This window comes from Vanessa atalanta, chromosome 27 (assembly GCF_905147765.1).
Source record: "Vanessa atalanta chromosome 27, ilVanAtal1.2, whole genome shotgun sequence".
Taxonomy (NCBI): Eukaryota; Metazoa; Arthropoda; class Insecta; order Lepidoptera; family Nymphalidae; genus Vanessa; species Vanessa atalanta.
The window spans coordinates 69,814-133,407 of record NC_061897.1 but is presented as its reverse complement, the minus strand read 5'-3'; the positions used below and the strand labels follow the sequence as shown (position 1 = coordinate 133,407).

Sequence of the window (63,594 nt, the reverse complement as noted above, 5' to 3'; positions counted from 1 at the left end):
ACTGTATTGTACATTATATGTATATGTTTTACGTTCGCTAAAGACGCTTGGCGAGTTTATGTGATCGATAACCAAATGTTGGTTCAAAAATGTTAGTTTTCTCTATATATTAACTTTTATTACGCCGTTTTATAATCGACGCGTCGTGGTTTGGTCGTTCTGTGTCTGAATAACTACTCAATATATACATAGTATATGTTTCCACCGCCTTACGCATATACATATATGTTATAAATAAAACTTTTACGTTTACGTTAACAATAATAATAAAACTAATCATAACGCGCTTACAGAACTTCGTTATAAGAAATATTATCTTGTGTATAGTTTAAAATATGTATATTTGGAAATTGCTATATAATGCATAAAAAACTGTCGATTTTAGACAAACGAATATGGTCTTTAAAAGCAGAGGAATAGAACTGAAAGTCTATTAACAGAACACCCCCTCCCCTCCACCAACCGAACGGTCAAACCACGACGCGTCCGAGTCTTATGTAATCGTTGGTACGTATTGTGATTTCTAGTTGACTTTTTCTTTTTAAGTTGCGGTGAAAGAGATTGTGTTAAATTATGTAGGTCTAATTGAAACGTATACCTTCGCGTATTTATTCAGTTGCATTCGTTCAGAGACTCGGTCGCGAACGAATGGTTAGTTGAAATCGAAATTACGTTCCATTTTTTGAAAATTGACTTTTTATATCGGAGCTGAATGTGTACGCGATATTTTTTTTTCATAAATAAACTACGATACGTGTTCGGATTTGTAACTAAATATATTTTTTATTTCATTCTCTCATTAACGCTTTAATATAATTAGAGACTAATATTTCTTTTTTTATCTAAATCATTTATATTCTTCTATATAATGCTGACCGACTATGAGACGCTGATACGTACAGTACATTCCAATTGCAGGAGGACAAAGATAAACAAACCTTAGATTGAAATATTTCGTTCAAGTTGCTAATACTTCTGTTATGTTGTGCACTACAAACTGTTCTTGAGATATATATCTTTATTTACTACTTTACTAATTCTATACACTTCCATTTTACTTCCAAAGTTGCGTTCAACATTTGTTTAAGAATTCATAACGGATATCAATAAAATGATTTTAATTATTTGTGTTTACTCGTCCTGCGATTGGCTATAGTGTGATTGGTTCATGTGTCGGGTTTTTGAAAAGCGACGTGCGAGTGAGATGGCGATAATTGTTGTACGTAGAAAGAGACGCAACGATAGCCCGCGGTCAGCATTGTCGTAGGCAGGTTTCAATAAAGCACTTAGAATCTCATTTGACTTTGTATACGATTGATGGAAAAAGGTTTTTAACAGACATCACAAATCATTAATTTCATTTAGTTTATTATTATTATTGACTTCTCACCCCTCGCTATCCAAATGCATTATTTATTTTTAGAATAAAATTTTACGTTAACGATAAGTGTTTTTTTTTTAAATTGATAAATAATAGCATTGAAATCTGTCTACATTGTTTTTTTTTTTTAATTTTACTTTCCATGTCATAGATTAAAGAGATGTTTTCTTAGTGTTACCACATTGATATTTGTCAATCGTAATTTTTTAATTTTTAAACTAAGACATGGGATGTATTACAAGTAATAATATAACACGCTGTATAAGAATTTTGTGTTATAAGAGCGTAGAATGATTACCGGGACTTATTACTTTGAATATTTTTGAATTAAATTTCTGAATGGGATCGATCATTGAATTAAACCTGATATTATCTGTCGTCACAACTGTCGTGTGTATATATTTGGATTGAGATACATATACATTGAAGAAATAAATATACAACATGGTTTTTGTAGCTTTGATTTGTGTTGGAACTTTAGTCTAAATTACTAAGTGTATTGATTTTTAATCCAATATGATAATATTGCTATCTCTTTCTTATGAGTGTAAATAAAAGGGATAGAAAGATTTAGATTTGTTAAATTATGTTCATGAGGTTTGGGAATGTTATGTGATTTTTTTCAATATATACGAAAGCTTAAATTTTATTAATGAAGATGTTTAAAGTAACAAGTCTCAAAATGACGACTATGTAAAAATGTATACGCCAAAGATTATTTGCTCTTATAAGGGGTCGACGTGACGTCCGATCGTCAAAGTAAACCCGCTGTCTACACTCTGTGATGTGCTGTATAACGTAACCGCTCCCCCCCCCCCCCAAACATTGTATACAGCGTGTTATGTAAACTGCATTTATATAAGTAACGCTTGGTGCGTGCGTGTGTTCGCTGTCAACCCGTAACTATTTAAAACTATTAATATTATTGAATATTATTAATGTACAATAGTTATGATTAAAATGATTTTTAAGCCAACGACGACTTATTATTTTGATGACTCCCTTAGACATTAGTAACGTTTCCTGAATAATTTCGTCTTAGTTTTATTTATTTTTTGGAATTAAAGTTTTCTAAGTCGATTATACTTTTAAAAAAGCTCAATAGATAATATATCCTTAGAGTATGATAAATGAAATGAGTTATGAAAAATGAAAGTATACTCGATAAATACAAGTTTAATTTTTAGACTCGAGGATCCACCGGCACCAACCAAACTCCTTAAAAGGAGAGAGCGCCTGGGCCCAGTAGTGGGATATTTTTTTTTTTAATTTAATTTACAATATCCACGGACTCACAGTTGCCTGTACCTTCTTTTTTCATTTTACTTTTATACATTTTGGCGTCTTTTTTTTATTTAGTGTGTCTAGTGATTGCCACAACTGCCTGAGGAACACTCTCGTGTTTGCGGAGCCTCACATTCTTCGACTGGACTATGATAACGTCGCCGTAGATCTGTCCATGAGATTCGTGGATACCCTTCACCTTTTCCGTATCCCTGGTCCATCAGGAGTTTCTTTTCTTCCTGCGTATGGGCCAGATATAGGGTTTTGGTTTGGTCGGATGGTATGTTGGGGTCAGTGAATCTCTCCATTTTGAGTGAGTGGACGATAAGGCTTGCAGAGTAGATGTTACGGTAGACCTCGCTAATGGCATATGCGAGGTCCAGGGGGTTTCGGTGCGTACAGGATAACTCACGGCTGATGGTTGTTATCAGGCTTGGTCGGCAGTACCTCATTCCGAACAGATTTTCTCCGTCGATATAAGGCAACTGGTTTAACATTACTGTTACTGGGCAACATTACTTCGCTGTGCTGGCTTCGAAGTGGTTCATGAGGGCTTCGTCGACCGTCAGTCGGTTACATTTTGTGCTCTCGTTGAACCCGTTCACTAGCACGGATGCCATAGTTCGTACCCTTGATTTAGCTTTTTCGCCAAATCGGTGTGTAAGTTCTTTTAGGTCTTTGGCGGCTTCGATTGTGGAGGTGACTACCACTCATCCATCACTCGACATCCTCATCGAGCAGCAGGATATTAGCTGTTACTCGACTCTTTTAATTACTCGAGTGAATACATATTCATTTGATCTTGTTATTGTCACTCTGACGTCATTTCATCAGAATTCTCTTTGTTAATTGAAAATACTTACAAACAAATTAAAAGACATTTAAAACAAGTAAAAATTTGCAATTATTGATCTAAGGGGCGGGGCCGGATTTGTACGAACGGGGGAATAGATTTGCGTTTATTCGATTGTAATTACAAAATGTCTTGGGGCATCCACGATATATTTTAGCTGTGAGAGACAAAAATATAGTAAGTTCGTAACATTTTTCAACCGTTTATTTCGATGTTATGATTAAAATTCCTCACGTATTCGTTGCCCAAGATCCTTCAATCCGACCCTGTTGAATATAATTGTTTAAGAGTATCCACAACTATACAAAGTCTGCTGTACTCAGCTGAGCAAATAGTGATTAATACGCATTATATTAAAACAATGATCTAAACTATTGTGTGGTTTTCGCAATGTTTATTCGACGTCAGTTGTGTGTCGTCGCGCTCGTGGTCACATCATGCTAACCAAAGCCGTAACCCTTCTGTTGACGGTCGCGGCCTGCGTCGCCGGTAAGTTTACAAAAAACGTGTTTAAATGGATTTTCTGGGCTTTAAACTGTATTTTTATTTACATATGACAATCTTTTATTTTAAATTAAAATAGGAAATTTTGGCTAACTGATGGTAAGTGCACAACAAAACCTAAATATAGTATACGGTGACTAGTTCTAACCGAATTCCACGGTTTGATCATGAACTGGTAACACCCAATGCCTCCTTCGACCTTCTTCCACCGGGCGAGTAGACGTAGGCACACCTACATCATCAACATCTGACAATAAGTGCTGCAGTCTCAGGTGCATAACGCCGACAGGACACTCCACACCTGTGTCATTATGCCTTTACCAAAGATCCATAAAACGAAGACAACATTTATCGTAGCAACTAAGACGTATTGTCCCTTGTGGCCGTAATTACATCTGACTGGCTGAGCCGCCAGCCATTTCAGACTGAAACACAGCTATACAAATTAATTTGCGTCGGTAGAATAATTACAATAACAGAAGGATTACCACTAATCCCAGAAAGAAAGTCAGATAGAAAATTTATTATTATAGTTTATACGAAAAAATATATCTTTGATTAACGTATCAATCGGTCGGTCGGTAGAATTATTTTACCGCCAAACAGGAATGCTTGGAACTGTTGAGTTACACCGTGAAAGGCGAGTGAACCAGTGTAACTACAGGCACAAGGGGTGTTACACCAAAGTTCCCGAGGATGGTAGCGCATTGACAATGTATAATAATATAATATAATAAAGCCCTTTTTATTCCTTAACATACATAGAAAAGTAAGAAAAATACATAAGAAAGTATACATAACATTACCTCTGTTAAGGCCCCTAGCGGGTATAGGCCTCCTCCAACAGTTTCCAGGTTTTCCTTGCCTGTGCTTTCTTCATCCAGTCTATTTTCAATGACAATGTATGAGGTGATAAATATTTCTATCAGTACCAATGTCAAGGTAGTTGTGACCACTTTCCATCGGATGCAAGTCTTCCTTAAATAAAAATATTTAAAATAAAAACACAATCCCACAAATTCTAAAAGCTGGCTATCAGAAGCTTGTAAAAAACAACCCCATGTTCATTTGTTTCCACATTATACTGCAGTGCCGTCCAACATCGCCCGGCCGTGTCGCGTCAAAGACAACAAGTGTGTCCGAGATAACTTGGCCGCTAACTCTCGCTGCAACCCCAATGTACGCGGGTTCCTTCCTGCGGAGTACACCATCAACTCGTTCAAGTTCGATACGCCTTACTTCAACGCAACGTACATCGACAATAACTTAGTCATAAGGAACCATAACAGTTGCTTTGTATCGGAGTTCTTGTGAGTATTTTTTACAATCAGTTATTAGATATTTTTTGGTATTTTTATCGCCTAGGGGATCATCAAGATTGTAGCTCCTCGCTGTTTCTGAAAATGTCTCAACCGACAACTTCACTTTTAACTGATCAACTTGCCTCATGCCCCCGTCCTATATCGTGCCGTTTTAAAAAGTTATTCTGCTCATTGAATAATTTGATAAATCTCTTATTGTCAGAATAAATTGTACTTCTCAATACAAGTTGAACACTTAAGTGTCATTACGTTGAGCAGGAAATTTCTAGAAGTAACATTTCAGCTTCAACGTGGCCTCCGACACCGGGGTCCTCACCCTCGACTGTCCCGACCTCGACTTCGAGTCCACTCGTACCCTCATCCAGCACTCCTCGTTCCAGGAGGACACGACTTACAACTACTGTTACAGAGGACGGTATCGTAAGTACACAACAATACAGCTACACGGCTGTCCATATACAAAACAACCCTTGAACGTCATAAAATTCTTGTTTATTGTCATATTTTGATTAATTTTAGGATGTTACCAACAAATGGACTAATAGACCGACTGGTACTAAATCATTACTCATCCATACGAGACTGTAACGCTTTGGCATTTTAAAAAAGTATTTAAGTTTCCTACAGTGCCAGTGTTTATGAGCTAAGGTCCAGGGACTCGTCCGACTCCAAAATAATAATAATATTCCTCTTATTGTAACAAAGTAAGTTTCATAAGTCTGAGGAATATTACATATTAGTACAAAGTTGTAAAATTGTCGGTGTTAACAGTACGCCAGAAGGCTATGTGAGAGTAGGGTCTATTCGGGTCACTTAGTAACAATCGCTGTATAATGTGAGTAGTTACTTAACAAGACAAAGACCTCAGTAGTATATGTTTAAATGTTCTAGCTCTGATTCGTCTGACCTTGAACTTCCCGCACGCTAATGAGCTGGATCTCTGTTCGTCGTTTACTTTTGCTGACGTCACAGAGCTGCCGATATTCTTGATCAATCCCAACGGTAAGTATATAACCATTTAAATATTTCCTCAACTCATGTCAATCAATCTCCCGTTCCGCGGTGGTGGAACACATCCATTGGAATTAGCTCCGAACGTTCAGCTGAGATATTAAGAATATGATTATGATACGATGTTGATAAATAACAGAACTGTATACATTTATTTCTTTTAGATAAAAAAACTGAAAATTTCCTGGCGACCGACCTCACGCTGCTGAACATCTACGAGCGGGAGACGTTCTTCTACCGCGCCAACCAGCTCGCGCGCTACTACATCAACTCGCTCATCTGCAACTTCGGATGTGACTTCTAATCATCTTCTTCTATATTTCTCTAATAATTTAATGATTATGCTTTAAAACAATCAAATGTCAATGTGATTGTCTATGTAACTTTAATGTTATTGGTTCACATCAAAATTTATTTTTAAATTTGTTTTTCTTATAAATATAAATGATTATTTTGTATATATAATAAATATCTGCAATTAACTTTTTTTTTTCTTAAATTCCAAATCTTATGATGGCACACTTTAAACAAAATGGCCGACCGTGCAGAACTGAATGACACTCAGCTAATTCATTACCGATCATAGAATAGGAAAACTTCTTTTTTAAATAGAAAACACCCCGGCTCTCTAACTCTATCTGGTCTTCTCGGCCTGACCTCTAACCTTAAACGCTCCGTTCCTGAGATAGGGGCAAAAATAAATATTGTAATAAGCATAATATTAGGTTGTTTTTCAACAATTTCGGAACTACGTAGCCTTCGGCGCTACGGGATGTGCAGCAGCTAAGCACAGGCACGATATGCATCCCTGCACCCCCTTCGCGCCTTCGGTTTCTTAGAACACTTTAGGAATAAGACCGATAAGACCGTATTGAGACAGAGTTAACAGAGTCGGTTTTGTGACAATTTTGCGCAATCAAAGTTATGGTTGCGCAAAATTGTCACAAAACCGACTCTGAAATTTTATTCATCATCTTTGAAATTTTATATCCGAGTCTTCTAGCAAAATGATAAAAAGAAACCGCAACAAAAGTATTCCTTCCTAATCCTTTTTTACTGCGGTGGTTAATACCTAAGTACCAAGAGTAGGTATGATGTCAAAACATGTAAAAAAATCTGTCTCAATATAAGCCGCAATAATTCAGGCCGCTGGTGACGGAGTCTTTTAATAAAGTGTCGAGGCTGTTAATTTAAAGGCTAATTTAACCAGTTGGCTGCGACATATATACATTAGCTTTTTATTTAGGATTAGGACCAAAAAACCTATTCCAATCAGGGCCGGATCTACCATATGGCTTTTTGGGCTACAGCCCAGGGCCCCGTGGATTCAAGGGAGCCCCCGCTAAGTCAAGTCAAAGGCAAAATAGAAGATAATGCGAAAGAAACCATAAACTTGTTAAATTAAACAGATCGAACAATTTGCAGGCCTGCGAGTCTTGCAATTAATCAAACCCATTCAATTCTACGTTCAGATATGTCTTTGGTCCACCTAAGTTATGTTAGCCCAGAGCCCCCTAAGCTTTCGGTCCGGCCCCGATTCCGATAGTAGGAATTGCCATGAAATCCTTGGACGACATCTAATTAATCTGTATTATGGATTCGGCAAATAATGGTTTTGGGTGCCGCCAAAGGTAATCGGGACTTAAAAGTAAAATTAACCTGAATATAAGTAGTTTTGTATAACAGTGTTGTGTCATAAATATTCACGAACTGTTCGTAGTGCATTAAGTATATAGCAGAGCTTTTAGCAAAGCGCTGGAATATATAAATGTTAGTTTTGTGTATATTTACATATTTTGCAATTGGTGGGCGGGTTATATTAATTGTTCAAATAAAGGATATTTTCTACAAAAAGGGCGCGCTCATCTCCAAACCTCGTACGAAATAAAACCAGGGCATAATCTTTCATAATTTTATTTATAAAAATCATCACAACTCGGAACACTATGCGTCAGGGGACTGTCTTTAAGGCAAAGCTGATCTCATATATCGAATAACATTTTAAAAATGTATAATGGAAACATCTATCACACGTGGCCGTACGTGACGCCGACTATTCGGGAAAATAAAACATAGAATAAACAATATCGGCAACAAAATTCATTTATTTTATATTCTGTATTATATATCATCTGTTACAAATATATCCACAGAGTAAGGCAGAGCACAGCCCGTACTATTCCCTTACATACAAACTATACAATATTAAAACTGATTACATAATACTTACAGGTTACGCTATACAGCCGGCGGACACGCGATAACAATCAAGTATTACGACAGCAAACGCAAAAAACTTTTTAAAAGTTACATTAACATTAAATTTCATATAATTTATTTCATCTTTATAAAAATAATTGAGATTCTATATTTCTCAAGAGATTATAATACGAGATTACTTTCGATACGACGAACGAACAAACTTAAACAGTTTCCGTTGAACTAATAAACATTTTATTTTCGAAGCACCAAAACGCAAACACTCCAACGGGGAATATGCAACGCTTTTATTGAAACATATCAATAGGCAACAAATTTAGACAACATTTTAAAACTATTTCTGTCCTTAAAACAAATAACGTAGTTACTATTCGTTGATTTTGAATTGAAAACCGGAACCGTTACTGAATACAGCAACTGGTGTGGCCCGATTTTCTCTCTATTTCGGGTGGTTTTGTAAAGTCGATGCAAATATACTCGTATCCTAGATTTTTAATTTAATTCGTTTATTGACTTTAGTATTACGAATGACATTGAAAATGTTATATATATATGGTTGGATAACATTATACTATTTTCTGATACGTATTGAGTTAACCCGGAAGAAACCAAACGTTCACTATTGATTCTTCCGGGTGTAACTCCAAAACACTTGAGTTGATACCGCAATTGACGTCACAAAGCGTAACGAATCAGAGACGCGTAAACTTCTTTAACAATATTTAACAATAAAATTAAGTATTAGCACATAATAACACGACGTGAGCACCGTACACGTGAAAGAAGGTCCTTCTAAATATATGCCTAGCTCTCTTACACTTCTACCTCATATATTTCTTCTCTCTCACGCAAATGCGCGTGACGCGTCTTTAACTGTACCCTCGATTTTGGTCCACCATAGATTCGCCGCCAAATATTTAACTTAAAAAAAGATATCCCACTCAACTCAACAAGTAACAGATGCCGCGTTACAAACGCTGCCCGGTCCACTTCAAAACGTCTGCATATTCCCCATTAATGTGAAATCTTCGACAAATATACAAATATACGTATTATTTAAGTAACTATTACAACCTACACCGGTCACCGCTAACATTGCAATACTTCGAACGCGACCCGCAGCTACAAGCGACTATTTCAAGTGAGATTACATCTGACACGCGACAGTCGGCGGGCGCGCCATATTGACAATCTCAGCGGTAACATCACACGCGATATATTTTCATTTATCAGACACAACGCCTCGTATAAACCTAGAATGGCCGATTGATTAAATAACTATGATATTACACACTTCAGGTCCCACACAAAGGTCAAAGGTCGGCGGGGAAACTTAGTTTCCCATCGATTAGTCACTATACAGAGGAATGGACGTCGTGACCGAACGCGTCTCGTCGGGACGCGGTCAGCGCGTCGCCACTTTAAATTAAATTTACGCTAAACTTAACTAACAGAGGAATTACCGAACACGTAACACTCGACGATGCGTAGTCGAGTTTACACTTCACTATGTTTTAAATAATTCACTACAACCAGTCACAGAAATACACGACTACGACTGCACGAGTCGAAGCATCTCGGCGCACGAGTGGAGCCGCGTGTCGGTGTGGCGGAGCGCCGTGCGACCGGTCGCGAATTACAATCACTCGAACGTACACTAAATATAACAATGCACAGACAGACATTTCAGAGGAATTTAAGACCGGATGTATATCGTTGCACATTATTTTATTGTCAGAATGGAACGATTACTTGTCTTATATTCTACACCGGTGTTATATTTTGATTAGTAAGTTTTAATTTAACTTCTAAGGTCCCGTCCACGTTAAGCGAGTGATTATTTAATACTTATTTCCCTTCTCTTCGCCACTGTTTTGGCATTAGAAAGAAGATCGTTTAACAGGTCACTCCCAAACAATATTTACATACGTGCAGGTGGAGCTGTTTATTTATAAAATAATTTATGAAAATGTTCTGAGACTCGGGTGTAGTTCGTTGGTTACCGCAGGACGAAAAATTGTTTATTTATCAAACAATGAAAGTATAAAATAAAAATATATCTATCAAAAATTGTGTAGGTAACAACTACAATTTTAAGAGCAGTTGAAATAAAAAAAAATTAAGAACAGTTGAAATAAAAACCGCCATCTCGAGAAATCCGTTGTTACTCGCTATGGCGCGATGGTTTCTGACGTCACGAGTCGCGTCACTTAGAGTGACCACACTCTAAGTGACAACACCAGTTGTGTACAATAGGGAGTCATAACGTATCATTTTTTAATTAAATACAATAAAAAATCAAATTTGAAATGTCTGTCTGTACATTTAATATGATTCTGTCTTATATTGTAAACCATCTTAAATTTGTCCGAGCCGCCATTTCGATAACTACTGGAAACTAGATATAAAAAAAAATACAGAGGGAAGACTTTCACTATTTTCAAAATATAAATATAATCTTTGAACAATCGAAGTACCGTTAAAAAGTCACGGATTAAAAAAAGATTTTTAATAATTAATGTCTTTCTAATTTAGATCTATCGCTAGTACAAGTATACTAATAAAAAAAATTTGAAAAGTAAAAAAAAATATAATTTATATTGATAAAAACTATTTAATATTTATAAATATAAATGTATTAGCGACAATTATTCCCCCCTCCCCACCTACACTAAATATAGTTTATAAAAAAATATCCAGTACAAATATAATCAGAGATACGTCTATATTAAAATAAATTTGTAAAGTCTTATAAAAAACCACGCCCGCGTGTACGTTATTCAAATCTATAAAAAAAAAATGCAATTTATTCTGAAACTTTTGAATAAAGATTAAGAAGTTCAGATCATAATTACTCATAATATGAAATTCGTATATTATGTATGTTTAAGCAAGTGCTCTCAGTGTTGCTATAATTTAACATAAAAAAAATCTAATGTGATTAATATTGGAGGCGTGTAAAAATATAATTTCCATCGCTTAGAAAATAAACACTTTTATAAATAGTTTAGAAACACATGAATTTTGAATACCGATCATAGCGACTGTTTACAATCATAACCAGGTAAACGCTTTTGTGCAACAACACACGTGCATGTTAAATTTAAATACAATAACATGTAACTTCATAAAAGTTATTCAACATAATAAGAAATAATAAAATATCATAATCTTATATTTAATAAAAACCTCATTCCAATTCGTATAAAATTTTCACATTATATAAATATATAACGATAATAATGTTCGATGCGATTTCGTCTCAGCGAACGCGTCGTTAGTCGAGTTACCTGGTCGTGTATGTAAACAGATGGTCCTTAGCACTCATTGGTGACGAGTAAGCGCAGATATTTGTACATTACGTACATACCGCTATGAAGTTCTTTCATCTGAAAGGCGGAGAAGGAGCAAATCAAAAAAAAAATAAAAAAAAATATCTACTTCGAATGTACATCGAATTCAAATACGACCGAAGGAGGACATCTAAGTGGCGACTCGCTAACTATTTAAGATGATACGATCTCTGAGTTCACGACTCGTGCGTGCGATGCGATACTCTGATGACAATCTATCTTATAGATATATATATTTTAATTTGATACGGAGACAGGCAAATGGACTGACACTGGTGATTAAAATATACTTTTTCACATATTGTCGATGCGTCTGTAATAATTTCACGTATTTAACGTGATCGCGCATCGAAATCCCGAGCGAGTCCGTTATAACGCTCACTAGTATGTATTAACAAGCAATTTGAAATCCGACTGGTAAATAATATGTCCAGTCTCAAGTGGCTGTTTAATATAAAACTAAATAATAACGTCCTATTCGCACTTCGAAGGTCAGACTGCGTAGCGAATTGTATTGTTATAAAGCATTATATTGCGCGAGCGATCAGAATGGGATCTGACCTTTTGGAACTGATACACGCGGTCCGGCAACGACGAAGAGGAAGTTATTCGTATGTAATTATTCGCCAAATAAATACACATATAAACCTACATCAATATTTACAGATATAATCTGCTATCGAGCTTGACTTTGCCGGTGTCAGATATTTTTCAGAAATTTTCTGTCAACGTTCCCTGCGTAAGCCGTCACTTTCGATATACTTTTACAAAGTACCGTCCCATTCTCCTAACGCGGCAAATTACCCCCAAATCTTCAAACAATACTAAGACACCACAGCGTTCAGGTGCACGTGTCCGTCCATCCGCCTGCACGGCAGCAGTACTCGCGCGGCGTGCGCACTCGTCAGTAAAGGCACTCACAGCACAATCCCCGGCAGGAGTACTATCACACGTCTTAACAACTACTGGCTTATCGTCTACGATATATGGATTTGATCATAATATACTACACGCGACAATCGTTCAACGACTAACCGAATGATTGTATGTACTATATAATATTATATAAGTTCTAAATTTAAACGCACCGAGAACAGATGTCAAATGGCGTCAATATAATATTTGGAAAATAATTAAGCTAGCAATGTTTTATATTGATATAATTTATTAATTAATGTCCGTTTACTTTAATTAAACGATTCGTTTTGCTCACGAATGGTAGTAATATCTTCGAGTCGTGTGACTATAGACCATTCCGACCACGAGAGGAGTAGAGACAGATAAACAACGTTTGACCTTGAATTGAAGCGATATCATTGGTCGAGAGCTTGAATAAAATCATTTAAAATATATGGCATTTTGAATTTCAGAAAAAAGTATATATTAATGAAGAACTGTTTGTAGTGCATAATACCGAAGAATTATTAACAAATGGCGCGGTGTTTGAAAATCTAGTTTGTTTATCTTTGCTCCTTCTGCGATTGGAGTCGTAGTCGACGTACAACCTTAAGTAACTAACTCGAAAACGATCGGTTACTGATATTCTTTAACGAATCGTTTTAAACCAGACTTGTAGCAAGTAGTTACATATATTTTTTAATTAATAATTAATCCAAGAATGTGTTTAACACGTTTCAATATTTCGTTCGAAATCGCCATTTCAGTGACCTGTTCCCGGTTTTCGTATAATAAGACTTATATACAATTAGGCCTCCAATCGATGGCTTATAAAGCTAAAAGGTCGGTTATCATTCGTGTTCACAATATCTTTAAGGCTTTTAGTAACAATAAACTGAGATTATCTCTTGCAAGCAAATTTTAACTTTGCCTCTCGCACTATTTTATACTATTATATGAATTATCTTAAAGATTCTTTAATATTATTAATAATGATAATTTTTTATTTGTACTTATTGTAAAACGATTAACGATTTCAAAGAAATTAGCGAAGATTCGTTTATATAAAGTTAAAATTTACGTATCTATCAAAGCCTATACACTAAGGACCCTCGTATCTACGGAACTATACGTTAAAACAATAATATCACAACATTACGAACAGAAACGTCGACAACAAAACGAATGCTTTAACGACAACATTTAAATTACAACGGAACATTACATTTAAATAACGACGTATTCGTCTACTGTACACAAGGAATTTTGTATATAACACAATAACATATATTAAAAAAACATAATATCATATATTAAAAAAAATTAAAATCAGATCTAGAATATTCGAGTTCAAAAAATTTTCAACATTTTTAAGTTAAAAAAATGTCAGTTACGAGGTTATCGTATGTAACTACGGCCGTGGCGTCGTCTGCGGCCACGGGGCTACTTGCACGTTTGTTACGTAAGAGACAGTTTAACGAGTTTTTTGGCAGGCTTTTTCGGCTTCAACCGATCCCTCCTCACCTGAGTCAGCCGCATTCTCTCACATCTGCGGACAAAACGTAATCATTAGTTCGGAGACGCAGACAGGGGACACTCCGTTTAAACGAGTCCTCGGGAAACACAGACCCGTCGTAGCCCTATAAAAAAAAAGAAATTGCGACTGGCGACAAAATAATAATGCAGGCACAGTCCGCGCACTCACCGGTCGACGTGCCGCGCGTCGCGCAGGCCGCGCGCCACGAGGCGCATGCGCGCGGGCCGCACGCGGTGCGCCGTGAGGTGCGAGTGCGCCACGCACGCGCTGTTGCCGACGGCGCTGTACGAGAAGCCCGGCTCGTCGCGCGGCACGATGCGCGGCTTCGCCCGCACCGCGCACATGCCTGCGGGGCGGACACTTTTTTGTTGACACCCGGTAGCGAGCCAGGGAAAGGACTCCCTCTTCTTTGTCCTTTCGGGTGAAACTCGGTCAGTCAGTGACTCTTTTGTGGGGCAATGTATACGCTTCTACAACGGGATCCCAGAAAGCGTTCAAAATGCTTCTGTTGCCAAATTTAAAAAAATTATTAAGGAACGCTTGTGTGCGAAAGGTTACTATACAATTAGTGAGTTTATGTTTGATAGCACACCTTGGGAATGAAACGATCGCCTCCTGGCTGTTTCTACTCATATACAATTATGTATATAATTAATTTGACGTAAAAAAAAAAGACCCGCTGAGTTTTTTTCGTCGGTTCTTCTCAGGTCGGGGTGTTTCCTTTTTCTACCCGGTGGTAGTGTTTAATTTGACCATCAATAAGAAAGTGTAATGCTTCTATATTGAATAAAGGAATTTGAGTTTGAGTTTGAAAACGAAAGCGGCACTGGCGTCAGCGATGCACATTAAAGAGAGGCCTATGGCACCTGAGGCACCGGAGAGGAACACTCGGCTGTACCGCGAGCGTGGGGATCTCGCGGGGCTCAGTCGGAGGTCCTCCTTCGTAACAAATTCACCTTGATGATTTAATCTGAATTTATCGAGACCCTTTTGGCCGCGCTCACCGGTGATGTAGATGTCCTCGAGGTGGAAGTAGCTGGTGCGCAGCGCGGCCTCGTACAGCGCGTGCGCGGCGGGCGCCGACAGCGCGTAGCCCGTGCCCGACAGGTAGCGCGGGTACACGCGCCCGCCGTACATGTAGCGCGGGCTGTACCTGCGGGCGAGCGCTCGTGTGTAATCCGGACGACGCGAGTGGGCGTGGTGATGATTTTATTGCTGAGAAATGAGGTAACGTACTCACCACTTACTGCCCACATCCTGCACGGGCCTCGCGCCACATATGAGGTCCCCTATCAGCAGGTACTCCTTCTCCTGACCCTTGGTGGAGTCGTGCACCTTGGAGCGGTTGCGGAGGTTCTCGATTAGATTCGGAACGTTCACGTACATATCGTCGTCAGTCTTGAGAATGTAACGAGCTGGAGGGGAAAGGAAATAAATGAGAAAATAATACTTGATGGAAAGTAGACGCTCGATTTGATTTTGTTAGCATTGACATCCTACCGCCAAAGAGGTATTATTTGGTACTGTGGTTTTCTGATTTCAATAATGCTTCGCGGTGAAGTTTTCTTTTGAGCAGATTGATTTGCTTTGTTTGAAAGCTGGCTGGCGTAAGTGGAGTCCCAATGACTCCATGTGAATACACCCATGTAATTTTCTCTCAAAAAAGATTTAACTCAAAAACTCTCATTCCCTGTAAATACCTTAAAACCATCAGTCTTATACTGGTTATGAGATTAGTATCTGGACTTTGTTATCTGCAGCCGTACAGCGAAACAGTTCCACACAGTGGATTAAGAATCATTCAATCATATCTATTTATAAATCCATTGTTTATCTAAGTTAATCTTTACATGGTACAAGATTTACTTGTACCTGATCTTAGGCAAAAGGCCGAGAAGCGATAGGAGGAGGGACGGTCCTCTTTAACATAGGTTATCTTAATCTAGCTAGGATAACTACAATGAATTCTAAATTATTTTTCAGTAACAGCCTGTAAATATACCACTGCTGGGCTAAAGCCTCCTCTCCCTTTGAGGAGAAGGTTTAAGCTTATTCCAGCATGCTGCTCCAATGCGAGTTGATGGATACACATGTGGCAGAATTTCATTGAAATAAGATCTAAAGTCGTCGATCTAAAGGTTTCCTCACGATGGTTTCCTTCAACGCCATGCACGAGATGAATTATAAACACAAATCAAGCACGTGGTAATTCAGTGGTGCCAGCGTTTGAACCAGGTTCTAACTACTGGGCTATATCATCTCGGCTTTTTAAATTATCTTTGTTAACTTTAATTATTGTGCGAGTAAACCCTTTTGTGAAATAACTAAATTCTTTTTATTAAATCTCTTTAATATAAAATCAAATAGTACACAATGACTTACCACTTTGGTTGCAATTGTTGGTGACCCACTTCAGCATCATGATGGACTTGAGTGTCAAGTTGTTGTACGAATCAATGAATCCTTCCTGGATCACGTCTCCGTATTTATCCACTTCCTCGTCGATCTTCTCCTGGATTTCCGTATCGTTGTCCTGGGATGGCAGCCCCAGTAGGAACACTAATTTGAAATCGACATCCGTGTTGCCAGACTCGCGCTCCATGATCTCACTCTTAGGGAACTCCTTCGACTTCTTTAGTAGTGTTAGAACTTTGTCCAAATCTGGACTCTCTTCGTACCCCTTCGGAGGGATCTTCATTATGTTCGACTCGTAGTCGTAGTCCACGTTTAGATCTTCCTCTGGTTCGTTCAATTCTTTATTCATGTCAAATTCTGGCAACATTTCCTGTTCCTTTTCGTCTTCGAATCGTTTCTCAGGCGTTACGTTATCCACATCGATCAAGTTACTCTGCAACGCTTTAGCTAATTCCGGTAGGAACCGACTGAAACCGGATATTTCTCGTTTTTTTCTATCTACCATATTTACACTTAGATTAACTTTCCGCTCCTCGTACAGATCGTACGTATAATTGTAATATTTATACTTCTCCCGAACCGAGTCGAATATTTTCGCCGTTCGGATGTAGTTATCGTAACTACCCCACGTCTCACGTATCGCTATGCGTTCCGCGAAATTGGTAGTAGAAGAACAGACTACTATAAGTAGGAATAAACTATTTTTACTCTTTCTACTGCTTTTTGGACATATGTCCTTTGGCTCGTGGACCGTCGTTACGTTGTCCGGCTGTACGTATATCTTTGTGTCCCTGTTGGTGTGAACCGACCACCCCGCTACGGCCACTGGAACATAAAGGCTAGAGTCAGGAACATCTTGTATTAAGAATTTACGTGTTAACGTTTCACCGCTGAGCAGAAGCACACACTCCTCTCGAGAGAAAGTTTAAAGCTTATTTTGCCGAGCTGGTTGAATGCGGATTATCGGACACAAATGTAACAGATCATCGGGCACATAAGGAAGATTTCCAAGCAATGTTATCCTTCACGGTCAAAGAAACATTTTTAAAATTAATTACCAGTTATAGAAATAAATAACCAAAGTACACGCCGTTTTCGCAATCATTCTCTTTTTGCACATAGAATTAAAAACACCAGGGGAACAATCGGGTTATATATTCAGTTTTTACAAATCACGATGCAACTCCTCTGTTACATAATAAACCAGTGCACGACGAGACGCTGTGCTGAACAGACTTGTGACACTTTTATCCTCAAACACAGGGAACGAGAGGTGGAAGGAATGCGAGGGGAATATTAGTTGATAACGCCTATTCGAGGAAGGTCGACGACCTTATAATACACATAGGTGTTTGACCTTTTATATATATATATATAAAAAGATATTTTAAACGAAGTCCAAGTGATTTCTCGACCTCTCTCATCGGATTGGCAGACTAATAATCTAGACACTAAACCATTGAATAACAAGACGTCAAATAAGATCGTCACACACAGATGCTAAAATAATCCCCGACATGTAACGAGGCTTGTTAGTGCATCTTCAAAAACGTGGTAATTAAAGGCAAAGGTCGTAAAGACCTCATTCGAAATCTATATTAGTTTTAAAATATTTAAAAGCAAAAACAAAATATGTGTCTAGTTTTTTGATATCTCAAAAAATCTAATCGAGAAAATAAAACAGGAATAAAGTTTCTCTTAGGGGAAGACATTTCTTATCACGACCCTACATTTCTTACCTAAATATTGATTCGTTTGAGCAGGGCCGGACTTAAGGGAGAGCAACGAGGGCTCAAAGGACCTGGGGCATTCACAATTGTTAAAAAAATGTAAAAAATAATAATTTAATAAACTATAAATCAATTTTAAAAAATAGCTTCTTGCATATTTTTGTCCCCTGGCCTCCAAGCCTTTAAATCCGGCACCTTAAACCTTTAAACAATCTTGATTACTAAACACTAGTATCCGCCCACGTGAAGGAGGGAGGGCAATTACCCAATGCCCTTTTATGTAGTCCTGTTTAGTAGTTTAGAACAAACAATTTAAGAATTTTGAAAAATTTACGTTTATGGAATTTACGTATAGAATTTATCCCAGACACCGGATTAGATATCTACAGTTGAATTTGTTTTTTTAAATTTTATCTGCAGTTATTGGAAAAAACGACTCCCTACTGACTGCCTTGCTGCTTATCGGTAGACTCTATTCGGAACTGGCGGTATGTTTACTTTAAGTTTAATCCTGTAACATGAAGCTTCAAATGTAATTACTTTTGTGGTGACCACATATCGATGTATTTGTTTTAATTTTAGATTTTTGTTATTTACCGCTAAATCAAATATCATGACCGCTGGGAATGGTAGCAGGGATGCTAGAAGCATTTCTCCGTTGAATCGCAATTCCGATCCTATGGGCAAAAAACGACCAACCCTGTGCCCTCCTGTCACCAGTGGTGGCAATAAGGCGAGGTGTTATACTCTGAATGAAGCTCTTTGTACTACTATTCCCAGGTTCAAGAGTTATTACTTAATCTGTACAAATTATAAAACTTACCAATGTTGTCTTAATCGATCAAGCGCGCGCCACGTAAACCAGAGTTACATGAATTACGAAATAAACATTTGTCGCAGACTCTGTCTGACTGCCGGTAAAGAATATTCATATTTCGTTAACAATCCGACTTACATTTTTTTTTATGGCATTTATTGGCGGACGAGCATATGGGCCACCTGATGGTAAGTGGTCACCACCGCCCATAGACAAAGGCGCTGTAAGAAATATTACCCATTCCTTACATCACCTATGCGCCACCAACCTCGGGAACTAAGATGTTATGTCCCTTGTGATTACACTGGCTCAATCACCCTTCTAGCCGGAACACAACAATACAGAGTACTGTCATTTGGCGGTAGAATATCTGATGAGTGGGTGGTACCTACCCAGACGGGCTTGCACAAAGTCCTACCACCAAGTAAATTATTAAATTAAATTTAACATCTAACGACTTCGGTCCGCCTTAATCCTCTTATCGACGATTACATAAACGTCAAATAGCGCGGTACATTTCTGCCGGCGGAAATTGATTACTTTTCAAACGAAACGTTAACTATAAAAATATAAATAACTAGTTGTCGCCCGATTTTGCTCGCGTTCTAGGGCTTGGTCGCCAGTTTTCCGACATATGGAGTAAAGTACCCTATATCTTTCATTGGAGTTCAATCTCGCTTCATCCGTTAAGTGGTTTGGCCTTGAAAGAGCACCATACATACAGACAGATTGACAAAGTAATATAACATTAGTAGAGATGTATAAACATTTTCAGTAATACGTTTGACGAGACTTCTAAACCAAAATACATAAAACTCATCAGATATTCTACCGCCAAACAACAGTACTCAGTATTGTTGTGTTCCGGTTTGAAGGTCGAGTAAACCAGTGTAACTAAAGGCATAAGGGACATAACATCTTAGTTCCCAAGGTTGGTGGCGCATTGGCGATGTAAGTAACGGTTAATATTTCTCACAGCATCATTGTCTGTGGACGATGGTGACCACTTGCAATCAAGTGGCCCATTTGATCGTCCGTTTGGACGAGACAAATCTCGTCCAAACGTCTCGTTCCATAGGTGAGTCAAAACTCACCTATAGAATAAAAAAAGTAACCCTACCTTTAGGTAGCTGATCGTTGGCTCTGTTGTACACAGGGATGTACAGCAGAACGCAGAACAGTATCATGGCGGTGCTGAAGAGCGAGCACTTCGCGACCGCCGTCACCGCCCAGCGACGCTCCCTCTCGAACTTGATGTCGCGCGCGAGCGGCACGTAGCGACGGTGTTTGTCATACCTGGAATGAAGGCGGACTCTATGGAGAAGTATGGCAAGACATCGCTCGGGAGCCAAAACGACTATTTGACGAGTGTTTGATAAATTTATATATTCATAGCGTAAGCCGATTTTGGTCCTAGTGACTAGAAGGTCGGCTATGGTCTTATTTTGACGATGTGCAAAAAATTTAAGAGGATTCTTGATTGCAATTTACTAAATTGATACAATTTAACAAAGAATTAATTGCAGAGAGAGGAAAAAAGGCACGAGAGTCCTTTGAATAAACCCGAAGTTTGGCGGGAGACCCACTAGTATTTCTGAAGTGATCTACAAGAAACAAGTACAGTTCAACTTTCCTTTGAAACTTGAATGACTCTGTTAATTGAAACCGCATTAAAACCGTTGTATATTTTAAAGACTAAGCCGACAGAGGGCGGGATTCCCCTTTTGTTTTATACTAGGTGGGGTTAATATCAACAACACTGTAATTTCGATTTTGATATTCGTACATTTAAAATAGGCAACATAAGTCAACGATGGCGACGAATACTGGAGACTTCTGAAGGGTTTGCAATCACCAGCATTCGTTGAGATCCACTGTGTATTCTCTAAGCTATTTCAGTAACACACACACACATTATTATACACGTAGATCTGTGTACGCCACAATACCCACACACAAATGTATCTTATCTTGAACAATGCTTTGCGGCCATTATATTTTCGCCGCATCGCGGGTGAGTTTGTGTTTACAAACGCGTTGTGTGTACGTAATTAGGTTAAAGGCTTATGCCATGTATGTCGGAAAGCTCGATTGTAGATGAACGAGTGAACTAGCAATGATAGTTTCATTCAACGCTTATTTACGAAAATTTGACTTTTGCCTTTTTTATATATGTTTCGGGTAGGAAAACGATTTCATTCCACCTGATGGTAGGTGGTAGTGGAGTCCAAACTCGAAGTTGGCAGTACACTTAGGAAGAATGAACTGCACCAGTCGCTCTCGCCATGCCAGCCTCCAAGATTCCTCGTCACGCCTCGTTTTAAGGAACCCAGGTTATATAAGTGGAACACGTTTGCTGGTAGAGAATGCCTAAATATAATTTTTTGGCGGTGCTACAAAGAAAAAAGCAGCCAAATTACTTGGTGCGCGATGGAATTGATGTCACAGGTAGACATCGTATGACATCAAGAACCTTAGCACGCGTAGACTTGTGGTCAGAAGGGGAAGCAGAATTCGAGAAATTTTTTTCTCAGAGCACTCTGCTTACAATAAAGACAACAACTACCGAAATTAATAGAGTAGTCTTACTCTATTAATTTTGGTTAACAAAGGAGAAAATCTACAAACTTGCTCTTCGAGAGGAAAGGGCCTCGTTAAACTAGCTGTGTGATATTTACAGCAAGAAAAACGGAAGTATTTAAGGAGGCAGCTCAATGACACTGAGTCGAAACTTAGTCAGCTGAATTGATTATATAAATAATAACAGTTGTTTATTTTTATGCCATTTTATGGTGGGTAGATGGGCAACCTGATGGTAAGTGGTCATCACTGCCTATTGACATTGGTGTCGTATGAAATTTTAACAATTTCTTACATTTTTTTTTTAATAAATAAATATTGGACATCCCGATGTAAGTAACTAAAGCAGTTGTGTTATGAAAAATCAGAAGTAACGACGGTACCACAAACACCCAGACCCAAGCTTACATAGAAAAATTATAAACTTTTTCTACATCGACGGCCGGGAATCGAACCCGGGACCTTGGAGTGGCGTAGCTGTGAAAACCGGTACACACACTACTCGACTACGGAGGTCGTCAAATTATTAATGCACCATTAACCTTGGGAACTGAGTTGTTACGTCATTGTGCCTGTAGCTACTACACTGACTAGGCGTCCTGGGCATCGTCGAAACCCACATACCCCCGCCCCCTTCTTCATGTGGATGAAACGCATAATACGTTATTACTAGCTTCGGAGCGGCGTCGTGGAATGGAGAGTCGGCCTTAGCCCAACAATGGGAAATTTACAGGCTGTTACTAAGTGCCTTTTTATACTGCTGACATTTACCACCAAGGATTTAAGTTGAACTACTTATACAGAGTGTTGATTTTAATAATATATAATAAAGTGTACCTGTAGGAGAGTATGGGGCTGTCGTCGCTGTCCTTCTCCGAGTAGCCGTCGTCATCCCACTGTTGGTGGACATCGCGGGCCATGTATCGGTGCTGGAACAAACACGACGTTTTAAAGTTACAGCAATCATCAGAATATAACGAGTTTGTTCTTTATTATTTTGTTAGTCTTGAATCTTTCCTAGATTTATAACGAAACTTATATTGTTTGATTTTCGCAAACTGGCTCATGAGGTTCTGGGTTTAATCTCCGAGTTCGGTCAATAAGTTATTCATTACATACATTAACAGCCTGTAAATTTTCCACTGCCGGGCTAAGGCCTCCTCTCCCTTTGAAGAGAAGGTTTGGAGCATATTCCACCACGCTGCTCCAATGCAGGTTGGTGGAATACACATGTGGTAGAATTTCGTTGAAATTAGACACATGCAGGTTGCCTCACGATGTTTTCGTTCACCGCCGTGCACGAGATGAATTATAAACACAAAGTAAGCACATGAATATTCAGTGGTGCCTGTCTGGGTTTGAACCCGAAATCATCGGTTAAGATGCACGAGTTCTAACCACTAGGCCATCTCGGCTCAGTGGTTAGAACGTTAGGTTCAGTATGTTATTCGAATTCCTTTATTACTTAAAGATAGTTAAAATCAAATATATAACTGTTTTAAAATGAACTCGCCATGACGAACACAAAACCAATGAACGAAAGTTACCGGATATTAACTTGGACACCCACGTTCAACAGTACTGAGTCTCATTTAGCACTAAACGGTGCTAAATGAGCATGGTGAAATCTAAAACTTCAACTATAACATTTGCACACGAGGCGATACCAGCCTGACACTTGATAAGGTTTGATGGCTAAAGGTCATTATAAAATAAGGGAGTTCAAACCTGATAGGACACTTTGGGCACGAAACGATTGCCTGACGTATGGTGTCTTAAACTTGATACTTACCACACGCGAACGAACCCACGGCCAGAAACTATGGAGCTACAATTTAGTATCTTGGTATTTTAGGACGAAACTAATCTGATTAATATGGAAGTTTAAGCGTATACACATAATTGGCTTATTTTATTTATCACTAATTTCCCGCAGACCCACGTGTGAGGGAAGGGGGACCATACCAGACCATAATCTATCTTTCTGCCAAATTCTATTAAAATCCGTACAAACTACTATACTATCAGTACACGGCACTATTAGAGATATTAACGATTCCTTACATCGTCAAGGCGTCACCATCATTTCGAATCGGTGGCTGACTTATAGTAGTTTGTAAAAAAAAATGACGATTCATAAATGCTCGTAAAAGCCTACTGGAATAAAGTAAATTTTGATTTGTCTTATGTTATAAATATTTAAACCATACACGTATCGCCGTAGGTCGGGTTTCGACATTTCACGAGTGATCTCACTCGCCAAACGAGTTTTTACAGAATAGCTCTGCTGAAGTTAGGCTCTCCGACACGTTCGGGCGCCCGTCGGCCTAATGTCACCGGTCGGCGGCCGCACTCGACGCGTGTCTTACTTAAAACTTTAAGTTCACCGCTACTGCTCCGTACTAAATGATATTCGCGCAACTTCCAACTATCACCACCACCCAAACATTGGCTTTGTAAGAGATATTCATCATTCCTTTTTTTTATACTATCGGGGTAGGCATATGACTCCCCTCCACCCGATGGTAAGTGGTATAATTTCAATAAGTCTGCTTTATAAATTAAGTTGATTCAGTGGCAGCCCTGGTCCCCCGAGTGTAGGTAAATAAATTGGGTTGTTATCATAGATAGATAATACGTAACAGCCTGTAAATTTCCCACTGCTGGGCTAAGGCCTCCTCTCCCTTTTTAGGGGAAAACTAGGAGCATATTCCACCACGCTACTCCAATGAGGGCTGGTGGATTCACATGTGGCAGAATTTCGTTGAAATTAGACACATACAATCCTTTAATGAATAAATGCGGTTGAATCTATCAAAAGCTATACCAACTAGAATATTCCGCACGTATTAATACAATGTTCGTAGATAATACAAATTTAACGCAAATAAAATCATAGGGGTCAACTAAAATTAAATCATCGCATTCTTTAAAAATGTTTAGTTTTCATATTAACTGGAGTCCAGCTTACAAGGCTTATCCCAGGTCTATGCTGCAATGATCTCTATCTCACTGGCTCACTACTACACGCAATAGGGGCGCAGGCACACGGCCAATCTCTCCGCTGGTTAACATGCGACCCCCTGACTGACGGCCACCCCCTCCACTCGTGTACATGAGACAAAGTATTATATCTATTGCATTGCAAACACTACATATGAGTTCAAGTAAGGACTTGAGTAGTAGTTTGCGGGTCAGAAATTATTCACTAGAAAATATTACTCAAGTCAGTGCACATGTTCCCTCATTACTAACAAGTCTACTCCAACATATAATAATAAGATTAAAAAATAATAATTAATTTAAAAGTTTACTTTTATCCTTCGGACATTGGCGATAATCTTGGAGACCAACGCTGGTCCTCGGTTACGGGCGCCAAAATATCAAACGTGAAATCAATTTCCAAAAATGCATTTTATATTAAAACGTGCACTGTAAGACTATCTCTACTATTATCACAGGCGTAGGGAGCCCGTATCGGGGCAACTTAGGCGCGCATTTGTTTTGTAAATAGCTTCCACACTGCGTTCGTAAAAACAATGGCGACATCCGCGTGACGCGCGCGGTCGATGTGTTTGTCATATTCAACCATTATTACCATAATGATTAACACAATAATTACGATATTACTTCACGACTTCATTACTATTTCTTTTATCTTTTATGTATTTGTGAATATATTATATCCTGCATAAAAACGACTGCTATGACGTAATATGTATGGCGCGGGACATATTATCTATGTTAATAATTTCGTGCAGGTTTAATTTATTTCAATTAATACCTCGATTATACGAATTATGTGGATATGTTTTGTCGACAAAAAAGTAATTATTTGTTTATCTAAAATTGTGGATAGGTTTCGATCGGGTCTGTCTACGACAGACTTATAGACATTTATAGATAAACAAATAATTACTTTTTGTCGACAAAATATATCCACAAAATTCGTACAATCGAGATATTTCGATATTAAGTCCATGAAATTCAATAGTAATGTTATTGTTAGTTCAAGCGGCGGCCATGTTTGACATTTACGGGTGCGTTCGGAAAGTGTTTCCAATAATAATTTCTTGCAGGAGTATGTTAGACTCGAGAGAATCGTTATACGGAACGTTACAATATGTTTAGATTATTATTTTACTCGACCGAAGCCGAGTTTTCATCTAGTATGATAATAAAATTACCATTGATAAACATCCGATGGGAAGCGAATCCGACACGACCGGAAGTACGACAGACCAAGCACCAAGGGCTTCACGGGCTTACACGCGGGAGTGCAAATGATGTTGCCATAATAGCAATCGTTTTAAGGAAATGTTAACCTCTTTGCTTAATTAGTGTCAAGTTAGTTTTTTGCAATTATTTAATTGGTTTATTTATTTTTGATTCGTAGTAGTTTATGTCCTTTCAAATTGTAGTTTATATTTGGTTTTATTTTAAAGATTTATACGTATTAATGAGTAGGAGTACTGTAGGAATGTAGTGTTTAGTTTTGTTGTAGTTTTAGGTATAATGCAAACGCCTGAAGTGGTGTACACACACATCACACTGTACACGAACTTCTTTCTTACTTGTACTTTCTAATTTGTGAACACGCCGATGGTGTTTCAAAATTCTATAAATAAACAATAACGGAATTCAGACTGTACTGAAAATTTCTTCGAACCGGGCTTCAACTATGAACCTCGGGAACTGCGGCATTATTGCCTCTAGACCGACGGAACAGTGGCTTCCCCAGTCTATTCGCTTAGATGTTCTAATCTACGCAGCTGATTTTAATGCTGATTCATTAATGAACAGATCCAAGAGGAAGGTTTATATATCGGTTATGTATGTATATTATACATGATAAAAACTGAGAATTAAAAATTCCTTAAAAAAAGAAATTTTCTTTAATGTAAAATTTCATTGCCGTTTACTTTCCTTAAAGCGGGTTTATTGTTGTATTCAGTCCCGATTAGGTATCAGGAGTTTCATCGTTTCCTCCAATTATTTAAATCATATCGTGCTTGGTGAAATATGTTCACACCAGGGATGTTATGGATATTTAACTCCGGAAACGGATACGGATAGTCTACGATAGGTTCTATTGTATAAAATAATATACCTTACACCTTTATTTTATTTAACGTGAAATTTTCTGCGGGACTTTATTATATAATCAAATACTCGGCCTCGGTAAGATATATTGACATCATCATTTGTATATCGAAGTCGGAAACTTGGCGTTGTTTGGTGAGTTTATCTTTACTTCTCGAATAAAAAAAACCCGTCAATGATCTTATTACGTATTACGTAACATTATCTACGTCTAGTGTCATCAAAATTCTCTATTAAATATTCATAAAATAAAGAATTCGAACATACTTTACTCAAGAAGGCTCTCCGAGTACTTGAATCGTCATTTACTAGATTAAGTTTGATGTAGAACTATATTCCGAAAGTGGATTACAAGCCGGTTGTTTTTTTATCAACCAATAATATACACGTAATATTACTTGTACAATGATCGTATTCCGGAGACACCAGACACACCTAGCTCAGCGATGTTCGCGAGAGCTAAATTATTAACATCCGACATCACTAACTCTAAGGACTCTGGGTGCAATTTATTATTGACCCATTGCGTTACAGTAAAACAATGCGTTTACACGTACGCTTCTTATATTATTACTTGGTACCGTACCACCGTCGTCATATATTCTAACGCCAAACGGCAGTTCTTACTATTGTTGTTTTGGTTTAAACGGTGAGTGAGCTGTGCAACTACGAACCCATGGGACATAACCTTAGTTCATGAGTTTGTTGGGGAAATCAGGATTGATTTATATTTTTTCTGGCCTTATTTATCAATATTTTTTTGATAAGTCAATTAAAAAAACCGTGCCCCAGGATATATTGACCTCGTCAAGTCAGAAACTACGTGTTGTAAGTTTATTTGCAGCACCATGGGTTCAAACGCACCGCGTGCTATCGAATCTAAGGTTAGGTACATTAGTGTAACAAGCCATTGCCAAAAAATGCTCAATGACAGCATCAGCGCTTGCTTTAAAATCATTCGCAGCCATCCTCAGAGGAAAGACGAGACTCTTTAGCGAGAGTATAAATATATATAAACCGCTGTTATATTATTTACCTATTTATCATTAAATGTAGAATTCTCTATCTAAGTTTAACTATCCGTCTTCACACGGGTACATTAAGGGTCTGTGTACAACTTTTAAATTGAAGAACAAACAAAACGAAAATTTCTTGTGTTTATCCGGCGAGGAAAGTTGAAATACTCGGCTTTTCTCTACTATTATATGCATGTATTATACGTATAAACCTTCCTGAATGACGCTGTTTATTGATAAAATCCGTTGCGCAGTTTAGGAGATCTAAGCGTACGGTGGGACGCGACTTTGTTTTATACTACGAAGAGATGCTTGAGAATCTGTACATTTGAACGCATATATCCGACTTTTTCAACTCTTGCAACCCTACGATAGATAGTCCATTCATTGGGAAATATTTTTGGCTGTATAAGCTTCATGAATCAACAGGTTATGAGGCGGGGACTATGAACGCCAACCAGTATAGCCAAATGTAAAACAGGCATGAATAATTGCAGATGTAATCTTAAATGGACACGGTTGCTACCGCACAGTTATTGTGTAATATTATTACATTAACAGCCTGTAAATTTCCCACTGCTGGGCTAAGGCCTCCTCTCCCTTTGAGGAGAAGGTTTGGAGCAAATTTACCACGATGATCCAATGCGGGTTAATGGAATACACATGTAGCAGAATTTCGTTGAAATTAGATACATGTAGGTTTCCTCACGACGTTTTCCTTCACCGCCGAGCACGAGATGAATTATAAACACAAATTAAGCGCATGAAAATTCAGTGGTGCTTTCCTGGGTTTGAACCCGAAATCATCGGTTAAGATGTACGCGTTCTAACCATCTCGTCGAATTTAACGAATCAAAATAAAACATACATTCCAGTTTTTATATCCAGTAAAAAATAACACCATTTTAATGTCTCTCCTGATAGGAAAGTTTTAAGACATCGCTTCAATACGTTTTGGGAGAATTCCACCTGACCCGTGCAGGTTGTCTCACGGTGTTTTCGTTGCCGCCGAGCTCGAAGTAAATTATTTATTCATATACCTCCCGATGAGTTCGTTACTTGCCCGGGTTCGGATCCGCAAACTTCGTTAAAGATTCACTTGTTTTGATCACTCACTCCGCGTTCTCGGGTCGGAAGTGGCAAAAGTGAAGAATAAATTACACAATGTGAGTGCGAAATATACCTCTCAAAGTATAATGATCTTCCTGTAATAGTTATTAACAGATATATTAAATACAGCAGCACGATTTTTAAGGAATTTTCTGCTTCTTAAAACACTGTGAAACCAGCTTTCGCCATTTTTTCTAACCGATACAATTTGGAAACCTTCAAGAAAAGAGCGTACATATTTCTTTAAAGCTGGCAACACACCTGCAAGCCCTCTTGTATTGCAGATGTGGGCGGTGGTAGTCACTTTCCTGCTGATGACGAGATGGCTGCTTCACCACCATAGACGCGATGCTCCGCTGGTGTGCTCATATAAAGACGGACCGTCATATATATATATATAATGTTAGCTTAATTACCTAAAAATATCTTAAATTGTTAAAAGTAAATTGGGCTTAGAGATTATTCCACCGATGCGGGCGTGAATACTCATGAAGCGGATTCAAACCCGACACGACGGTCTCTTACCGAGCACGAGATGAGCATACGAAAGTGGATTTTAATCCACAATCTTCGATTGAGAATCACGAGTTGTTACCAGTATACAATATCAGATAATACGAAATTTAAAAGAATACAACTCGACTTTCATCTCACACCCACTTGTAACCTTTCGCACAAGTTTTAAGGTTACCTGGGAGAGAATGTAACAGGTCTATATATAAATTGTTGTATATATATATATAGAATTATATATATATATATATATATATATATATATAATATATATCTATGTCTATACATATAATACATTCTGAACCGGTGGTAGCTCTACTTTTAGTTCTGTGAAATGATGATTCAAAACTTTTGTAAAACCCCACTTGATTAACATATAATTTGATTTTGTTTGTAGCGGTTAGAACGCGTGCATCTTAAATGATCATTGCGGGTTCCGACCCAGGTGAGCACCACTGGAATTTGATATGCTTTATTTGTTTATATTTCATTCCATTCATTTCATTCATTCGCTCGCCATTATAGTAACCTGTATGTGTCTAATTTAAATGAAATTCTGCCACATGTGTATCCCAACCAACCCGAATAGGATCTATGTGGTGGAAATAACTCCGAACCTTCTCCTCAAAGGTAGCGAAGGCCTTAGTCCAGCAGCGGGATATGCACTCACAGTTTTCGGTAAATATTAACACATTTTAACCGCTGGGCTGTTTCGGTTCCAACACAATAAATGCATTTAAAGGAAATTGTAAACTCGTAGCCTAATTAACGCAACGATAACCTATCACGCGCTGTTGAATTCACTGCATATAAATAGCACGTAAAACGACGTCAACATTATCATATATCAAATAAAAATCCTACACCTGGACAAAACATTCCTCCGTAGCAAAATCAAAGTATACTTTATTCAAGTAGACTTTTACAAGCACTTTTACAATCGTCATTTAGCAAACCATTTAAAGTAAAGCTACCACCGGTTCGGAATGTAGATTCTACCGAGAAGAACCGGCAAGAAACTCAGTGGTTACTCTTTTTCAATATCTAAAAATACAGTCATGTTAGTTAAATACAGTTATATATGTGTGTTATGTCTCCTGCCTGAAAGTCAACAAGCATTAACTCCACGCTTTTTTATCATCAATATAATCTTGTATCGAATAATATGCCTTCTTTACCAATGTATTTTTTACAATTGACTTGAATCTATGAAATTCATCTCACGGAAGTCGGTTACGTTCACCTACGAGCACCACCGCCATGAAATTGACCATAAACACTTATTACTAAGCACATGAAAACAGGTGATTATTTGATTTTGAAACCGCGAAATCCTAAGCCATATATTGCAATAATAACGCTACGTAATACGTGCATTTTAAGGAAATTGTAAACTTGTAATTAACGCAACGATAGCCTATCGCGCGCTAATGAATTAAGCGTATGTATCATTATTTATAGAACGTATATTAACTTAGACGTGAATAATAATTCAATTAATAAATAAATAATAAATATTGGACAACATCACATACTTTACTCTGAACCCAATGTAAGTAGCTTTATCTAAGCACTTGTTGTGGAAAATCAGACGTAACGACGATACCACAAACACCCAGACCCAACACAACATGGAAAACTAATGAACTTTTTATACATCGACTCGGTCGGGAATCGAACCCGGGACCTCGGAGTGGCGTACCCATGAAAACCGGTGTACACACTGCTCGACCACGGAGGTCGTCAAAATTAAATAAAACTCTTTTATAAAACTAATTATTTGTTGTGAACTGTGAACTAATTACAGATGAGTTAAAAAAATATAAACTACGATGAAGATGTCCGATTTTAGCCACGGCAGTCTGCACAGCACAAGACTGTACCAGAAACACAGGTACACTCTCTCTGCCCACACTCTTATAATCCAATGGGACGGCGAATCCTACTCGACTAGAAATACCTACGTCGCGTTACGTGCATGTTACGTTTACCAGTTAACCAGTTACTCAGAATTTTTTGATAGAAAATTTTAATAACTTTTTATCAGCGATTTGAATCCAAGAAATCTCTCGGGATCTGCGTTCTTTTATCTAGCCAATAGACCAACGAGGCAGTCAATACAATCAGCACAACAGTAACAGCCTGTAAATTTCCCACTGCTGGGCTAAGGCCTCCTCTCCCTTTGGGAAGAAGGTTAGGAGTATATTGCACAACGCTGCTTCAATGCGGCTGGTGGGTTCACATGTGGCAGAATTTCGTTGAAATACCTAAGACATATGCAGGTTTCCTCACGATGTTTTCCTTCACCGCCATCATATGAATTATAAACACAAATTAAGCACATGAAAATTCAGTGGTGCTTGCCTGGGTTTGAGCCCGTAATCATCGGTTGAAATGCATACGTTCTAATCACTGGGCGATCTCGGCTCTAACTACGCTAATGAAGTTAATGAGATGACGTTTTTTCTGTAATGCCTGACTGTGAATACTGCTAAACTAATATACATAAAACTTATACCAGAACATATAGCGTTTCGGAGAAGATTTTAGTATATAACATTGTTATATAAGAAGCCGCGCTTCGCGCTTTAAATTTAGATATGGCGTGACAGGCGTGAATTTCATGCTCTTGTACAATAATAAATAAAGATTAATGTTACAAATTTGTTTTAAATGTGAAACAAACGACGGCTGGCAATGCAGTGATTCATATTTTATGCATAGATAAACATTACATAGTACGCTCTCTGTCCCTGTGTATGCTTAGATCTTTAAAATTACACAACGGATTTTGATGCGGCTTTTCAATACATAGATTGATTCAAGAGTAAGGTTTATATGTATAATACCTACATGCACAATATAGTACAGAAACACTGATAATTTTAGAGGTTGTTAAAGTGATGTCGTAAATAAACACATTTTTTACGCTTATATAGCAAACGCTGCCTGAACCCTACGAAATAGATCATAATAATTTACTACAGTATTGTACAACTTTAAAAGGTTTTCAAAAAAGTCCACGATGGTATATGTCTATCTCTTAGGGATAGCCACAATAACCATCTTTTATCCTTTACTTTTTACGAGAAATAATGGCTTATTTACGAAGCGATTTTAAGCAATACAACATTAATCCTTATCCAAATAAGTACCTTAAATAGATTGTGCATTTAATATAGATCAATATGGCGATTTAAAACGCAGTGACATAGCGGTTTGTATTGTCTAATGACTGAAAAACTGTGAACGTTGTAAGACATTCTGGAGTATATTTGGTATCCGCGGGGCGGGTCGCTAGTTGCTAAATAAATTAAATAAAAACTTCATGGACATTTTTCGTCGATTCTCCAGACTTTGTATATTAAACAGTCATTGAAGATACATAATATAATTGTGTATGATTATTAAATATACATTTTATTTATTGATGAAAATGAGTGACTACTGAGTTTCGTGCCGGTTCTCCTCGATATAAGCAACATTCCGAACCGGTAGGTTAATATTTAATCTTGCAACTTGACAATTCAAAAGAGCTTGTTAGAGCCCACTTGAATAAAGCATATTTTGGTTTTGGGTTAGTAGTAGAATATTTAACAAAGATCGCGGGTTCAAACCTTGGTAAGTGGAATCAAGTTTTGACGTGCTTATTTTGTATTTATGATTCGTCTCGTGAAGGTTTTGGACGATATTCTGTCATCTGCGTATCCACCAACTAGTATTTGAGTAGAGTCGTTATTCTAGTTGTAGTGTCAAAAGGTCAAGCGTGTGCAAACCTTCAACTCAGTCAGGGTTTAAAATTCAGCAGCAAGATCTGACGCACACACATGTACACATACTAATTAAAAGTGAAGTGAACCCATTGCATATGTTGACACACTTTCGTCAGCGCTTTCAGCGCACACGAACACTTCCGAACACAGAACAACACAATCGTTTTAAGAATTCTGAATTAATGAGATACAATACACTTTTATGTAAGTGCTTAATGTCGATATGGTTCAGTGGTTTGAATGCATGCATATTAATCGACGAGTGCAGGTACAAACCGAGGCAAGCACCACGGATTTTTCATTGCCCTGGGCGCAGTCCCCGTGAGATGTTTATCACATAACCAATTGATTTAGACGAAAGTGGAGTTCAAAATCGCTCCAACAATCGTCGAATGCCTAGAACCCCAGAAAGGTCTGCAGGCTCATAAAAAAATGAGAGTTGTCGTGGCCGGGGGACAGCCGGTTGGAACGCAGTTGCTCTCGCTACATATTATGTTTTAAATAACAGACACATTAAATATATTGTTTATGATATCGATAGGCGGATAAGCAAATGGACGGCCACCTGATGGTAAGTGGTAACGACCGCCCATAGACAGTGGCGTTGTAAGAAATATTAACTATTCCTTACATCACCAATGCGCCACCAACCTTGGGAACAAAGATGTTACGTCCCTTGTGCCTGTAGTTACACTGGCTTACTCACCCTTCAAACCGGAACACACCAATACTGAGTACTGCTGTTTGGCGGTAGAATATCTGATGAGTGGGTGGTACCTACAAGACGGGCTTGCCCTACCACCAAGTATAAGTAAATTAACACCGTTTGAGAACTATTAAATTACAATGACAAAATCGTTGATAAAATCTCGTGTGATTAGAACAATAACAAAAAATAATGTTTTAATAATATTATATAGAACAGAAAACGCAGACCGATACAGAGACACAGAGAAAGAGGAGGAAAGGTCGTGAAGGGGGCAGAACGCTTTCCTTACGTGATGATTTTGAACTTGAAATTGAATTTCGTTCTAATAAGCAGTCGAAACGATAATAAGGAAACGTGTTCAATTGTTTTTTTGTAGAACGGCCTAATCCAGGATAATTTGATGAATGATGTCCTTCCTGACTGATTTAGGCTAAGACGAACATGCTCAAACACCAGACAACTGCGGGGGACAAATTATCGTGCTCATCTGTGTGCGCATGCAGGCTCCGGCTCCGGTTCCGGCTCCGGGGCGCTTCAAATCAAATGTATTCTATTCAAGTTAATTTCACAATGAAGCGTTTCGGAAATCAGCCTCCAGCGAGAAGAAATAGCCAGAAACTCGCATAGTTGCTCTTTCACAATTAGTGTTCAATCGGTCATGTGATGGAACCCGAGCCTAAATACTGGTGTTTTTATTTTAATGAATAATAAGATTTATTGATTAATTTAGCCTTAATGCAGTCTCCAAGACTAAACCATCGTCGCCGATAATGGTTAAGTCTTAAAAGCATCGATGGGGCGTACTAAAATCGCTCCTAATTATCTTTTTCAGGGGGATTGGAGATCACCAGTGCCTTTCTTGAACCCGTGCGTTTGTTTTGTATAAGAGGGAGACCACTGGCTTTACCTGCGCTTCGACTCCCGAGCCACGAATGTAAACACTGCTAATATACAAAACCCAAGCTCCGGGTGGATTTGCTATCCGGGTGGATTCATAATCATAAGGCAACTACTACACCAACGATCCAGTCTGATTGCGTGAATGTTTAGGCAACTCAAATATATACTTTTACATATTCAATTGATATATACTGCTCATATGAACGAACACACGACGAAATTTGAACCTTATTCTATATAATTTAAGACATAACATCGAATGTACAAATATATTCAGTTATGAAACTTAATTAATCATTCGAATTACGTTCAATTCGAGTTTATTTATGGACATCGACTTTTGCTAAACGTTTACTAGTGGCACGATGACCGTGTATGCTGTATGTACTGCCCTTAAATAATATATTATAATCGACCATTTACTAAAACATTTCAAATAAATATTGACCGACATTGTTTGAACAAGTTTTATACCAACAAAATATTATGATATTCATCAAGAATGCAACGGACAGTTCAAATTTGTTACCACCGTGACCGTGAAATCTCTATCTTGGGATGCCCAAGATAGAGATTTATTTTTCTACGTCTGAAAGGTGACGTCACTTCCTTGATCATGTCGCTCGGTTTTCGTTCTACAATAATTTATACTCTCACGTCTTATGACTCGGTGGTACGGCTGCGTGGAATCCCGTCTGTGTAGGCACCAAGTCATCAGATATTCTACCGCGGAACAGTAATACTCACTATTGTTGTGTTCTATTTTAAAGGGTGAGTCAGTGTTGACACAAGAGATATCACATCTTATTTCCTTGGTTGAGCATTGATGAAGAAAGGAATAGTTAATATTTGTTGCTATGGGCGATGGTGACCACTTACCATCAGATGCCCACTCGACAGTCCGTCTGCCAATTGAAAAAAATAACTTTATATATAACCCTTGTGTACGTGTGTATGTCACTGAATCCTTCTTACGCAGCTGGACGGATTATGATGATTTTTTTTTGTACGTTGAGTGTTATCATAGATCGTGCTACGATCAGGTACTTTGACGACCTCCGGGATCGAGTAGTGTGTACACTTACTTCTGGTGAGGTCCCGGATTCGATTTCCGGCCGAGTTGATGTATAAAAACCGTCGTTACTTCTGATTTTACATAACACAAGTGCTTTAGCCACTTACATTGGGATCAGAGTGATGTATGTGATGTTGTCTAAAAAAAGGATCTAGACACGCGGTAGCGTGTCAGCCAAGTTCTAGTAACAGAACTGGCTAGTAGCACCGTGTGTAATATTACACGAACCATTTGGAGCCACTTTTGACCTCCTCATAACTCAAAAACTATTTGACATAGATGTGTCAAATTTGGCTCATATATTGAGACTCGTGAGATACATATGTTTTCCAAATTTCATAAACGCATCTCAAATGGTTATTTAGATATTAACGTCTAAAAATCGTCATTTTTATCACTGACTGACCTATAGATCAAAACTATATCCTACTTCCAGGTGACCTAGAAAGTTCAAATTTGGCATGCAGGTAGATAATTAGGCCAATATAAAGGAAAAAATCTGAAACTGGTAATTTTTTATCATTTTATTATAATTTTTCATTTTATTGGGTCTATAGGAACACTTATATACTTAGTTCCTGTAATAACTGTAATAATAAAAAAATTATGTAAGAACCAGCAATCAAAACTTATGACAGCCGGTCTTCATGTAGATTTTAAGGTCTTCACGTGAATATATAACAAGTTGAATACCACCCTTAAGTTTTTAAATCCAAATATTTCCGTTTTAGTACTTATGAGTATAGCCGACTTTCGTATTTATTACGTTATTAACTAGCATTTAGCGCACATCAATGGTGCCAAATAATTATACTTAAAAAAATAATAATAATAGGCATTTCGGTACACGGCGCGCGACGCGACGCCGGAGCAGCGGGTTAGGAGCGTTGCGATTAAACCTTACCGCGGACGTGTCTGAGCGAGTGGCAACCGCGCTCATAAGAATTATTTCAATACCTTCCGATGGAAACTGCCTAGTCTATTCGACTGCATATTTTTTGTTTGAGTATACTAGTATACAACAATAAAATAGGTTTCGTGAGATTGTAGTAGAGTATGTATATCGTAACTGGAATGATTTAAGTTTGTACTCTAGCGCTACAAACGGGGATCCTTATTGCTTGGAAGAATAGTATCGAGCAAGCATGCTGATGTCAGCAAAGGACTGATGAATGGGTTCAATGGAAAAATAGAGAAGGTACATTGGGGACGTCGATAACAGCAATAGCGCACGTAAAATAACAATTCAATTTAAACATAATTTAATTTGCGAACTAGAAGTCAAAACCAAGTTACAGATATTAAGTAATGTACATATATGTTCAAAGAAAATAATTCTCTATTTGCTTAGCATATTCTACTATTATACACAAATTACAAGGCCTTCGCCTTGACGGTGCTCTTTTCGACATAGGCTCCTCTATATTAAGTAAAGAGCAGGCTTACGTTGGCCTCTCTAGAGTTAAAACCTTAGATGGAGTACATCTTATCAATTTAGGTCCAATTCAAATCAAGACACAAGAGAGCTCTATTGTAGAGTACAACCGTCTGCGCACGTTATACCACCCCTACTTGGCCAAATTAAGTATAAACAGAAAACGCGTAAAAAAAAATCCGGACACTGAATGGACAATTCACTCGAACATTTCAGAGGTACCTACAAGAAAAATAAGAACGTATCAAAAAAAAGACAATTATACCCCGTAAACGTAGGAAAATAGAATAGCTTAACAAAAACCATTTGGTATTAATTTTGTTATTAATAAGTACCTATTAATAATTTATATACAAAAAGTAGTGATATCCCATCAAAAACATAAATGTAAAAATGAGAGCCAAGTTAAATATTATGATATATACCTTGGTTGTTGACTTCAACGACAAAAGAAGTGAGATCTAAATTTTTGCCAAGTTAAATAGCCCTTCTGAAATTTATTTATAACTACATAAAATAGCATTTCTTCTTATAACTTGGGATAATATATTGTTGCCTAAGGTCTGACTTGGCTAGTTCTTATATGTTTATAAACACAACTTGTAGTTTGTGTTTAAAATAACAAATTATAACTCAGAACATCTAAGAAGAATGGAGGACAGCTCAGTATTGCTTAGTTAGTATATACGTACATTAAGAGCTGCGATGGTCCAGTCACTAGAAAACATGAATCTTAACCAGATATTGCGAGTTCGTATCTAGACAAGTACCATTGAATATTTGCGTGCTTAATTTGTGTTTATAATTCATTTGTAAAGGCTTAGAACTTACGAAGGCTATAATATAATTCTTATATGAGAACTAACCAAGTCAGACCTTAGGCAACAATATATTATCCCAAGTTATAAGAAGAAATGCTATTTTATGTAGTTATAAATAAATTTCAGAAGGGCTATTTAACTTGGCAAAAATTTAGATCTCACTTCTTTTGTCGTTGAAGTCAACAACCAAGGTATATATCATAATATTTAACTTGGCTCTCATTTTTACATTTATGTTTTTGATGGGATATTTATTAACAAGAATATCTACTACTATATGTTTGCTGGCGGGTAGATGTATAACACATTCCGACCACAGGAGTATGACACATCGACTACGTTTGACATTGAATTGACGCGTCATCATTTGTCGAGGGCTTGAATAATAATCATCATATAACTTGGCTTTCAATTTCGAATTTCAACGAATTTGCTATCGGAACCTTGGAGATAATATGAAAGTGCATTATTCGCATGATATGTGTAAATTAAGTTTTTTTTATCTCAGCTCGTCCTAATATGCTTTAGAATGAGACATTGCAGGAACGAGAGGTGAACAGAGGCGACATCATTTCCAATCGCATTCTGTATCTGCACGGGTAGTATTAGCAACTCATCGGAACGGAAATATTACCATCCTAGACTAAAAATATAATAGCTGTTCACCGCGACTATCCCCACTAATATTATAGAGGCGAAAGTTTGTATGTATGTTTATTAATCTTTCGCACAAAAACTACTAAATTGATTTTAACGAAACTTTACAATAATATAGCTTATACATCAGAATAACATATAGGCTATAATTTTTAAAGGTATTGTGGAAATAACTTGACAACTAACCCCTAAAACGCGATCGAAGTCTTTGGCGTAAACTAGTACTATATAATAATAAATTATTTTAAAATTAGTATACATGTTACAATATCTGGATGTTGTGTACATTTTTAATTCATATATACAACAGTGTTACGAGGGCTATGTTTTATTTTACAAAATATGTATGCTGTAATTATAAATTATTAACAAAAAATAATTATTGTAAATAAATAAAAATATTAATTTTATCTACAAATCTTGTATTATGTTTTTTTATCTAGATTCGAAACAATCTCTATTTTTAATTGAATTACGATCGGTTCAGTGGCTTAGACGTGACGAGATAACAAGCAGACGGGGTGACTTTCGCATTTATTAAAACTATATAGTATCATATAAACTATGCATTAGGTTTAAACAGTTTGCCGGTGAGACGGTCTCCTTACAGCTGACGAAGAAAAATCCCTTTTCCTCAAAAAATGTACATTCTCTTGGGCGCGACGAACATTTATCAGAGACCAGACTTCTAGAAAATACAAGAATCTCACAGACTAGAAAAGAAAGCAGGATTTTAATTCTTCTATTTGAGTTGGGACCCGACGTGGTTCAATATATTTTTTTAGAAAATCGAATAATAAATAAATATGTTTATTACACTTTAAATCAATATTTTTTCAGTGACAACCGATTTCGAATATTTAATCGGCGTTACGTTACGACTTATTGCCCTTTAGATTACATTCAATCAGTCCACGATAAACTTTAGTTCAAATTATTTGGCGCTGAGTATTAATCTTTATGAAAATTAATAATAAATGTGCTATCATTCTACTATGTAATACTAGCTGAACCTGCGGCTTTCCCCGCAAGAAATTTATAAATCTACCTATTTGCACAAAAACTATCACCTTCCATTAAGCCCCTCGAGGGATGAATTATAAAAATAGCCTGTTTCCTTTCCCGGGACTCAATCTCCAAAGAAATTTTCATCTTAATCAGTTCAGCGGTTTGAGCGCGAAGAGCTTACAGACAGACAGAATTACTTTAGCATTTATATTATTAGTATAGATATATAAGAAAATCTAATTTAGTATTTCTATCTCGTCTGTTCGTTCGACGATTCGCTCTGTTTTAATGTTTTTACTAAAAATATTTCGCAAATAAGGGCAGAATAAAAAAATACTCAGATAGTGGAAAGTAACTTAAAGCGTTGGTGATCACTGTGCGTAGCGAACTACGCGTAAAGTAAATAAATGTTTTCATTTTTAATACTCTAATTTCACTAATTGACTTTATTTCATTATAAATTCTTTCGATTAAATTTGACGCGTCCCTAGAGGGACGAATTTATCTACAATAGGTTTAACAATGCTACTCATTACATAATATCCTACATTATTATATACAGGTAGTATTATTCGTTATATTAGGTAACATATAATGAATAAATTACATGCTAATTTGGAGCTCGAGACTCCCTTCGTGATGATGTTTATAATAAAGTGGGTATACTTACAGTTGCGCCACAATGTTTACACACGTATATTCAAAATAATTTAGATCATTTCGAAAGAAACCGTGACAATCATTGTATAGAACCGAGTAGGAGAGGCAAACTAATAATACCTAGTTTCCGAGTTCGCACAGTTAACACATCCTGGGGCACGGTATTAACAATATTCCACTGCTATTTTTAACTTGGCCTATTAAAAATTTAAAGCACATGACAACCAAAAAAACATTGATAAATACGGCGTATCACTCACTCGGACTTAGTATTTAATGATATATAGGCAGGATATATAAAAATTTAATTGTACTTTACGGACCTCTGTAATTGAAATGTTGGAAAAGAGCAACTACTGGGTTTCTTGGCGGTTCTTTTCGGTAGAATTTATTGAACCGGAACCGGAGACAGCTTTACATTTAATTCAACACTAACATGACGATTTAAAAGGCTTTGTGCGAGCCCGACCGGGAAGGTGCCGCTCATCAGAGATTCTACTGCCAAACAGAAACAACAACATGAACAGCCTGTAAATTTCCCACTGCTGGGCTAAGGCTTCCTCTTCCTTTTAGAAGGTTTTTGGAGCTTATTCCACTACGCTGCTCTAATGCGGGTTGGTGGATTCACATATGGCAAATTTCGTTGAAATTAGACACATATAGGTTTCCTCACGATGTCTTCCTTCACCGCCGAGCACGAGATGAATTATAAACACAAATTAAGCAAATGCATATATTCCGTGGTGCTTGACTGGGTTTGAACCCGCAATCATCGGTTAAGATGTACACGTTCTAACCGCTGGGCCATTCCGGCTCCGGCATCCATGCCAAACAACAATACTTAGTATTTTGTGTTCCAATTTGTAGGGTGAGTAAATTCCCAAGGGTGGGGGCGAGTTGGCCACATAGGGAACAATTAATATATCTTACAGCGCCAATGACTACGGGCGATGGTAAATATAAACTAATCATCGGGTGGCAATAAGCCCGCCCTACCTATTAAATTAAAAAAAAAATGCGAAAACACGCGAGGCCTTCAGTAAAATGTATTATTAGCACCGTCTACATGCGGGTACCTCATTGTGATTGTTTTCCGAGTATGTTACGTGATTCTTAATTACGAATTGCAATTGTTTAATGTTTTCACTTTACTCAAAGCCTTATTTAGCCTAACATGAACTTAATTCATTACTCAGGTCACAATGTTACAATGTCTAACTGTTCGAGAAATCAAAATGTCTATGACAGACAATATTACTGAATCGCGTTAACGTTCCGTTAAGCAGACGCCAAACCGATCTATCCTTGAGCACAGACTCACGGGTGATCTAAAGCCTTCATATAGTACGTCGTTGGTCATGCTAGTACTTATATAGGCGACAGAAACATAAGACGCAGATTTAGGCGTATTGAAGACGATATAGTTACGCTCCGTCAGCAGGGGCGAACGGATACGTACATCACACTTCCACAGTCGCTGACAGGGGACCGCGGCATCACGTCAATCAACACCCTCCGTATTGACGACGTGCTGAGCCGAGGTGCGTGCTCACAGTAGACACCCTTAGGATGGTCTCACTGAGCCTCCACGTGCCCTTCCCTATTCTCGGCTGACGTTACCAAGGCCAGCGATACGCGAATACAAAAAACAGGCCTAAGTGGCTCAACCTTCAAGGCGAAGTACTCGCCCCGACCCGGTGACGTTGTCAAAGCAAGTAGGGTCAACAGCAATTATACAGTCAGAATAAAAAAGAAAGTTATTTGCGTCGTATATTTACATCGTACGAGTTCAAGACAGACCTTGGAACGGTGTTTCGTTACTTAGAGTAAATCCTATTATTATAATTTTTGTATGTGGGCGATGCCGCCCCTGAAATTGACAAATAATTACTTAAGCAAATGTTGTGTCTCCTTCATACGAATGACAAATCAATGAAGTCAGAGCGAAAGGCCTACACGTCGCCTTATTGTACGAATTATTTTAACTCTTCAGACATATTATATATTAATAGCGTAAGCCCATTTTTGTCCCAGTGATTATGGGACGATGGCTGCCCATAAAAATTCGTTATAGTCTCATTTTGAAGAGCTCCAGCTGTAGATATGCAGGAAATTAATGAGGATTCGTGATTGCAATTTCTAAATTATTACAATTTAAAAATAATTAGTTTTAGAGTGTAAAAAAAAAGTTACTGGCCGGTTGTATAAGAAAAAAAATTAAAACGTAAACATTCTAACTGAACTAATGTATACTATTTGATTAAAAGTTTCATTTAAAAAAGGTTTCATCTTTTGGCGCCAAATGAAGACGAGCGATTTGCAGTTTACAATGAAACGAAAACAAAACAAAACAAAACCTGTAATAGGTTTCGAACTTCCTAAAACATCTTTTGAATAAACGCGAGGTGTCCCGGAGATCCACTAGAGTCTACGTATAACAGTCGAACTAACTAACTAAATAACTCCGAGGAATCAAAGTTTATCACAAATATATTTTAAGTTATACATTGGAAACATTAGAGAGTCGATACAAGACTTATATTGACACCTAATTCGTTTGCTATTATTATGAACGTGTTAACACATCAGCTTAGTCACCATTTTATCGCTAACTTTAGTCTTTAGCGGCTCGCAGGCGAATACGTAACAGTCTGTAAACTTCCTACTATGCCGGGATATGTCCTTTCGGATCTCGATACAGATACAGACATATTATTAATATATTTTAGCGTCTACATATTCGGAATTATATCTAATACTAGCTGTGACCGCGACTTTGTGCGCGTTTAAATATAGCAAAAAAGTTATTGTTATTCCTTATTACATCAGCTATCTGCCAGTGACAGTCTCGTCAAAATCGGTCCAGCGGTTCCAGAGATTAGCCGGAACAAACAGACAGACAAAAATAAAAAAAAAATGTTATTTCGGTATATATACCGATCATACATATGCATTTAGTAAAAAGCGGTTATTTTAATATTACAAACAGACACTCCAATTTATTTATATGTATAGATATAGAAGACTAGATTATTTAGAAAAAATTAAAAGATATTATTCGTGGGCTTCTTTTAGGGTCAGGTATACTCCAAGAAAACAAAACTAATTACTTTAAAATACAATTATAAAACAAAATTATAATATATTTATTCGGCTTAGGTTACGGCTACGAAGCGCCATAACATTGCTCAGTAGCTAGCTAGGAAGCTAGCTACTGAGCAATGGCATCTTATCCAGAGATGACTGGAGTATATTCCAACGCTTATGACTTTCTTGTTGGATCTTCTCATATCCACGATGAACACGTTTGTGACTGTAGGTTTTTATTTAGTACTCAACTTGTATTTATTTCTACTTATTTACTGCAGGTTACGCACAAATGAGATTATACTGACTTATATCTAATTCTAACTTGGCTTTCTGATATTCACTTGGCTTCGGTGAGCATTAAGTTATATATTAGATAATGTCCGTGGAAGCGGTACACGCAGAACGTGTACCGCTTCCACGGACATTATCGTTTTAAACCATTATACCAGTAATTACTAAATATATATTCAAAATATCGGGTTTAATTTAAGCGTCTTTCATGACTAACAGATTAATTCATTTGTTTAACTAATTGCCTTAATTAAAGATTTTCTATGTAGATATAGCATTGTTACTAGCGTAGCTTCGCTGTTCCAATTCAGTCACTCAGACGCTCTGACCGGAACTTTGTTGTTACTGTGAAATTGTTATGAGCAATCAACATAAATATCATTAATATATATATGTCGTCGATAACGAATAATTAGTATCTCAGTTGATTTCGTTGTAACGGTGGGGTGTGAACGCCGTGACGTAATGAGTCACGTGATCGGAATCGATTGGAGGGGCAACTGTCACATTTTAATTTTTTGACAGTGGTGAGTCGGAAACTCGATTGACTTCAGAGAGTGTACAGATCGGACCTTCCGAACGGGACCGTTGGTTAACACTACTCCTGTAGTTTATAGTAGTATTTATAGTAGACATACCTACTTTGTAATTTGTGATTGCTGATTACCTACATAAAATACAAGAATTATCAACTTATAGTACTTATCTTCGTGCTTAATTGCCTGAGACATACGCTATGAGCCCTGTACCAAAACCTATGACGAGCTTGCCGCTGATCTATCGCAGTCGCCATCATATATGTATAATTTTAACTATTATTTAACAAATATTTATTCAATGTTGTTTTCAGAAATAAATATAGAACCTTCAGTACATATACATAGCCATAAAAACTATAAATTGATGTAAAATGAGTGGTATTAAATAATTATGATTTTCCTTTTATCTCAGCAGAAAAAGTGCCACAGTCTCAGCGGGTGTTTTAAGAATCAATTGAGGATATTTTTGATTAGCAGATCTATTAATTGAGCATGTATATACACATCAACGACAACTTCTTATGGAAGAGAAACAATATGCCAGCAATAACATTCCCAAGGAGTTCTTCCATAAATGTCTGATATGTCCGTTTTTCGTGGACTTTACTAATTTTATTATGATGACATATATCTTAAAAGCATATGTTGTTATAATAGATAGTGAGTTTTATAATAGATTACTGAAACTACAACACTGTGATTTTGCAAATATTTTTTAAAATAATATTTGTAGAAAATAGTTAATAAAAGAAAATACAATAATCTCATTAAGTTCCACTTGCCCTACCTTCTCTCTCAAGCAGTTGCATATTTTTAACATTTTTTAAGTCTAATGTTTCTATTGAATAAAGATGTTAAATCATTATTTAAGTAAATAAATAAAATATGTAATCACTGATATTTTAATGTACTGTATCTATATCAGTGTATCAAGATGTATATCAGGGCTCCAAAAAATATCAATAGTCACTTGATTTATGTGCAGAGTAATTGGTAAATAAAACAAAATAGAATTTTAGAAGTTTAAAAAATAATAATAAAGCTATATAAGATTTTTACTTGACATAATGGATACTCACCTTAGATTACAGATTCTAAAAAAAATAATTTAAACTGCCCCAGTCCCCATTCATTATGGGCCAAGTGATTGTTGTTACAGAACTAATGTCACAAAATATTTTTGTTTAATATGCTAGTTTTATTGAAAATTTTCAGCTAACTTTAATAAGCATGAATCAAAGTAAAAAATATTTATAATATTCGCATCGCATCTGCAGATCGCGATCATACATGTTTTATTTGAACGATGTGTCGACAAAGTTACATGCGACATATAATCGAAAAAAAAATATTAACTCCTGTTTATTATTATATACATTTTCGTTTAAAGTTTCGTTTCATTGACGATACTGAGAGTTAAGAAAGTTTGTAGAACATAATACAGGCCAAAAAAATTCATCACCATTATAACTTGCTAATGAATAGGTACTATAAAAATGTGTCAATGGCTCGAGTTTAAAAAAGCGCCATTATACTTTCTCGAGCAAAAGCATCTCTCCGTGAACTCTGTGTAAAGTCAAGGACAACGAGATGAATCAAAGAAAATAACTACGTATTTATACATAATATGATCGCTTACACAACTGTAGACGAGCGAAATATTCCATGCAAACATATTTACAGTAAACTATTTACTATTATTTATTATGGACACGACATTTAGCACAATTGAAGAACAATTTGTCTTTTCTCACGACATCGCAAAACTAAAGTTATATGTAGTAAAAATTATATATGTAAAATGTATCAAAAATTAAACATTACTCACGTCTGTTGTGCTGAATTAAAAAAATATGATAACTCACTACTTTCACTTTTACTTAATTCATAACTTTTATATTCCGTTTTGGTTTAAAACTTAAAGTATTGATAAATATTTACAAGAAAACTGACAACAACCATTCGTTCAATAATATGATTTTGACTGCGGGAGTGCGGTGGTTTAGGGCTGCCCACTGCGTCCATTTTGGGGCTACCATGTAAAATATATAAACTGCCCTTAAACGGTCACGTCTGCTAGTTATATCAAAATTCAAAATAATAAAATAGTAGAATTAATATATTCAAATTTAATACTCAACATTAAAGGTATGAAGTTTAACACTGTTTCGGAATATGACTATAATTTTACAAGTTTAACTTTAAAAGATTCTAAGGCAATCTAGTTCTTGTTTTTACGTTATTTTGAATTAGTAATATATTTGAATAATGAATAATTCCTTATTAGCATTTAAATGAGCCCCTATTATATTCTTTCCTAACATTTTTTTAGGTAACAATTGAAACAAGCGATAAATATTTCACAAGTAATTTAAAATTTATTTCACGGGTAATTTATTCTAAGTGGCAACATTAATTACGTTTCGTTTTTGACGAACAATGTTAAGAGCATTGCGTATTTTCCTTTAATAGACTGCATACTCTTGGCGCATACATTAGTTGCAACGGACATAAAAAAGAATATTATTTGCATTGGTATAATATTATAAAATATATTTTTTACATATTTCTCGTATATTGATCGTTTTTTTACATATAACAGATTACGTACGTTGACATCTTCAACACAATAAGACTTAAGTTGAATCTTAAACTCTCGTAATTTGGAACGCCACTTTATTTACATTTTTCACAGTGAAGAATAATACGGGAAAAATCAGTAAAAAACATGGCAGCAGGCATACCAAAATCCCAAATTTTATCGCTTTACAAAGCACTTATGAAAGAAACTAATAAATTTAAAAATTACAACTTCAGGTAAATTATGAAATAAATTACATAACCTTAAAATATTTTTTAACATTTTATACAATTGTAATCAATATTTAAACTGTAATATTTTAGATGCTATGCTTTAAGGAGAGTAAGAGATGCTTTCCAGGCAAACAAATCATTATCAGACCCAAAATTAATTAAGAAAGAATTTCAATACGGTAAACAGAATCTAGAAATTATCAAACGTCAGGTAATGTTATATGTTTTTTTAACAGAAATAAACTTTTTTTTTATAAAACTGCTTTCACATCCATGTGTTTTATTATTATTTTTGTTCGTAGACCAACTGTCTTAGCAGCTAATAATATATGCTTCAATTTAAGTTTACTTGTAGGTAGAGTACCAATAGGGCACTACCAGTCACCCCAGTAGTGCATTGTGTAATTGTGCTTATTTGTGCAAGCGCCATTTACCCATAAGTTATTCTACTTCACACTTGACTTAGTATTTTAAATTTTGTGGTAAAGTAACTACTGAGTTTCTTGGATGTTCTTAGTAGAATTTACATTCCGAGAGACATTTGGTGATAGCTTTATGTTTAATACAGATCTGTAAAATGCTACATGCCTCTCAAAGCCTATATAAGCCTACTTGAAATAAGTATATTTTGATTTGATTTGACATATCTGAAAATTGGTAAATTTTGGAGTGTACTAAATTATAGTCCCTGCAGTGTGTATTGTTGTGTGCATAAAAAGGAAAATATCTTCAGAAATGTTGTAGGAGGAATTATAGAAGTCTAAGGTTTTAATTTTTAATAAGATCTACTCCATATCTTAGGTATATATAATAGATCCAGCTCTCCTTAAAAATATGTAATTGCTTTACAAGATCCTATTGTATATGACTACATGAATCTTATTAATTTCAGGTGGTAATCGGTGACATGTACAGAACTGAGAAACTTGTAATTGAGAATATACATTAGACATCAATGGTACGAGATAGAAGACCCTACGAATTGAATTACATTACATCTCATTAGTACTGTGATAGTGACCAGATATTATATAACAACATTGTTGTAATAAAGAACAAACATATTTGCAGTTACTCCGCTTAACAATTAATTAGTTCGTTATTTTTATTCTTCATAGAACTAAACTTTATATTGCTTAATGACTTTGCAGATAAATAATGTGTGAAATTCCACAATATCTTTATAAATTTAAAAGTACAATGATTTATTTTTAATTCTGGTATTATTGCTATTTCCATTACATACAAATCCATATAAAATAAATAATAGTATATTCATATATCAAAATGTTGCTTAGTGATAAATTTTTGGCATTCTATTATTTTCTTTGCATTATTACATTCAATAAAAAAAAAAACACTTGTCAAATCTTAATGGCTAGGTTTTTATATAGTATCAAATTAAATAAATGTAAAACAAACCACCACATATACTTGAAGCGCTTGTTAAATGCAACATTAGAAAACTATATTTTATAGTTTTGAGTAAGTAGATATATTGTTTTATACACTGCCTTTAATAATTTAGCAGAGAATAGTTCATAGAATTTAAATATTAATATACAAAGCTAGTTGTCACAATTACATCCATGAACAATATGACATAACTATGTTATTATTTCTAGTCTTCCTTTGTTTTCATTATAAAAGATACATATATGACAGTTATAGTATTCACATCATTACAAACATACCAAGTCTCAACATTCTAAGTGTTATTCTGGTTTTACTGCCCTAACAATCCATTGGCAAGATAGATTAGTGATTTTTTTATTGTAGCATGACTAATATCTTAAAATATTCTGCCAATGACACAACAACAATTACATATTTCATGGTAATTATAAAACAATTATAGTTCCGTGGATCTCTTTACTTTAATAAGGTTGGAATGTGGGTTTCTGTGTCTATACATAAATTACAAAAATAAAACACTATCTAATGTTTATCGACTAAACTTATCTGCATTTGTTTACAAAATTAGTAATTAAATTTAAGCTTTTTTTAGAGTACATGTAATGTAGTTTAAAAATCAACTGCAGTGGAATTAAATTGTATTATATTTTGCATTTTTGATTGTAAATAATGTATTGATTGATTTCTTGTTATGTTTTGAATAAATAGTCTTAAAATTAGATGCATTATTTTGTTTTCTTTGACTCATATCAATCGTATATCGAATTCGTAACACATTTTACTACTCATTGCAAGTATATAAGGAAATAAAACATTTGTCATTGTTAAATAATAATGCAGATCCAAAAACATTTTGGCTTATTATTATTTTTTATGACAGGTAGGCAGCCGAGCCTTGGCGCGGTGATAAGTAGTCACCAAAGCCCGTAGAAATATTCCTTTATCAACATTTAGTCACCAACCCTGGGAGCTAAGATGTTATGTCCCTTGTACCTGAACTAAGTATTACTATTTGGAGGTAGAATATCTGGAGTGGGTGGTACCTACTGAGGCGGGCTTGTTCGAAGTCTCAGTACCGAGTAAATTTACTGAAGTATTTATATAGTATAGTTGTGTTTGGGTCAATACCGTCTTTACCATAGTGGCACAGGCACGTGCCCGTGGATCACATTGTCAAGTGACCCCCGAAAGGCTTATACCATATAGTTTTTTGTAATGTGTGGTGCGATGAGAACCATGTGGTAAGGGTGGGCTTACAACGACAAAAATAAAAGAAAAAATTGTGCGACGGGGATCCATATTCCTGAGTGCCATAGGGCCTCGGCCCTAGCCTCCTAGGCTCCTTTCTAGTCCTACATAGGCTATGAGGCCAAATAATCGAGAGGGGGATTGATGTAAATGGAAAGAGATCTCCCGGGTCTCCAGTTACTGTGGGGCTCCCTCAAGGATCAATTCTTGGACCATTTCTCTTCCTTGTTTATATAAATGACCTGCCACATCTCCTAGGTGATAAACTCGAGATAGTATTGTTTGTTGATGATACTTCTTTAATTTTAAAATAAAAATATGTCTTTCAATATATGACGACGTGAACAATGCTCTCTCTGAAATAGTAAATTGGTTTAGTGTTAATAATTTAATGTTAAACAGTAAAAAGGCAAAATGTATTAACTTTGACTTTTACTCTTTCCAATTTTCCGAGTTTTCTACATGGCACTAATTTAATACTTAATGTCTGTAACAATCTGTTCGACATGTCGATCCCTGGGAACAGATTGTTACAGATTGTGATAGCCAATTTAGGCTTTTAAAAGTAACGATAACAGAAAGTTATTTCTAAAATAAAATATCAAATTATAGGGCCCGGATTAAAGATTTTGTAGTAGTCGCAATCAGAGGCGTGCATTGTTACTACTAACTGTTGCCGCGCCGTTTGGCTTTCGGACAGTACTCTTGACAGATTCTGCTTTTCATTCTGCCTCAAATCGACGGTTACTTATCACAAGAAAAGAGCGGTATATCGATTTATTATTGTTTCTTAGACCCACGCCGTGGCTTTGGTCTACTTAAGTATCAGCAACTATGGCAGCAACTAGCCGTAGCAACAACCTAATACAGTGTATCTGTTGGTTTGAGCAATAGTCTGAGATTTTTTTCTGAAACACATGTATATCATTATTATTATATTAAATCAAACTCGATGCTAATAAATCGCTTATTAATATCAATCAATCAAATCAATTTTATTCAAGTATATTTCACAATGAGGCTTTTGTTGAATCGTCGATATTTAAATGCTACCACCGTTTCGGAAAGCAGCTTCCAGCGAGAAGAAACGGCAAGAATCTCGATATATATGTCCCTTGTTAACGAATAAAATAATGATTTATATAAAATCTTTATAGTAATACAGGCATTTGTCTTAATATAAACACCGAAGACGTACTTAAGGCTAATTATAAATTTAAAAATATTTATCACAAGATGAAACTTAACAATCTCGATGAATTTAAGTAACATAACAAAACTTATGGAGTATTCTTTTCAACGAGTGATAAGGCGTTTAAGATGAATCGAAAACACAAAATCACTCGTCGACTCCATTCCACAATCTTAATGACAAACTTACCACAAAACATTAGCGCTCTTAATTAAATATTGACCGAACTCAAAATCACTGACTTTTGGTAATTGACGTTAATTGTTTCTGTGTAAATACCATTTTGGAGTTGTAACTAAAAATCGTGACACAAAATTAAAACTACTCGTATTGTCTTAAATATATAACCTTTTAGTTGTAGTAAATAAATCAAAGGTATTATGTTATAGGCAGGCAGAAGTGCAAATGGGCCTCCTGGTGGTAAGTGATCACCATAGACCGAATGGCGCTGTAAGAAATATTAACCATTCCTCACATCGCCAATGTGCCACCAACCGTGGGAACTCAGATGCTATGGACCTTGTGCCTATAGTTATACTGGCTCACTCACACTTCAAACTGGATCCCAACAATACTGAGTACTGCTGTTTGGTGATAATCTCTCGTTCATCAATTGAAGAAAGAGAAAGCGCAAGTGAAAGAGAATCCAGGCAGACAGGCGCCGTAACGCGTTACGTAACGAAGCTGTTTACCCTCCCATAAGATGTTATCAGTTCCAAGAATTTATTAATGCGCTATTATTTTATAATAATCATTATCTTTCAAATTTTGAGTTCTGTCGATGTTTTACTAAGAGTGCGACATGTATGTATCGCTTATAAGAATTCATATAATTTGTTGTATGTTGACAAAATGACATTATTCGATAGACAAATAAACTATAAGTAACGATACTCTTATAGTAAATTCTTCGTCTTCAAAGTATCCTTCATTCGATTACAGACCGGTCGGGAACACACTCTCTCAGCGGTTAGAACTCAACGTGTGATTTCTTTGAAATAGAAGAAGAATTTACAAAAATCAGTTAAATCTATTTAGAGAACGCTGCTGTCTTCTAAGGATACAACGTTCTTGTCCAATTCCACAGAGGTCAGCTTGTTGAAACGCTTCTTCTTGTCCTCTTTACCGCGGTGCTTCTTGTGAGTTTTGTTCTGTTGAATACAAAGTAAACATCTGTTAGTAATATCACAATTGGTAAAATTGTTCGTCTAAATCTCGTTTTATTTGATTAGTACGTATTTATGCCTCAACACCGCCGCAGCAAAAACAATCCGCGAATGCACCGATATCGGGTAGGTCAGGTTTTATAAATGTATTTATAAATACAACCTAACCTAACCCAGCCCGCACCGGTGCACCCACCGTGTCGCTGCGGCGGCGCGAGCGCGGCTCACCTTGCGCTTCTTCTTGTGCGCGCGCTTCCGGTGGCGGCGCTCGGCCTCGGCGGACGCGTCGGGCGCGTGCGCGCGGCGCCGGCTGTCCACGGGCGCCACGTACGTCGGCGCGGGCTCCTGCCCACACGAGTGTTTGTTAACATTAAATAACCTTTCGACATTTCGAAGGGAATCTTTGTATCACAGGAGAGGTGACCTAAGGAAGCATTTTGCTAAATTTTCATTCAAAATGCTGATCGACTCATCTAAAGTATCTCTCTTGTAAGCACTTCAAGACACATTAATATGCTCGTACTATTTATATAACTTATTAACATGATACTTGTTGGGTGGTAATAAAAGACGAAATTGTCCTGATTTAGGCAACGGAGCCAGTCGCGGGCTCAGGGATTTAAGTGGCGGAGTAACGTGATATCTGGGGCACGGGAGTACAAAATTATAGCTGCGCTGAGGTGGGCCATCACAATGTCATTATAAGTTCTGTTTGTTTAACTCCAGGAACTCCAAGGAAGTATGTCCTCAGGATATGCAGCCGTCACGAAACCAACGAGACAGAGAATCCGAAGACTCTTACTAACCTTGGGTGCACTGGCTCGTCTTACTACGCTGTTGCTGGCGTCGCTGAAGTACCCGTTCAGGTTGGTGTCTTCGACAAACAGAGGCTGCTCGCTGGTCACGTCGGTCGCGCTGCGCAGGTACTTGCTGCCGCGGTTCTTTACTGTGAACCTGACGGATTGAAAATCAAGGGAAATTGGTTTATTTTAAGATAGTTGTCGTACGTGATCATTAACTGAAACGGTTCGAAGATCGAGATCGCCACATTCACAGAAGTGAATGAGAAGAACTGGGCGTAGCAGGGCGCAACCTACATAGCGGCAGGGCTTTGACCGAGCCCATCTGGGTAGGAACTATCCAGTCATCATATGTTCTACCGTCAAGCAGCAACTTACTTTGTATTGTCGTGTTCCGGATAAATTAGCCAGTGTAACAGGCACAAGGGTCATAATAACTTAGTTCTCAAGTTCAGTGGCGCATTGGAGATATAAGGAAAGATTAAAATCTTACAGCGCCGTAATGCCAATGGGCGGTGGTGACCAGTTACCATAAGGTGGCCCATTTGCCTATTTCTTAAAAATAAACTGGCATTTTGTAATTTGTTTTATTACATCAGTGAAGAAAAAGATTCGATTATTACAGTGTAACTGAGTTGACGGTAGGCGAATGCTGAAAACCGAATCTTAGATTGTTACATTACAGGTGAATGGTCTCAGCGTGAGAGCGCTCGCAGATAAATCGCCGAAAATACTAAAAGCATATTGTTATGTCTTTCTTGTACCTATTATATAAATACATATGATCGAAGAAGCGTTATTCAAGCAAACGGTGTCGAGTGACCGCGGGTAAAAGAGTATTGCCAGCTATCAATTAAAAATTTAAAAAAAATATATTTTTTTAAAATGTAATTTAAGTAATTCCTTATTTTTATTTTCTTTCAGCGTCATCTCGTAAACAGAAACAGAGTAAATAGTTTTAATTTCAAATACCTTTTGTAGTGTTCATTATCAGTGTTGGGTTTTTTCGGTTTCTCAAATTCGTCCTTGATATTTTCTTTATCAGCTTTATGGACCCGTTTGTCTGTTCCCCCCTCAGAACTGGAATTCAAGTTACGATACGTCAACTTTATGATAAGACTAGTATAATATATTATTTTCGGAATTTGATCGTGATTGTATTATTTATTAACAAAACATCACTAAATAGCGCTCAATAACCCTTGGGTCGTGTACTCACCGTTTCTCCGCACTGGACAGATCATTTTCGGGTAGCTTATTGTGGACTTTCTCGGTCATCCTCTGGACGACATTTTCAATATCTCTCATCCGGTTCCCGATCGCGTCCACCAGTGCCTGGAGACCGGATGACTTTTCTTTCTTTTCGTCCGGATTCTGTAAGATTTACAAATAATTACATACTTCAAATATAGAGAAAGTTTAATTATTTAACATTTATTGACAAAATAAATGCTAATTGCGATTTAGAGGGTCGGAATTGCAATTCAACGGGGATATGCTGCTAGCATCCTTGCTACCGTTCCACGCGATCATGATTTATACGGTACTTTTTTAAATTCATTTTTGTATATATTTAAGGACTTTATGTTAATAATTCTTATATAAATAAAGATCTAATCGTGCTGTTTGTGGGTATGATAAATGGCAAGTAAGTAGTACCTACTCAGAGAAAATGTTATGTAACATGAGAATATTGTTAATTAGTGGACAAGATAAGCAACGATAAGAAGTTTAACTTACTCGTTGACTTTCGACGTCCATTGCCGGATCGTGCTCGTTCCACTGGTTTTGAGGAATGTCAGTCCAAATTGCCTGAACATGTAAAATAAGATTATCCTACAGTTCATTATATTTCATTTTCATTATATTTTATTTTCATCAGTTTCATCTACACATTATATTTGGATAAATAAAAGTGTCAATCGTGCCGATATAGAACCACGGCTATAACTTTAACTTCCTCATGTCATACGTATCGTTCGAAAGATCTATTATGGCCTGGCACTGATAACTAAGGATTTAAAATTCGAACCTGCCGAATTAAAATTCGAAATTTATGATCCTCACCCGTATAAGCCACTTATCGGTTCTTCTCGGTAGAATCTGCGTTCCAAACCGGTGGTAGCTTCACTTAATATAGTTTGTAAAATTACGATTTAAAAGTGCTTGTAAAAGCCTACTTGAATAAAGTATATTGAGTAATCGGTATGTGTTTGCTGTTGTAGTTACTGATGACAATGTCAGCGGGCGGGACTGCACACTATATCCAGATAAAGTGATGAGTTTATGAGATTTGTAATACGGGGACTAAACGGTCCATCCTTGAACTTATGTCGCCCTGGTACATTGATGGATTCTAGAAATGGAAGGATGGTTTGTAGAAAATACCAAATGGTATAGAAATTATTGTTACTTGAGCAAAGATAGACGATCGATGTCGCTTCGCCAAGGTACTCATCGGTGTATAGACAATATTTCTTATAGCTTTAATGTGCTCTAATGGCCAATACTGACCACTAGTCATCAAGTGCCCTAATCGCCAGTCCACTTACCCTTTATAAATAAATAAAAAGTAATCCACATGAAAATTTGGCCTCTCCCATAAATAAATGAAATCGACAATCGTTTTGACTTGGTCTAGTCCCACTGATCACATCACGAAATGTCGCTGGTAGGGCGCTCACGGCGCTCGTTATATTTGGGACAAAGAGAGGCGGATACGTTTACCTTCGGTTGTATGTTTTGTGTAACTCCGAACCCATCCAACGTCTTCTCATCTGACGTGTCTTGTAACTGAAATCATAAACTTCGATTAATTGGAGTCTAATTAGACTCCAATTATTTAATGTTAGCTGCGGTGCAATTATAGTTACCAAGGCAAACCAAGGTTTTAGCCATTAGAGCTCGGTATTTCTTAAGATGTGTGAAATTTTGATAAAACATGCTTGGAACATAAACCTCAATAGATTTTGACACTTATTTAGTCAAATTCTCGAAATTCGTATAGCATATTACCAAAATTTCTATTTTGAAAGTTTAATCGACGGAATTAATTTTATATATCATCAGGAACTGTACAACTATGCTGGACGTCTCTGAAGTTTATTTAAAAGGTGCTGACTTCACAATCGTGTTGAAGAGCTGAGAATTATGAATAGAAACGTTTGTAACCTTATCATTGGCAGGCGTGTCTTCGAAGTCCACTTCATTATGATCTCTGTTCTCTTCGATGGCTTCAGACCTTGATTGTGGTTTCTTGACGCGTTTGTGCCTAAAGATCGACAACGTTAATTTTATAATTTGCTAATATTGTATCTTTACTATCGAGATGGTTTCAATCTCTCTATTGGTACCACCTGTACCTTTGTCTACTCTCTGAGGAGAAGCGTGGTGAAGTAAACTTTAAGGTAGAATATGAGATGATTTCACAGCAGTAGGGCACTTACGCGGTCTTGCTAAATTATGTTAAACTAGTACTTTTAGTTTCCAATGTTTTACTTTTTAATATTGTAGTCGATGTAATTTGGTTGTAAAATTAACTAATGTTACTGACCTCGTCTTATCACTTTTCTGTGGCTTTTCATCGTTTGAAGTGGATAGTGCGATCTGAGGAAAAAAAAAACTGAATCAACAAAAACCAAAGATTTTTCATTATTTATATTCGCTTTAATTCGTTCCAAGCTTTCGATAACGACTTCGCCGAAAACAAAACGCCATTTAAACACGAACATTGATGGTATCGCTTCAAAGCAATGTCAGAGTTACAAAAAAAAATACTTACTCCGCGCTTTTTAAACATTTGTTTATTATTGAACTGTAAAGTAACCCTTATATTATTTTTTAACGTTTTTGTAGGCATAGTTGAATATGCCTGCGGAATTTTATCCCAAAATCATAATTATTGTAGTGGGTACGAGTGCGCGTACCACGATGTCGGGCGCGGGCGCGGGCGCGGGCGCGGCGCGCGGCGCGGGCTCGTCGCAGTCGGGCGCCGGAGTCACTTTTTTCGACGATCTCAACATTTGGTCTTGCGACTTCTGTTCCACGTCCGATTGTATTTCGTATATGGGGCCCGTTGCGATGTTTCTGTAACATGCTTTGACTGAAATTAAACTTTCTACGTCAGAAATATTTCCCTGAAACGTCACGAACTTAAAATTTGCATCGAATTCGACCGAATGTTACTCGCTCACGTCTCATCATTTGCAACATCGCTCTAGTCTCACTCGAGCGCACTGACACGTGTATATAAACATAAATACTAACTTATTTCCAAAATGTTCATCAGATGGCGGCGGTTTCTTCATCTTGTACATATGGCTCCAGGGCGCGGCCGGCAGCGTCTCCCAGGGCTGGCCCAGCACCCTCGTCCAGACCTCTCCCCGAACCACCACCAGACATCTTCACAAAACATATTTTATATGACAATTAAAGCAATTGTAACTTCTAAGGAGATCTCAAACCAAATTGCTCATTATATATGTAATATAACATTTATCGATTCTATTAGTATCTGAAATCTGGAAAATATGAAAGCTGGAATTAATTTTAGGAAGTGCTTTTTCAGTTTGAGAGAATATTGGTATCGTCTATCTGTTTATAGACGATAAAATACTGGCTATAATATTATATATATAATATATAATTGTATATAATTGTAAATATTTGATAAGACTGGCGCACCTTTAGGGTCGGTTTACAGACGGTGTATTGAATCAAACCATCTATCAATAAAATCACAACAAAAATGTATGAAGTACATATTAGAAGTTAGCTTGAAGGCGTCTCACCTGAGCCTCGTGCAGCAGTACGGGAACTGCATGTTGGTATCCTCCACGACCTCCTCGCATTCTATGGCGGACTCGGGAGCTTCCACGCGCTTACAGCTGTTGTTCAAATAACGTTAGCCCAATATAATGTAATATTGATTAAGCTGGTGTCTCAAAAACTGCCGGCATTTTACAAATTTTATTATGTCAAGTTAGTGATGATTTAAGAGCCGAGATGGCCCAGTGATTAGAATGCGTTCATCTTAACCGATGATTTCGGGTTGAAACCCAGGTAAGCACCACTGAATTTTCATGTGCTTAATTTGTGTTTATAACTCATCTCGTGCTCGACGGTGAAGGAAAACATCGTGACGAAACCTGCATGTGTCTATTTTAAACGAAATTCTGCCACATGTGTATTCAACAAACCCGCATTGGAGCAGCGTAGTGGAATATGCTCCAAACGTTCGCCACAAAGGGAGAGGAGGAATTTACAGGCTGTTAATGTAATATGATGTAAAAAAGTGATGATTTTAAATCGCCGGTCAGCTTATCGACGCCCTCAGTTTAAGTAATGTTTTGATTACTCACCCCACAGTGTAAATGGCTAGGTTGCGCCCCCCCGGCTGACAACGGTGACGCGAACACGAGTAGGCGTCTGCCCACTCCGTGTACGCGGCGTGTTTCGTCATCGTCCGTGGATCCGTGCAAACTGTTCATTTATAATAATAATTATAAATAAAAATTTATAAGAAGAGATAATTCGATTTTAGTTTTTATTGTCGATATATTTAAACAACTTCGCAAATCTTGCTACCATTCCATGCGATCAAGATTTGTGTCTTGTAACCATACCATGTATGGGTGTATAAATTTAAATTTTGGAACAATATAAGCCCCGCCCGATTTTTTTAAAGAGGCAATTTACAGACAATAAATATATAAAAATTTGATTGTTTTTTACTGACATACTCTGTAATTAAAATGGCGGGAAAGAGTAACTTTTGAGTCTCTTGGCGGTTCTTCTCAGTAGAATCTACTTTCCGAACCGGTGGTAGGTTTACATTTAATTCAACACTGTAGTACTTCAAAAGTGCTTTTAGGAGCTTACTTGGATACAGAGTACTTTGATTTTCTATTAAACGCGCCATTACTGCATTAGAAAGCGTCTTGCCGTTTGTCGTTACGGCACATAGCATACGGCGTCGACGGTCTTGCAATTTATGCCTTAGATGTTATGGTACACCAAAGAACTACTACTAAATAAACTAGCTCAATGAGAATATAAATACTTCGAGATTAATCTTTAAGTTAGTATATATTCAGTTGTAAACATATTTACTCACATTGGTCCTTGTAAGATTCTGTCGCCGGACCGGCCGTTGCGACGGCTGTGAAGCATATCGCACTTATAAACTTAAACATCTTAAGCCAAGCAGCGTCACATAAGTCTCGGTGCTTTCTATCCTTTAGGTTTTTCCGCAATGTGAAAATGTCAACAGCGTTCAGACAATGCAAGGCGCTCTGCGGTACTGTCGCGGTAGAAATGAGCTCAATTTTCATTGTGTTTTTAATTTTGTATCACTCCAATTATAAAACAAAGTCCTTCCACCGCGTCTGTCTGGACGGGATAATCTAAAATTTATCGAAATTATTATCATTCAGTATCCATCATTGAACGAAGTGATTTTTGAGTATTTTTTTATATAGGTGGCAAACGAGCAGGAGGCTCATTTGATGGAAAGTGACTACCACCGCCTATGGACATCTGCAACACCGGGAAGCTTGTAGATGCCTTTAAGAAATATGTACGGTCATTTCTTTAAGGTTTCCAAGTCGTATCGGTTCAGAAAAGCGCTGGTTCCACAGAGTGGTTGTGCGAGGCAGAAAATCACGCTGTTGTGGATTTTCGGACATGGATGGTTTAGACATATAATATAATTATAGAACGAAATAGGACGATTACTGTTAAATATGTGAGAAAAAATGATCATGATATTTAATCGTTTCATGAACCTTACCTCAATCCATAGGAGACATGTAGCTAGTAATAATAAGTAAAATTTTCTTTTCTAGTGTCTAGTTTTCGAGGAACATACACTTTAATCGAAATACACGGCAATATTAGTAGGCTGTCAGCTCATGGTCGCATTTGCCGCAAGTAATGACTAATTACATTTGTGACGCATTATATCTAATATAATGAAATGTTCTGATTTCTTTTGTTATACCTGTAGTCGTTGGGTTTGAACGGCCCCACTTTATTAAGACCCAGGTATTTCACCTGATCGTCTGTAAGTTCCTTCAGGTGAGCGTCGAACCTCAGCAAACGTAAGCTTGCTACGTGCTCGTCCATTTTCTTTGGTTAGAGGTATACGTCTGACTGAAATTATATATTATTGTTTTTCAAATATCCATACAAAGTCATGTTTTTTGTGGCAATAGCTCATGGTACGGGGAAATGGGTTACCTGATGGTAAGTGCCTTACATCGCCAATTCACCACCGACTTTGGGAACTAAGATGGTGTCCCGTGTGACGATTCAAAAGTGCTTGTAAAAGCCTACTTGAATAAAGTATATTATGATTTTGATCGATTAAACGGTAAGTAAATAAATAATGTTAAGATTTATGATATTCATTTATTTGAGCTTTAAACAATATAGCTTTAGTTAATCTTCAGCGTTTCTTCGTAACGATACATCGCATGTTCACATCGTTAAGGAGTTTTGTTTAAAAATAAACTACAAACACACGTCCGGAGAAGTTGTAAAGATTGCTACCGAGATATTAACTGCTTTAACCAATTACGACGCGATAAAGTAGGTAATGGTTTAGCACTTTTTTAAACATACTAGCTTCTGCTCGCGACTTCGTCCGCGTAGATTTCGGATTTGTGACAGGATTGCGTATGGCAAACAGAAATCAAAATAACCCATAAAGATACAATTTTTTTTTTAATAAATAGAAATAAGATGATGCATTTTTTAAACTTTGCGAAAGGTATGAAAAACTTTATAACACTAAACAGATCATGGATGTGATGTGATAAATAGTTATATTATGACTTGATTTTTGATTTTGTAAACTTATTTACCAATTTTTTTTCTATACAAATAATTAAGGAGTAAATCAACCAAATCTGTAGGTGTACATTGAATATTTTTTGAAAATTCAAAGCTTATTATATTTTTATATGTTTAATAGCGGTCGCCCGCGGCTCCGCCCGCGTGGATATCGGTTACCGCTGCAATAAGCCTACCCAGGAAAGACACGGTCAGCAAAATGATCAATTCACAGATACCGACACTAACAATAAAATATTTAAATGTAATTAATACTATGTTTTCACTTGGTCGGCTGTCCCGGACTGCAACCCGTTGTTTTAGGGTTGATAACTAAAGCGATTATTGTAGAGATTCTCTATGAACAACATTTGACGTTAAATTATTTTCAGGTAATAAAATATACTGATAGTCGGGAGCCCCGACCTGATAGGGAACGTAAAGTTGCCCATTCGTAAAATATTATTTTCGTAAATCAATTCCTACTAATTTGAATGTTTGGTCGTGGGATTTTTTTATCGTTAGTGCGAAAGAAATTTTTACTGGAAATTGGAGCCTTTTGAAGGGTATAGGTAAATCAGTAGAAATCATGGGTATTCTTGGTATATGAGCTAATTAACCAGCTGCAGGGCCGGTGATAATAATCTTCGCTACTATACAATTATCTTTTAGTTCCCTTTTAAGAAGTCTCGTGCCATTACACATGTTGGGGGGGCTTAAATATCTGAGAAGCAACTTTTAACAGTTCATGAGGTGGTAGCCCAGCGGGGTTCAGAGAATTCCTGGGGAGTGCACTGCGTCCTCGATGTTAGTGATTGGTGGTGTCTATAGATTTATAGCACTTAACTTCACCCGGTACTTTCTCCATAATTAAATTGTTTATTTCGTTGACTGTTTCATTCCTGGGAGAAATTATTTTATTATGATTGATAAGGATTAATAGCATGAGTAAAATAAATGCGTTTAAATGTAGCCCAAAAAAATTTCAAGATTTTTAAATAAAAAAATGCTTGTTGTGCCTCACTCGATATCGATATCGAATCGACAGGTATAGTGTGTCGCGGACTTATTTATAAGATCTACAATTAATTTGAACATTTTATGGTTCTATCTTTTATAGTTTAGGCAGCGTACGGAAAATAAGTAACTATTTTGGTTGCTTTTTTACACCTTGTGTCCGAAAAACCCAAATATTTTACGGAACCCAATTTTTTCCAAAATAAAATTTAGCCTATGTTACTTGTGAATAATGTAGCTTTCGAATGGTGGAAAGACTTTTTTAAATCGGTCCAGTAGTTTTTGAGCCTATTTAGTACAAACAAACAAAGTTTTCCTCTTTATAATATTATTATTATAGTACTTTTTTATGTTATAGGGGACAAACGAGCAGGAGGCTCAACTGATGGAAAGTGATTACCACCGCCCATGGACATCTGCAACACCAGGGGGGTTGCAGGTGCGTTGCTGGCCTTTATATTATAGATTATAGATAGAATATACTCAATAGGTGTAGCTTGGAAGCCTGTAAAGGTGGGCCAACCGTCGCGTCAAGCGATTCCCAGACGTCCCCTGAGGAGACGGAGAGGCCCCGCTCGTTTTTTAGTGGGTATTCCGGTAAAGTGGGGAGCACTTCAAATTACAGCCCGTGTAATTAATTGTAAAAATAACGGCAGCGTGTGAAATGGCCTCAATCCTGATATTATTTACTAAAACGTCTAAGCGGAGATGTTCGGTTACGTTATCTTTGTATATTATTTATCGAGACCATTAATAATGTTTACATTCTGTTATGTCACTGATAACACAATATTTATGGTGTAGCACCATGTCCTTATCAATAGCCATAATTTTTTTAAGATATTTCATATATTGATTCTTTTATGTATTGAATAAGAATTATTTACATTCAGGACACGAATTTATACAACGATGAATTGAAATGATTTAAAATGCCAGGATGAGGGCCTTCTTGATCTATTTGATTAAGTATTTTAAATACTTAAGATTATACATATATAATGTAATATGTCAATCCACTTTGGAGCATAATGGGAGCTACTCCTCAAGAAGAAAGTAATGAGGACGATTAGTTAATTATAATATTTCTTAAAACACTAATGGATAAATAAATATTACTTATTTAAAATCAAAATGTACTTTATTCAAGTTTTGTTAAATGACGATTCAAAAGTGCTTGTAAAATCAGAAGGAGTATATGTATATATGATGACATTTATATGATCTATATGAAAATATGATGGTCGTTCTACAAAACTATATTAAACGTAAAGCTACCACCGGTTCGGAATGTATCTACCGAGAGGAACCGGCAATAGACTCAGTAGTAACTCCTTTACAACATTTGAGATACATTATGATAGATTAATAGAATTATAAACATAATATATCCTGCTTGAAACTCACCAAATATTGGCTCCACGCTATTTATCATTTATATTATCTTGTGTTAAGTAATCAAATAAGTTTTGTTTGTAGTATTTACAAAAAAAGCTTCTCTCGG

General features: G+C 36.8%; 4 protein-coding genes across 5 annotated transcripts; 2 read left to right on the top strand and 2 right to left on the bottom strand.

Moving 5' to 3' along the window:
- Positions 1-3,882: 3,882 nt before the first annotated feature.
- Positions 3,883-6,722, top strand: LOC125074260 (fibrohexamerin-like). Its single transcript, XM_047685544.1, has 5 exons — positions 3,883-4,007; positions 5,113-5,332; positions 5,628-5,764; positions 6,236-6,346; positions 6,520-6,722. Exons 1-5 carry the CDS (start codon positions 3,956-3,958, stop codon positions 6,657-6,659), a joined length of 660 nt encoding a protein of 219 aa, XP_047541500.1. The 5' UTR covers positions 3,883-3,955; the 3' UTR covers positions 6,660-6,722.
- A 4,464-nt stretch (positions 6,723-11,186) lies between these two features.
- On the bottom strand, positions 11,187-46,587 carry LOC125074178. Of its 2 annotated transcripts, none has more exons than XM_047685421.1 (9): positions 46,433-46,587; positions 22,742-22,833; positions 20,445-20,620; positions 16,745-17,602; positions 15,603-15,777; positions 15,367-15,515; positions 14,531-14,708; positions 14,350-14,374; positions 11,187-11,964 (listed from the first exon to the last, which is right to left on the bottom strand). In XM_047685421.1, exons 2-9 carry the CDS (start codon positions 22,822-22,824, stop codon positions 11,893-11,895), a joined length of 1,716 nt encoding a protein of 571 aa, XP_047541377.1. In that variant the 5' UTR covers positions 22,825-22,833; positions 46,433-46,587; the 3' UTR covers positions 11,187-11,892. The 2 variants fall into 2 exon arrangements, with proteins under 2 accessions (XP_047541377.1, XP_047541379.1); XM_047685423.1 differs by lacking the exon at positions 46,433-46,587 and adding an exon at positions 29,395-29,450.
- A 655-nt stretch (positions 46,588-47,242) lies between these two features.
- On the top strand, positions 47,243-48,505 carry LOC125074239 (LYR motif-containing protein 4B). Its single transcript, XM_047685516.1, has 3 exons — positions 47,243-47,421; positions 47,509-47,629; positions 48,311-48,505. The coding sequence occupies exons 1-3, from the start codon at positions 47,333-47,335 to the stop codon at positions 48,365-48,367; spliced, it is 267 nt and encodes an 88-aa protein (XP_047541472.1). The 5' UTR covers positions 47,243-47,332; the 3' UTR covers positions 48,368-48,505.
- A 3,803-nt stretch (positions 48,506-52,308) lies between these two features.
- On the bottom strand, positions 52,309-59,434 carry LOC125074391 (glutamic acid-rich protein-like). The gene is made up of 14 exons (XM_047685711.1): positions 59,356-59,434; positions 58,601-58,721; positions 58,031-58,126; positions 57,507-57,641; positions 57,167-57,326; positions 56,794-56,846; positions 56,412-56,511; positions 55,968-56,033; positions 54,981-55,052; positions 54,460-54,614; positions 54,213-54,320; positions 53,247-53,394; positions 52,669-52,785; positions 52,309-52,425 (listed from the first exon to the last, which is right to left on the bottom strand). The coding sequence occupies exons 1-14, from the start codon at positions 59,432-59,434 to the stop codon at positions 52,309-52,311; spliced, it is 1,527 nt and encodes a 508-aa protein (XP_047541667.1).
- Between the last annotated feature and the right edge of the window lie 4,160 nt (positions 59,435-63,594).

Excerpts from the sequence above, each read along its gene's own strand:
- LOC125074260 (XM_047685544.1), top strand. The coding sequence starts at position 3,956 with ATGCTAACCAAAGCCGTAACCCTTCTGTTGACGGTCGCGGCCTGCGTC. Across the intron at positions 5,765-6,235 it reads CTGTTACAGAGGACGGTATC|CTCTGATTCGTCTGACCTTG; the intron begins GTAAGTACACAA and ends TAAATGTTCTAG. Across the intron at positions 6,347-6,519 it reads ATTCTTGATCAATCCCAACG|ATAAAAAAACTGAAAATTTC; the intron begins GTAAGTATATAA and ends TATTTCTTTTAG.
- LOC125074391 (XM_047685711.1), bottom strand. The coding sequence starts at position 59,434 with ATGTTTAAGTTTATAAGTGCGATATGCTTCACAGCCGTCGCAACGGCC. Across the intron at positions 58,722-59,355 it reads AGAATCTTACAAGGACCAAT|TTTGCACGGATCCACGGACG; the intron begins GTGAGTAAATAT and ends ATAAATGAACAG. Across the intron at positions 56,512-56,793 it reads CAGAAAAGTGATAAGACGAG|GCACAAACGCGTCAAGAAAC; the intron begins GTCAGTAACATT and ends GTCGATCTTTAG.
- LOC125074178 (XM_047685421.1), bottom strand. The coding sequence starts at position 22,824 with ATGGCCCGCGATGTCCACCAACAGTGGGATGACGACGGCTACTCGGAG. Across the intron at positions 15,778-16,744 it reads CAACAATTGCAACCAAAGTG|CTCGTTACATTCTCAAGACT; the intron begins GTAAGTCATTGT and ends TTTCCCCTCCAG. Across the intron at positions 14,375-14,530 it reads GACGCGCGGCACGTCGACCG|ATGTGAGAGAATGCGGCTGA; the intron begins GTGAGTGCGCGG and ends TTTTGTCCGCAG.
- LOC125074239 (XM_047685516.1), top strand. The coding sequence starts at position 47,333 with ATGGCAGCAGGCATACCAAAATCCCAAATTTTATCGCTTTACAAAGCA. Across the intron at positions 47,422-47,508 it reads TTTAAAAATTACAACTTCAG|ATGCTATGCTTTAAGGAGAG; the intron begins GTAAATTATGAA and ends GTAATATTTTAG. Across the intron at positions 47,630-48,310 it reads TAGAAATTATCAAACGTCAG|GTGGTAATCGGTGACATGTA; the intron begins GTAATGTTATAT and ends TATTAATTTCAG.